General features: G+C 37.5%; 2 protein-coding genes and 1 long non-coding RNA gene across 5 annotated transcripts; 1 reads left to right on the forward strand and 2 right to left on the reverse strand.

Annotated features, from left to right (window-relative positions):
* Positions 1–618: 618 nt before the first annotated feature.
* Positions 619–12,231, reverse strand: LOC113082916 (uncharacterized). Of its 2 annotated transcripts, none has more exons than XM_026254335.1 (12): positions 11,500–11,816; positions 10,995–11,159; positions 10,583–10,775; positions 9,374–9,448; positions 9,182–9,256; positions 7,387–7,455; positions 7,244–7,297; positions 7,078–7,149; positions 6,520–6,625; positions 6,175–6,245; positions 3,656–3,754; positions 619–673 (listed from the first exon to the last, which is right to left on the reverse strand). In XM_026254335.1, exons 2-11 carry the CDS (start codon positions 11,027–11,029, stop codon positions 3,740–3,742), a joined length of 765 nt encoding a protein of 254 aa, XP_026110120.1. In that variant the 5' UTR covers positions 11,030–11,159; positions 11,500–11,816; the 3' UTR covers positions 619–673; positions 3,656–3,739. The 2 variants fall into 2 exon arrangements, with proteins under 2 accessions (XP_026110120.1, XP_026110119.1); XM_026254334.1 differs by lacking the exons at positions 619–673; positions 3,656–3,754 and adding exons at positions 5,063–6,087; positions 12,160–12,231 and having other exon boundaries at positions 11,500–11,629.
* Positions 12,232–37,744: 25,513 nt separating this feature from the next.
* On the reverse strand, positions 37,745–39,274 carry LOC113082915 (uncharacterized). The gene is made up of 3 exons (XR_003282978.1): positions 38,689–39,274; positions 37,886–38,042; positions 37,745–37,756 (listed from the first exon to the last, which is right to left on the reverse strand). It is a non-coding gene; the product is annotated as an uncharacterized LOC113082915 (long non-coding RNA).
* Positions 39,275–47,561: 8,287 nt separating this feature from the next.
* Positions 47,562–56,361, forward strand: LOC113082917 (uncharacterized). Of its 2 annotated transcripts, XM_026254337.1 has the most exons (7): positions 47,562–49,055; positions 49,760–50,101; positions 52,000–52,059; positions 52,369–52,497; positions 52,630–52,655; positions 55,848–55,950; positions 56,160–56,361. In XM_026254337.1, exons 1-7 carry the CDS (start codon positions 49,004–49,006, stop codon positions 56,180–56,182), a joined length of 735 nt encoding a protein of 244 aa, XP_026110122.1. In that variant the 5' UTR covers positions 47,562–49,003; the 3' UTR covers positions 56,183–56,361. The 2 variants fall into 2 exon arrangements, with proteins under 2 accessions (XP_026110122.1, XP_026110123.1); XM_026254338.1 differs by lacking the exons at positions 55,848–55,950; positions 56,160–56,361 and adding an exon at positions 53,349–54,027.
* The last annotated feature ends 15,728 nt before the right edge of the window (positions 56,362–72,089 follow it).

Here is a 72,089-nt window from a genome sequence, read left to right on the forward strand (position 1 = left end):
AAACTGATGCAGGTCTGGATCAAGTGGAGGGTGAGTACATGATGACAGTTTTCATTCTGGAAGTGAAATACTCTTTAAGGGACAGGTCATCCAAAAATCAATGAGAAATTGACACAATTTTGTAATTTTTGACAAACTAACAGTCAACCCTCGATTTCTACAAGGAGATATTCGTATGAACTGCTGCCATAACAGTATTGCAACTATGGGAAATAAAACACAACCAAAGTGCTAATGTCAACTGAATGGCATCAAGAACACACAAAATGTACTGTAACATCACTTGCTTTGGGTTTTCCTTTTTAAGCTAATTCCTCGATTTCTTACAAAATCCCTTATGTTCTGTGCACTGCGTCTCATCAAAACAGGATCCTCAGCAGTTTTACACTGCTGGCATTCAGTCAGTGTGGCCAGTTTTCCTTTAGCTATGTGGCCCTTAAAATGTTTGATTAAAGCTGTAAACTTCAGCATTTGACCAGGACACTTTCTGCCCTCTCCGTGGGTTTTCAGTTTCTGGCCTCACTCTCAACTCTCTGTACAGAAGAATAACATACTTTAGTGAGTTCCAACTCTATAAAAGCTCATGTGCTTACATTGATGGTGCCATTGCAATCTAAACCTCTGGTACCTTCAGGAAGTTCAGTGGTGCTCTCAATGGGCATCTTCTGAACACCTGCAGACAATCAGTCATTAAAAAAAAAATAATATATATATATTATATATATATATATATAGTATATATATATATATATATATATATATATATATTATATATAATATATATATATTATATATATATATATACACACACACACTAAAGGAATTGGGCCTTTTAAAACATTTATTTTTGAAACAAGCCATTTATCAGTTTTTTGCCTAAAGACTAAGTATCAACATATAGGTATAGCCATGATCTTAATACAAAACTGATGCATCCTTTAATTTAGTAATATCTGTTATAAATGCTGGACTAATATAATACAAGGTAACCACTTTTATAATAGGGAACACTTACTATTAACTACAACTTTCCCTCAAATTCCTAATTTTCTGCTTAATTAAAGTAAATAAGATAGTTGTTACATTAAGGTATTGGGTAGGATTAGGGATGTAGAATAAGGTCATGTAAAATAAGTTATTAATAAGTGCTTACTACTACTACCACCACCACTACTACTACGCACACTAATAAGAAACTACAGCGGTGTGAAAAAAGTGTTGGTTCCTTATTTTTTTGCATGTTTATCACACTTTAATGTTTCGGATCATCGAACAAATGTAAATATTAGTCAAAGAAAACCAATGAACACAACATGCAGTTTTAAATTAAGGTTTTTATTATTAAGGATAACAAAAACCAAAACTACATTGCCCTGTGTGAAAATGTTTGCCCCTACACCTAATAATCGGTTTGGCTACCCTTAGCAGCAACAACTGCAATCAAGTGTTTGTGATAACTTCCAATTAAATGTAAAGTCTGTTACAGCGCTGTGGATGAATTTTGGTCCACTCATCTAAGCAGAATTGTAATTCAGCCACATTGGAGGGTTTTCAAGCATGGAAAACTTTTAAGGTCACGCCACAGCATCTCAATAGGATTCAGGTCAGGACTTTGACCAGGCCACTCCAAAGTCTTCATTTTTGTTTTTCTTCAGCCATTCAGAGGTGGACTTGCTGGTGTGTTTTGGATCATTATCCTGCTGCAGAACCCAAGTTTGCTTGAGCTTGAGGTCACAACAGATGGCCAGATATTCTCCTTCAGGATTTTTTGGTAAACAGCAGATTTCTCCATTTATCACAGAAAGTTTTCCAGGTCCAGAAGCAGACCATCACACTACCACCACCATATTTTACTGTTGGCATGATGTTCTTTTCTGAAATGCGGTGTTACTTTTACACCAGATATTACGAGACACACAACTTCCAAAAAGTTCAACTTTTGTCTCGTCAGTCCACAGAGTATTTCCCCAAAGTCTTGGGGATCATCAATATTTTTTCTGGCAAAACTGAGACGAGACTTTAGTCTTCATTTTTCCCCAGTCTCTTTCTTATGGTGGAGTCATGAACACTGACCTTAACTGAGGCAAATGAGGCCTGCAGTTCTATGGATGTTGTTGTGGGGTCTTTTGTGACCTCATGGTTGAGTCATTGCTGTGCTCTTTGGGTAATTTTTGGTCGGCCAGCCACTCCTGGGAAGTTTCTCCAATGTTCCACAAATTTAGCACAGTGGCTAGATGAACAAATAACCAGACGCCACCGGATTCAAATATTCCATCAACTTTATTAGTAATGACTTTATAAATTTCTCTACTAATAAAATAGATAACATTGGAAATACAATAGCGAATGTAGATTCCACAGCTTCTAACACTTCAGTTTCATCCATCGCACCAAAAAATAAACTGCAGTGCTTTACAAATATAGGACAGGAAGAACTAAATAAACTTATCACTGCATCTAAACCAACAACATGTTTATTAGATCCTGTACCCACTAAATTACTGAAAGAGCTGTTACCTGTAGCCGAAGAACCGCTTCTCAATATCATTAACTCGTCGTTATTAAGCCTCTTATTAAGAAACCAAAACTAGATCCTAGTGAACTGGCAAATTATAGGCCTATTTCAAATTTTCCATTTATGTCTAAAATTTTTGAAAATGTTGTGTCTGCTCTGTTCTTTCTGCAAAACAAAAAGGATCTGTATGAAGAATTTCAGTCAGGTTTCAGGCCCCACCATAGCACAGAAACTGCACTTGTTAAAATTACAATATTTGTGGTAACTAGGATTTACACAAGCTCCAGTCTGGATCCAGAACACCTGAGAAGAGATGATGCTGATCCCTCAGAGGAACTCAGATGATGCTAATACTGAAACAACATACATAACTAGCAAATATTGCTACTTACTATGCAATCACATTATAATTGCTGTTAAGAGTGTTCATTGTCTGGTTGATTATGTCTGATTCCTGTCATATGCACATAAACTGACAGTCACCACTTATAAGCTACTACTAAATAGTGTAGAAACTTAATTTTATGTAAAGTTGCTTTGCAATGATTTGTATCGTAAAAACACACTAATCAAATAAACTTTTTTTAGTTTGTGAAAAATGGCTCTCACTGTGGTTCATTGGAGTCTCAAAACTTTATAACCTTTTCCAGATTGATAGACCTCAATTACTTTCTTTATCATTTGTGTCTGCATATTTTTGAATGTTGACATGATGTCTAGTTTTTTGAGGATCTTTTGGTCTACTTCACTTTTTATCAGGCAGGTCCTATTTAAGAGATTTCTTAACTGTGAAGAGGTGTGGCAGTAATCAGGTCTGAGTGTGGCTAGAGAAACTGAACTCAGGTGTGATAAACCAGTTTCAAAGGTGGGGGGGGGCACTTCTGAACAAAGGGTCATGTAGTTTTGGATTTTGTTTTCCCTTAATAATAAAACCTTCATTTAAAAACTGCATGTGTTTACTTTTAAATTTGTTTGATAATCTGAAACATTAGTGTGACAAACATGCAAAAAAATAAGAAATCAGGAAGGGGGCCAACACTTTCAAACCACTGTAGTTTAGAGACCCTAAAATAAAGTGTTACCCAATATAATTTTTGACTTTGATGATTTAAAAATAAAAAACACTTAGCTGACACATACCAGCATTACTGGAGTTTCCCGCAGCTCCAGCAAGAGCCTCATCATCAGATTCACTTTCTTCAGGATCACTGTCATCAGAATCCGTCATGTTGATCTCATCTTCAATGAAAAATAAAACTCAGAACATGAAAGACATCTGCATTCAGAAGTGAAATAACACAATCACACACCATTTATAAACCATTCCTAATGACACTACAACGAACACAAGACATATTTCAGAGATGAGTTTTCTTAAACCTCCCTGTGAGTTTAAAAGACCCGCTGTGCTAAACATGCTAGGATGGACGTACCTTCAATCTCAATGTCATCAAGTGATTTGCCTTGAAGATTAGGAAGGCAGCCCTTTTCCATGGCTAACAGTAGCTTTGATATTTTAGCAAGCTGAGTAGTGGCTTCTGGCAGTCTGTAATAGTCACGGTGGACACGGATGTCATGCCCTAAGAAATCAGCAACCTGATCTAACTCGTTGTTTTTCAGGTTTAGGATTTGAGAGAGCGTAGCCACGTGCTTGCGAAGATGAGTGGATCTGAGAAATTCTGGATTTTGAGCTCCACATTCCCTTGCATATACCCTCAGAGAGTCCTGGCCTCTGTAGTAACTCTGGCAGTTTGGCCGAGCAAACAAGAAAGTATTAGTGTCTAGCACTCCACATGTACCTCTCCTGCTGACCAGCAGCATCAGGGCATTGACCATATCAGGAGAGAGAAGAACCGCAACCTTTCTTCCCCTCTTCCCCCTGATCTCAACTCGACTGAAATGGCTGCAGAGTTTCTGCTCAAACTTGCTCAGGCCCATCGCTACATCTTCATGGAGAGAAGTGCCGTCCCTTTCATTGAAGGCCTTCAGTGGCATTTTAGAGACCTCTCCTGCACGTCTGCGGTTGAAAACAATGATTCTGGTGAGAGTTGCTTTGGCCAGTTCTGCATAGTTTTGAGGAGATGCCGTCTCTTGTAGTTTATGAAAAGCAGTATGTGCAGTCTTCTCAAGGAGCTGATGAAGAGACTGGACATCCTGGGTGAAGGGAAGTGTTGATGGCTTGTTAAATTTGGCCTCATTCAGTGTCACCAAAGCAGTGTGTGAGATCATCTCAGACCACTTTGAGGAGTAGAGCTTTTTGAAGGTCTCTGTTGATGAGATCAATTCCTTGTCTTCAGACATCAGTGCTCGGCACTGAATGATTTTGCAAATCTTATTCAACGAATGCCCCAGTTTCAGGGCAAGGCTTGGGCTTTGGTAGCAGTGGCTCTCATCATCATAGCCAGACACCATTTGAACCGCTCGAATAAGTCTATGAAAATTGGCAGGTTTCAGAGCTTCTTCAAGACTGTACACAGAAAACTGTCTACGCAAAGTCAGCAACAATCTTCCAACTTCACGGAGTTTTTTGTCGAATATACTCAAATTTGGTAGGGTCGTGACCATGTTTGTTAAAAAACGACTGTGCAAGCTGAAGAATACTCAGAAATAACAGAAATGTCATCCTGCTTCATCACACCTAAGAGTTTCCAAACTCCTTGTGATATGTGCTGACTGAATGAAGACTCTGCCATAGATGCCAGGCCCAAGACTCTCCTCCTCCCTTGCTCTTCACTGTCAGCTGCTGGTTTTGAGGGACATCTTTTTAAATGACGCCACAGATCTCTCCGTACAAACAACCCTTTGCAGTACATGCAATGCACAAACTGCTTTGAATCACACTTTCTTTTTGGTGCTCGTTTTATTTTAAGAGCCCCCTCTCCACACTGTAAAACATCAGTGTTATGCTGAAAGTTGCCCTTGTTCCTGAGCTTTTGCAGCATTGCTTTACGTTCTTTTGAGTGAACTGGGAGTGACAGAGCCTGAACAACTTCAACTTCAGCCATATGAGTTTTCAAATGGCGCGCTAACTTGGACTGAGGTTTCCCACAGATGTAACAATAATTCTTCCTATTTGCTGAACAGGAGATTTTTGGTGACTGCACACAATGATCACCTCCAGCCACGCTGCGTTCCCTCTCTTCTCTCAATGTTACGGTGCTTTTTGAATTCAAAAGCTTACTATTGTGTGATTGAGGTGATGACATAAGCACATCTGTTGACCTGCATACAACTGAGCCTTGCTTCCTGGGAAAGTCTGATTCACTGTCTGTCTCAAAATCAGTAAACTGCTCCTCATGACACATTAAATCAGACTCCTCATACACACTTGCTGCTTCCATGACCTTCAGGACTCCTTTTCCTTTGCCCTTAGACACATTCAGGGCAGTTACATCTGATCTCAGATGTTCACTAAACTTAGATGACGCAGCTTCCTGTATATCTAAGAGTTTAGCTTGATCGTAACGTGCTGGTCTTGTGGTCAACTCATCTGAACTGTCTGACTGATGGTCTGACTCTGACTGAGGTATGTAATCCTCATCTGACAGCTCATCTTCCTCTGAACTTACTTCCTATTGTTAAAATATTTATGATTAATTTACAGCACCGATAACTCATAAAAATATGGAACAAATGTATCGAATCAAATATTTTCTTACACACGATGACCGTCTTCCATTCCATTCATGAAGCTTCAGATAGCAGGACTTGTGCCAAAAACTGGAGCACACTATAAAAGAAATGTCACATGTCAGGACACGTTCAACCGCTAACACGAGATTCTATGCCTAAACGTAGAATAAGGTGAAAACAATATAACACTCCTATTATTATTAATGGTATTACATATCTGTGCATTAGCAATGGTCTGATATCTCCTTCTTTCCTACTGCCAAACTCAACAGTTATACCATTTTGAGCTGACTTCATAACGTAGATTAGTGATACTAAAATGATAAAAATAGAAATGTCATGATGTATATAGTACAAGTCACCATACTAACATTTACATCTCAGGCCAATCCACTTGAGTGCTGCTACAGGTCCCACACATTCAGCACATTTATCCATGCTTGATATTGCTGAAGTGACCACAACATGTCTGCAGACCTGTGAAGAAAAAACATCAGTGAGTGTTAAATTAAAGCAACAAAGAAAGATTCTAAAACATACATGTGATACTACATTACGAGCTGCATTGTCTTTCAATAATAATATATGTATTTTTAATGACAGGGAAGTTGTGGTCATTTAGTTAATAAGATCACTTACAATCATTAAAAAACATTTGCGTTACAGACCTTAAAAGGTACTGGTCAATATATTACTACAAATCTACATTTAGAGCGGTCCTGGAGGGCCGGCCCTCTGCAGGACACTGGCCCTCCAGGACCGAGTCTGGACACCCCTGATTCAGACATCGACTAATATTACTAAAAGTGATAACAGGTCATTATATTACATGCATTTAGTAACAGCAAAGTGTACAGTTCATGCAGACATGGACTTCAGAGCAATCACTGTTGCACTGAAATAACAGTTCATCCGAAACACGTGAATACCTCCTTAACTCCTTCAACTGGGGCACAAAAGCTCTGCTCCTCATTTAACACATGCTCTTTGACAGGTGACATCTGAAAACAATGAAAAAAGCAAGACTTATGTAGAGATGATTTCTTGCAACATCAATTTAACATTTCATAAAATATGCAATGCACATTTTATTACCTTCTCAAAACAGTCCTGATCATCCAATAGTAACTGGTCCTTCTTCAGAGTCACCTGAAATTAAGGAAACCGAAATAAAAAATAAATAAACATTCTACTGCAGACAAAGGATTCAGGGATTGTACAAATTGATAATGAATTACCTTTTCCAGTCCTTCAGAGGCTGCACAGATACCGGAGTCCAACACTGACTGATCACTGACAACTTTCAGCTGAAAACATGAAATCAAAAAATTAAATTAAAATAAAATAATTGTTATAAATGAGTTACCAAAGCAAAAATAAATAAATACAGTTGTGTTCAAAATTATTCAACCCCCTAGAGACTGCAGTACTTTACAAATACAAGCTTTTCTGAAGATCCAGGATATAATAAAACTTGCATCTATAACAGTTCACTGGCATATTAAAAGGGATATTGTCAATATATAATGTAATATATTTGAGTTATAAGATTTTTTATTAATACTGCTATGTCATAATTATTCAACCCCTATTCAACATTGCTGTTTTTAAATCACTTATTTGCATGGTGGGGAATAAAACAGTCTCAAAACACAATTAAGCCTTTAGAAACTCTATTAAAAACAGAATTAGCTTGAGCCGTTACACATACAGTTTGGCCCATGCATGTATTGAAGTTGAGTAGCAAAAATGTCAACAGAGATCTCACAAAAGCTAAAGAGAAGAAATATTGTATTACTTTAGAAAGGCTAAGGCTATATAAAGATTTCCAAGACATTGAAAGTTCCTAGAGACACAGCTCTCAGCATTATTCCTTAGCTTAAAGTGTGTTGTACCAGAAAACCTTTGAGGGTGTTGAAGAAAAAGCACAATATCATAAATTTTTTAATCAAAGTAACTGAGAAAAACCTGCAATGTACAGCCAAAGATTTGCAAGATGACCCGATGAAAGGAGGAAAACCATTTCAAAGCAGTGTGTAAGAAGATCACTAGACAAGTATGGCCTTCATGTTGAGACATCTTGTAGAATACCACTCTTGATCAAGAAGAACAAAAGGACAACTTGAACTTGATAAAATTCATTTGTGTAGACTTGTGGAGCTCTGGAGGAATGTTTTATGGAGTGATGTGACCAAACTGGACCTTTTGGACCCATGGATCAGCGGTATGTCTGCTGCAAAACAGGCCAAGCTCATAAGCAGAAGAACACCATCTCCATCCTCAAACTTGGAGGTGGATCAGTCCTGTTATGGGGTTTCTTTACTGTAGAAGGAAGTGGAAATCATGACTGTATGAAGGACATCATGGATTCTTTAAAGTGTCAGGTCATTTTGACAAGAATTGTGATGCCTTTGGTGCAAAGACTGAAGCTGATGATCAATGGACTTTCCTGCAGGCCAGTCATACCAAAGTACACATCCACATCTACTTCTGCTTGGTTCAGAGATCAGTCATAGAATGTACTTGAGTGATCTGATCAGTCTCCAGGCTTAATTCTCATTTCAAATATCTGGTTGAATTTGAAGAAAGCAGTGGCAATGTGAAAACCAAAGATTATCAGTGATCTGGAAGCTTTTTCTGGTGTGGAATGGGCAAAAACTGTAGTAGAGAGGTGACAGAAGCTTCTAAACACTTATATAAGAATAAAAGATTCTGCACAAAGGGGGTTGAATACTTTTGAACATGAATGTTTAGAGCCAGTTTGAATTTTATCATGATTCATCATTGTTCCATTCTCAGAATCACTCAAAAGTGTATTAACAAACTTTCTCTAATACTTTACTGATGCCTTCGTTAAATTGATTTCATAAAATGTTATCCTCCACAGCAAATTGTCTTGCAAGTTAAGGGGGTTGAATAATTTTGAACACAACTGTAAATAAATTAGGTATGATGCCACAAAAAAAATAATAAAATAATAAATTAAAATGATAAAATAACAATAAAATAAAATCACTCAATCAATTGCAGTACCTTCTCTACGTCTGTGTCTTCTGACTGGGACAGTGTGTTGACTTCAAGAGTGGACGGTTCAACCACACTAAGAGTCTAGAAAAGAACATCAAATTAGTCATCTGTGACATTGATTGAAACAATAAATGTGTGGATGAAATTCTGATTTAAAACAGATATAAAATTAAAAATGATTAAAAAAAAAAAAAGTACCTTCTCTACGTCTGTGTCTTCTGACTGGGACAGAGTGTTGACTTCAAGAGTGGACGGTTCAACCACACTAAGAGTCTAGAAAAGAACATCAAATTAGTCATCTGTGAAAATAAATGAGCGCATAAAATACTGATTTAAAACAAATTTTATAATCTTGCTTATATTTTATCAATGTAATTTAAAAGTAAGATTACAATATTTCAATTTTCAAGTGTTACCCAAGTTAATGTTCATGATTTTGTATGTATTACCTTACATGCATGTCAGGTGGTGTGTGTGTGTTTACACCTGTGTTACGAGGACCCTGTTTTATGAGGACCGTCATAAGAACATAGTCTTGACATAGTCTTGATGTCACATTGTGTGTGTGTGTTTACACCCGTGTTACGAAGACCCTGTTTTATGAGGACCATCATAAGAACATGGTCTTGATGTTTGACTGAAGAATCTCAGTGTGTCGTTTGTTTGACAAAAGCCTGGTATTTGAAGACCCTAGTTATCACCATGACATTGGGCTGCGTGGATGTGAAATATTAGGCTAAATATGGATCATTCACATCCCATTGTGGCCATATGATATAGAAAATGTCTAATTGTTATCTTTAGATTAAGTATATTGTAATAGAAGTTGGTAAAAAGTCAGTTTTATTTAATCAAAACTTATTTTCAAATGATAACTGAGTAGAATCAGTGTCTAAAGAACCTAAAGAACTCTGAACAAGGCACAGCAGCTATAAAGGTATCCAAGAAGTTCTTGAAAAAATTGTGTTTGTCCTTAAAATAATGGAACAGATTACATGGTCTCTTAGAAAAAAGTCTTGACTTGACTGGGACTCTTCAGTAAAGTCAAGACCAAGTTCTTATGATGGTCCTCATAGAACAGGGTCCTCGTAACACAGGTGTAAACACACACACACACACACAAGACCATGTTCTTATGATGGTCCTCATAAAACAGGGTCTTCGTAACACAGGTGTAAACACACACACACACAATGTGACATCAAGACCATGTTAAGACTATGTTCTTATGATGGTCCTCATGAAACAGGTGTAAACATACACACATCCTGACATACTGGAATGTACATGCATGTAATGTAAAAAATAAAAAGTTACTAACATTAACTTAGGTAACAACTGATGTTTAATACCTTTACTTTACTATAATCCAATAAGTCTGAATGGACAGTATAGAGGTGTCAGTACCGTGCATCTCCATGGCCACTCAGAATCACCATAATCATATGTGATCTCTTCACCAGGACAGATGCTCCTTGTGGCAAATAAACATAAGTGAGGTTTTCCATCCACACGAATCGTCTTCATCCTGCTGTTTGGGTTAATATGGTCATCGTTTACAAGCCGCCCAAGAGAACCGTCATCTCGGGCTGCATCGACACTAAACAAGAGACAGACAATATCAGCACTGAAACCTTAGGACCAGCAGATGTCATATTCTGTGATCACCAATCATTTAACACTCATCACCAAGCTTTGAAAACACATGACTGATAATTATAGCAAAATATGACCTCTAATCATTGACATTTCCACTGACACATTTTGAATCATGTAAATTAATTATCAGTAAACATGTAGATCAAACACGTGTACATACCAGAGGAGTTTTCCATTGTAGCGAAACTCAAACATGAAAACTTTTTAAGTGCATGGTGATATATTCTTTGCCTCCGCTCACATTCTTCTTTGCTGATGAGGTCTCCTCTGTATTCCAGCAGGAAATCTCCTTTCTCAAAGTCAGTACAGCTGAACACACCCCTCCCTAAACAACAACAGAGAGGTGAAACCATCACGAGAACCACACATCATCAACCAGAGACAGTTTTAGTACACGAGACACTTTAAAACAACAGAGAGGTGAAACCATCACGAGAACCACACGTCATCAACCTGAGACAGATTTAGTACACGAGTCACTTTAAATGCATAGAAAGAAAATTCTGTCATCATTTACAAACCATCAAATGGTTAGTAATGTCTTATTTTGCCCAACAAAAGATATACAGGACTGAGACAACCTAATGGTGACTATATGATGACAAAATCTTCACTTTTGGGTGAACTATACCTTTAACTTGGCTCATTCAATTAATTTACCTCACCTTTAAGATGACTGATGAACCTGCCCTCGAGTCCATTCTTGTCTTTCTGTTCAAGTGAAAACTGTATGGCCTCCTCCACGGGCTTCAGCTTTCTCCTTCGCCTCACACCTTCAGCCATCCTCTGTGTCTGCTTTAATAACAATAAGAACTGTTGGACAGAATATATGTGGAATATGATGTATTCTGAGCATATGCTGAATATACTATTTTGACTGGTTATCTTTGTAAAAGTGCTTTGACACAATATGTATTCTACAAAGCACACTACAAATAAAGGTGACTTTAACTATTATATACAGTACGTATTGGGAAGTGAAAAGAGCACATCTCTGAGTTTATTAATTAAACCAAGCTGAACAGTAATAATAGTAAACAGAACTGCCCCTCCCCTTCAGACTGTAGCAATGACAAAAGTTTATTATGATGGCTAGACTGTTCTATTACTTTTACAGTTATACTGTGAACGAAAAGAATGTAAACTGACAAGCACTGCTGATTCTCGTCTGATGTTACTCTTTATAGACGAGACTTACAGTAATCACGCTAGCGCCATTAGCATCACGCGCTAGCTGCTTTCTAAAGAGCACTGAAGACACTCACGAACAAGCCAAACTGAGCCACAAGCTCTCAGAGAAACGGTTTAACAGCAGTATTACTAACCTTTCATATAATAGTTGTTTTCAACAGCTTCACACCACAGATGTCTTCGCTTCAGGTGCACAGTTTGCGTCCGGTCCAAACAGGAAGTTACAAACTGTCACACTTGCCTTGCTGATTAGAGCACGTGTACACGGGATTTATAATTATAATAATTATAATAATTATATATTTAAATAACCATCTATGAAACGTTACATTAATAGCGTTACATTAATTTACAGATATTAAACTGAGTAATTACAGCTTTGATGTCACATTCATACTTTATATGATGATATTTAAGGAACATGTTTAATTGCACGATCATTATGCATTTATATAATCAAATACAATCGATAAATTATTACAAAAAATGTTTAAATAATTACCAAATTGCATTAACTTACTTGTACGGCGCTATTAGCGGCAGAATGTAGCCCCGCCCACCGCCGCCATTTTGTTTTCCCGCCTTCCGATGCCGATCTAGCCAATCAGCGGCCTCCAAACTTACACAAGTGTAAAATATGCAAATTTTCGATGACGCGGATGCAGTACCGGGGCCGGGCTGCAGGGGCGCACTCCCGAGCTCAGAGGATACACAGTGTATAGTAAAATTTCAGATTTTTGTGGTATATTAGGACATGGCGCGAAACTTTGAGAGGGAGTTTCTGGGACATAGAGAAAGGCATCTACACTGTCGGAATTATAAGGACATGGGCCCTGTCCTCATAAACCCAAATGTCCCTGTAATGCTGGTGCGTATTCAGGTCAAAAGTCCTTGTAAACCACAAAAACCAACACACACACACACACACACACACACCCGGAGCAGTGTTCATCATTTATGCTGCGGCGCCCAGGGAGCAGTTGGGGGTTCAGTGCCTTGCTCAAGGACACCTCAGCTGACCTGAGACTCAAACACACAACCCTAGGGTTGGGAGTCAAACTCTAATCTCTAACCATTAGGCTACGACTCCCCAGAAGTCGTCTGTATTGTGATGCAGTAGTTTCATGGTCACCCTATAGATTTTACAGGCTAGTTTACTTTTAATATGGACCAAAGAAAGACTACTGGCTTGTTCAAGCGTAAAAAAAATACCTGCAAGACAATTTTGACCATAATCCATGCACCAGAACATAACTACAGGGTTCATGCCTGCTTTTAAAAATATGAATTCGCTAATTTTTTTTAAAAAAAATTTGTACCAGCACTCGGCCAAATTTTCCGCTTTGCAGGTAACGTTACTGATAAATGCCTCAGTAATTTTATAATTCCTCACGAACACCCGTCTACTCCAAGTGACAAAACGAAATATTTAAAAAGTTATTGCAGGCTTCTTCTTCATTTCATCCTCTCACTGTGTCATACACCGCGGGTGTGGTAAATATTTACCGCCGTGTGTGTGTGTGTGTGTGTGTGTGCCCACCATATACCTTACCTACGGCGAGAGAAATGGAAGTTTAACACATTATAAAGAAATACGTCATCGTATCTACTTCAGCGTTGCAAAATGAGGATAAGGTCTAAACAAATAGAAGATATTTTTGGTAGTGTTCACTCAAGAGTAAATTATTTGGGAGTGTGTGTCTCGTACTGGTTTTCAACCAGATTTATGCTGTTTATCAATTTTAGTTTTTGTTACATTGAAACTGGTGAAACATTACGTTATTATCATTATTTATTTGTGTAAGTATTCAGTGTCATTACACTGTGTAACTCTTGGATTAATAATTTGAATTTGGTAACTCTTTCTATGAAGCCTGTACTTATAATACATTATAAGGATAATCTTAAGGCATTATAAAAAACGATGTTGTATCATCTCATGAATATTCATAAGAACAGTTTTAATATATAATATTTACGTATTTGTGGTTATAGCTTTTGAGTATGATTTATAACTAAATTAAACCATTTCATCCATTTTTACAATGGATCATTTCTCATAGTTATAATGTATCAAGTCTCATATCTTGCCATTTTTCTGATGCTACTTAAATAACCACCTATAAGTAATAGTAGTAGTAGTAGTAGTAATAATAATAATAATAATAATAATATTTTATATCAAACAGCCATAAGATCAGATCAGATGAATGTGTAATATGACACATTTGCTTTGAACTATTTTTATTGTAATATCAGTTTGATTATTTTGATGGTACCCCTTAGACAGCTGTTGAGTAACACTGTAACTATATCAACTATGTCATTAGAGTATTAGTATGTCTGCTACTGTAAATGTGTGCTAGCACTTTATTTTGATGATTAACCAACAGATAAACTGACTAAAGTGTCTTTGCAAGTATGTCATCTTATTTTACCAAACTAGATTCGACCATTCTTGAGCATACTGATAATCTAATGAGGGTTAGTTGACATGTAGTGGCAAAGTTGCTTACAGTCGAGTGATTAAGGGGACCATCAAAATAAAATAAAAAAATTCAGTAGGAGTATTAAGCTCACATCAATTAATTAGCATTAGCTCCACAGAAACACTCAAATAACACTCAACATCTAACCACTCTCAAGCTGTAGAAAGATACTGTGCAGATCTTAAACAATGTACAGTCCATTATACTGGAAATGAAGTCGTTGTAAATAATCATACCTTTTAACGTATTACCAGAAATACATAAGTATTATGATAATAATTTTTGTTATGATTATTCAAGAGTTGAGTTTTTTTTATTTTTTTTTATTATACATTTATTATAATGCCTTAAGAATACCCTTATAATGTATCATAAATACAGGCTTCATACTAGAAAGTGTTACCAGTATTTTTTTCTTGCTTTCTGTTTTCTTGCATTTAATTTTTATTCATTTTTGCTCAGCTATTTCCGCTGACCTCTGCAACTTCTAAGGAAAAAAACAGCCGTCATATCAAACCCCTGTACAAACAAATTTATCTGTTGCCATGTGTGTTTCTCTCTTTTTGTTTTTTCCTATGTCCACTGTATATGTGTGTGTGTGTTAGACTATTTTAAGTGTTTATGTAGTTAATAAAGTCTTGTTTGTATCTCACTCGAGGTTGTTCATTGTTTGCTCATAACTGAAGTCCCTAACCATGCAGATTTTTGCTATATTCTCGGAGTAGTTTTGTACAGTAAGAAAATGTATTTTCCTTAAACATAAAATAGGTCAAGTAAATATGTAAGGAGATCTAAATGTTAATAATTTATCTAACTAGTTATGTTTGATTGTTCATATTTCCCCCTTGAGCTGATTCGCTACAATTAATACTTCACAATCATAAAGATTTGATGTGTCTGAGAAGAACAGCTAATGAAAATCAAATCTGAACAGTAGCAGCAGCTTTATTTCTCTAAAATAGGAATAAATAAAGCCATAAACATGATTTTATAACTTACCAGTCAAAGTCCACCAGCACAAAGAGGACAAAACAAAAGAGCGAACCATTTTCTTCAGTTGTTCAGTTGAATCTAGACTCTCAGTCTCTTTGTGAAGTGTGTGAATCCCCTCTCGATAAAGCTTGACACTCCTAGTGTCAAACGCACACACTCTTTTCACAAGATATATCATTTATAAATGATCTTCTCGCACTTATTCAGACTTTATTTGGTTTTAGTAGTGAAAAACATTCTTCAGTTTCATCATGTAACAAGTATCAATATAAAATACGATATTCTGCTTTCTTACAATTTAATATGTTAAAGGAGAGTGTACAATTGTAAAATTAGATTAGTGTGAAATTCAAAATAAATCTCATGTTTTTAAAATGGCTTTATAATTTACTTATAATTAAAAAAAATCAAATTAAAGTCATCTCTCTTTGTGAGGTGTGACACAAACAGCTCAACCGAGTCGAGCGGAAACCTGCTGCGGTCTTAAGTCTGAATTGATCCGTGGACACGCATCTTGCAAACATTGTTTGATCTGTGTTTAGGTTGAAGGTTTCCTGTTGTGTAACTTATGAACCTCAAAGATAAACCCCTCACCGAACGAACAATACGTTCTTACCAATTATATTAAGAAACTACACAGATTGACGCTGAACATCTCTCAACAATAAATATATAACACACCAATGAACTGAACAAAACATTTCTACTGTAACAAAAAGTCAGTGGAGTTGGGATCCATATGCAGCTTTATTAAAACCAGTAATAAAAACAGACAGGAGTCGATCACCAGCGTTATAATAACCAAGACAAAACGGAGACGCGATCACAAAACAGGCATAATTTAGACATCAGCAATCATTCTAATGTTATTATTTGGTAGAGATCTCTAATGTAATGGTGGTGAAGTGATTCAGTGACCATTTATGCAGTTTAAACCGTTTTAGTTTTAGTGTATAGTGAAGTTGTATGTTGTGTATCTATGTGTATCTTTATGTGCTTTTATGTGCTTAGAGGATAAGCATAATAAAACTGGCAGCAGCACATTAAGTCGGCTGTCACAGTATCAAGTATGAAATTACAAATGCTCCTCTAAAAATACATACACTAGATACAGAGTGTGTAGTATATCAAGATAACTCGGCTGTTTTGTTTAATGGAGTGATGCTAGATATTTTAAGTAGACATTCATAAGGAGGAATTGAATTGTTTTCTTCAGCTCACTGACTGTAATTGTTTTTCAAAGATATTTGTGAAAAACTTGTTTCCACTATTATATCAGCCTTCATTATATCACCCCCCCCCCCCCCTTTTTTTTTTCTCACTACATACTCTTTCCAGACTCTACTCAGGAATTCATACTACTTTAGTCTATGGTTTGACCATAACACTGATTTTGGCAACTTTTTGACTGTAGGGTTGATTGGTGCTTTCATTGTCTGATGACAATCCTTATAACTTCAGTTTTTACGATTAAATAAATGCACTTGCATTAAAGGGGCGGTCACACTAGACTTTGAACGTGCAAAATTATTTTGGAGGCCGCTGCGGATATATATTTATCCGCATATGCGTTTAGCCTCCACTACATCCCCGAATATATATATATATATATATCTGTAAACCGATGCTCTATGGTTAACAATAATTTTTGATGTTTCCTGCTTCTGATGTATTCTGAACCCGTTCTGCATTATGTCAAGATACACACACACACACACACATACTTGTTTTTGTGCATTGTGGGGGTCACCTGTCAGTATTGCTACATAGTGGGGACCACCCTTTCCTATGATCTTACAGACCTAAAAAAAAAATATTTGACAAAAGCTAAAAAGCCTGTTTAAAAGTATCACTTCAGATTCAAAATATTTCACTAAAAAAAATTATAAACCTGACACAGTGGTCACTTGTGGGGACATTTCAGGTATTGAGTATATCTGGGGTCCGGCTAACACACAACCAGTTTTTGGTCATTGTGGGGACTGGACTCACACACTAAACACCAGTTTTTGGTCATTGTGGGGATCGAATCTAAACACAGTCAACACCAGTTTTTGGTCATTGTGGGGACTATAAACACACACTCAACACCAGTTTTTGGTCATTGTGGGGATCGAATCTAAACACAGTCAACACCAGTTTTTGGTCATTGTGGGGACTATAAACACACACTCAACACCAGTTTTTGGTCATTGTGGGGATCGAATCTAAACACACTCAACACCAGTTTTTGGTCATTGTGGGGATCGAATCTAAACACAGTCAACACCAGTTTTTGGTCATTGTGGGGACTATAAACACACACTCAACACCAGTTTTTGGTCATTGTGGGGATCGAATCTAAACACACTCAACACCAGTTTTTGGTCATTGTGGGGACTATAAACACACACTCAACACCAGTTTTTGGTCATTGTGGGGATCGAATCTAAACACACTCAACACCAGTTTTTGGTCATTGTGGGGATCGAATCTAAACACACTCAACACCAGTTTTTGGTCATTGTGGGGACTGGACTCACACACTAAACACCAGTTTTTGGTCATTGTGGGGATCGAATCTAAACACACTCAACACCAGTTTTTGGTCATTGTGGGGACTTTAAACACACACTCAACACCAGTTTTTGGTCATTGTGGGGATCGAATCTAAACACACTCAACACCAGTTTTTGGTCATTGTGGGGACTATAAACACACACTCAACACCAGTTTTTGGTCATTGTGGGGATCGAATCTAAACACACTCAACACCAGTTTTTGGTCATTGTGGGGATCGAATCTAAACACAGTCAACACCAGTTTTTGGTCATTGTGGGGACTATAAACACACACTCAACACCAGTTTTTGGTCATTGTGGGGATCGAATCTAAACACACTCAACACCAGTTTTTGGTCATTGTGGGGACTATAAACACACACTCAACACCAGTTTTTGGTCATTGTGGGGATCGAATCTAAACACACTCAACACCAGTTTTTGGTCATTGTGGGGACTGGACTCACACACTAAACACCAGTTTTTGGTCATTGTGGGGATCGAATCTAAACACACTCAACACCAGTTTTTTGGTCATTGTGGGGACTTTAAACACACACTCAACACCAGTTTTTGGTCATTGTGGGGATCGAATCTAAACGCACTCAACACCAGTTTTTGGTCATTGTGGGGATCGAATCTAAACACAGTCAACACCAGTTTTTGGTCATTGTGGGGACTATAAACACACACTCAACACCAGTTTTTGGTCATTGTGGGGATCGAATCTAAACACACTCAACACCAGTTTTTGGTCATTGTGGGGATCGAATCTAAACACAGTCAACACCAGTTTTTGGTCATTGTGGGGACTATAAACACACACTCAACACCAGTTTTTGGTCATTGTGGGGATCGAATCTAAACGCACTCAACACCAGTTTTTGGTCATTGTGGGGATCGAATCTAAACACACTCAACACCAGTTTTTGGTCATTGTGGGGATCGAATCTAAACACACTCAACACCAGTTTTTGGTCATTGTGGGGACTATAAACACACACTCAACACCAGTTTTTGGTCATTGTGGGGATCGAATCTAAACACACTCAACACCAGTTTTTGGTCATTGTGGGGATCGAATCTAAACACACTCAACACCAGTTTTTGGTCATTGTGGGGACTATAAACACACACTCAACACCAGTTTTTGGTCATTGTGGGGATCGAATCTAAACACACTCAACACCAGTTTTTGGTCATTGTGGGGACTTTAAACACACACTCAACACCAGTTTTTGGTCATTGTGGGGATCGAATCTAAACACACTCAACACCAGTTTTTGGTCATTGTGGGGACTATAAACACACACTCAACACCAGTTTTTGGTCATTGTGGGGATCGAATCTAAACACACTCAACACCAGTTTTTGGTCATTGTGGGGATCGAATCTAAACACAGTCAACACCAGTTTTTGGTCATTGTGGGGACTATAAACACACACTCAACACCAGTTTTTGGTCATTGTGGGGATCGAATCTAAACACACTCAACACCAGTTTTTGGTCATTGTGGGGACTATAAACACACACTCAACACCAGTTTTTGGTCATTGTGGGGATCGAATCTAAACACACTCAACACCAGTTTTTGGTCATTGTGGGGACTGGACTCACACACTAAACACCAGTTTTTGGTCATTGTGGGGATCGAATCTAAACACACTCAACACCAGTTTTTGGTCATTGTGGGGACTTTAAACACACACTCAACACCAGTTTTTGGTCATTGTGGGGATCGAATCTAAACGCACTCAACACCAGTTTTTGGTCATTGTGGGGATCGAATCTAAACACAGTCAACACCAGTTTTTGGTCATTGTGGGGACTATAAACACACACTCAACACCAGTTTTTGGTCATTGTGGGGATCGAATCTAAACACACTCAACACCAGTTTTTGGTCATTGTGGGGATCGAATCTAAACACAGTCAACACCAGTTTTTGGTCATTGTGGGGACTATAAACACACACTCAACACCAGTTTTTGGTCATTGTGGGGATCGAATCTAAACGCACTCAACACCAGTTTTTGGTCATTGTGGGGATCGAATCTAAACACACTCAACACCAGTTTTTGGTCATTGTGGGGATCGAATCTAAACACACTCAACACCAGTTTTTGGTCATTGTGGGACTATAAACACACACTCAACACCAGTTTTTGGTCATTGTGGGGATCGAATCTAAACACACTCAACACCAGTTTTTGGTCATTGTGGGGATCGAATCTAAACACACTCAACACCAGTTTTTGGTCATTGTGGGGACTATAAACACACACTCAACACCAGTTTTTGGTCATTGTGGGGATCGAATCTAAACACACTCAACACCAGTTTTTGGTCATTGTGGGGATCGAATCTAAACGCACTCAACACCAGTTTTTGGTCATTGTGGGGATCGAATCTAAACACACTCAACACCAGTTTTTGGTCATTGTGGGGACTATAAACACACACTCAACACCAGTTTTTGGTCATTGTGGGGATCGAATCTAAACGCACTCAACACCAGTTTTTGGTCATTGTGGGGATCGAATCTAAACACAGTCAACACCAGTTTTTGGTCATTGTGGGGACTATAAACACACACTCAACACCAGTTTTTGGTCATTGTGGGGATCGAATCTAAACACACTCAACACCAGTTTTTGGTCATTGTGGGGATCGAATCTAAACACTCAACACCAGTTTTTGGTCATTGTGGGGACTATAAACACACTCAACACCAGTTTTTGGTCATTGTGGGGATCGAATCTAAACACACTCAACACCAGTTTTTGGTCATTGTGGGGACTGGGCTCACACAAAAGAGAATCTGCGTACTTTAGACAGAAAAGGAGCTACAATCTGCTCCATGCTTTAATTGATTTTGGAGATGTTTGTTTTAGATGTAGAAACAAAATTAACTTAGTACTTTTAAAGGTTTAGTAAAAAAAAAAAGTGTTATACAGTATATGACATACATTTTCAAAACTCATAACATTAGTACGTCAACAGTCAGGGTCAGAAACATAAGCATAAATTTGCAGAAATATTTCATAAAGATGTTCACAGTAAAAAAGGGAATTAAAAAAAATATATTAATAAAACCCTTCATGACAAACACTGCATTCTCAAGTTTTTGAAAACAAGTACAATAGAATAAAAATCTACCATGCCTGCGTTTATAGAAAACAATTCTACATTTGAAGCAGACAAGGATGAAAAAAAGTAAAAAAAGTTATTTAAAATGCCTTAATTTTCGAAAGAACAATCTACATTTCCATACAATAATATGGAACTGATGGTCTATTGCGTTAACCATGTGACTATGGAAGCTTGTTATAAAACTATAAAAGCTTGTTTCTACCAATGAACAATTCAATCTGCCAGTGTGTCAATTAATTTGGCAGATATTTTCTGTTTAGAGCGGAGATTCGATTTTTGATGTAAAATTTAAGTGTAGACCACTCTCTATTTTTAAGTGCTAGTGGTTCCGCCTCTTTACACCTCATGCAGTCTGCCTTTCCTGGAATTTTGCGGTTGTTAATAAACCTCATCATATGCTTCTCCACAGCCTGTATCTCAAGTTTGTTCCAGGCCGTCTTCTTAACGTAACCTGTGGGGGGAGAACACATTAGCATTTTACTCATGAGAAACACTTGCATCAACCAGTGGTCTTATGCCACTGAGTGGTATGGTACAGTTCAGCTTGGTACAGGTAAACCTGATCAGGCTTGTGTTTTCACTGCCCTTACTTAGGCGTGGTGTATGTGGGAAAGCACGACATAGGCACAACCCTAACTTTTGTTAACGTCAGTTTTAATGAACAATAATAGCCACTATAAAAGGTATAGGTACAAAGTATAGAGTCATATATAAGAAGAAATAAATAAAGCAAGCAAAGAATTCAGTCAAAGTAGGCTACGAAGTCAGCACTGTACTACGGTAAAATTCACTTTTTTTTCAGGACAATCGGCATTAAGTGAAGTAAAATTATCATACCTCTCTTTTTTTTGGAGACTGGGTCTGCTGGAAGTGTGCCGTTCTCACAAACCGTGTGCTGTGACGATGATACTGTGGTGCACTCTGAAAGTAAAAATTAAGCCAGTCTTGAGTATGGACAAGTCTCTGCAGCCAAAAAGACAGTCATCTCAAGAACACAAAGTTCCCGAGGTGCAATCAGGATCAGGGCAGGACAACATTGCCAAAATTTACGTCACAATACATTTCTTAATTTCGGTCTATAAGATATAATTCCAATATCTATATTGATTTTGAAATGTGCAGTGCTCATGTTTATTCAACAAATTCAACCACGCAAATAAATAAATGTATGGGATAATGTAGCCTGTACCAAAATATCGTAAATGTGTTTAATAAATCAAATCAATTTTACTGAAAAAAACAAAACAAAAAAACATCTTGTTCAAAATAATAGCAGTACAATGTGACTAACCAGAATAATCAAGGTTTTTCGTATATTTTTTTATTGCTACGTGGCAAACAAGTTACCAGTAGGTTCAGTAGATTGTCAGAAAACAAACAAGACCCAGCATTCATGATATGCACGCTCTTAAGGCTGTGCAATTGGGCAATTAGTTGAATTAGTTGAAAGGGGTGTGTTCAAAAAAATAGCAGTGTGGCATTCAATCACTGAGGTCATCAATTTTGTGAAGAAACAGGTGTGAATCAGGTGGCCCCTATTTAAGGATGAAGCCAACACTTGTTGAACATGCATTTGAAAGCTGAGGAAAATGGGTCGTTCAAGACATTGTTCAGAAGAACAGCGTACTTTGATTAAAAAGTTGATTAGAGAGGGGAAAACCTATAAAGAGGTGCAAAAAATGATAGGCTGTTCAGCTAAAATGATCTCCAATGCCTTAAAATGGAGAGCAAAACCAGAGAGACGTGGAAGAAAACGGAAGACAACCATCAAAATGGATAGAAGAATAACCAGAATGGCAAAGGCTCAGCCAATGATCACCTCCAGGATGATCAAAGACAGTCTGGAGTTACCTGTAAGTACTGTGACAGTTAGAAGACGTCTGTGTGAAGCTAATCTATTTTCAAGAATCCCCCGCAAAGTCCCTCTGTTAAAAAAAAGGCATGTGCAGAAGAGGTTACAATTTGCCAAAGAACACATCAACTGGCCTAAAGAGAAATGGAGGAACATTTTGTGGACTGATGAGAGTAAAATTGTTCTTTTTGGGTCCAAGGGCCACAGGCAGTTTGTGAGACGACCCCCAAACTCTGAATTCAAGCCACAGTACACAGTGAAGACAGTGAAGCATGGAGGTGCAAGCATCATGATATGGGCATGTTTCTCCTACTATGGTGTTGGGCCTATTTATCGCATACCAGGGATCATGGATCAGTTTGCATATGTAAAAATACTTGAAGAGGTCATGTTGCCCTATGCTGAAGAGGACATGCCCTTGAAATGGTTGTTTCAACAAGACAATGACCCAAAACACACTAGTAAACGGGCAAAGTCTTGGTTCCAAACCAACAAAATTAATGTTATGGAGTGGCCAGCCCAATCTCCAGACCTTAATCCAATTGAGAACTTGTGGGGTGATATCAAAAATGCTGTTTCTGAAGCAAAACCAAGAAATGTGAATGAATTGTGGAATGTTGTTAAAGAATCATGGAGTGGAATAACAGCTGAGAGGTGCCACAAGTTGGTTGACTCCATGCCACACAGATGTCAAGCAGTTTTAAAAAACTGTGGTCATACAACTAAATATTAGTTTAGTGATTCACAGGATTGCTAAATCCCAGAAAAAAAAAAGTTTGTACAAAATAGTTTTGAGTTTGCACAGTCAAAGGTAGACACTGCTATTTTTTTGAACACACCCCTTTCAACTAATTGCCCAATTGCACAGCCTTAAGAGCGTGCATATCATGAATGCTGGGTCTTGTTTGTTTTCTGACAATCTACTGAACCTACTGGTAACTTGTTTGCCACGTAGCAATAAAAAATATACTAAAAACCTTGATTATTCTGGTTAGTCACATTGTACTGCTATTATTTTGAACAAGACTGTATATATGTATAGATAGATAGATTCATAGATAGATATTGAATTATTGTCCAGCCCGGAGTATAGCGTTTCTCAATTTCAGTCCTGGGGACCCATCTACTAGAAGTTTTAGATGTTATAGACATCTCACCATTTAAAACAGCAGATTCAACTCAATTTTATATTACAAAAAAAACTGAATAGGTTAAATAGTCTGGAAACAAATTCTTTCCATACTAAATTATTTTTTTCCATGTATTTTGTTCCATGTTTCCATATATAAAGATCATTTTTGTGTTTATTTGGTATCATGCAATGTGTTTACTGGGTTTAAATAAAAAATAAACAGCATTATTTGCCACATATTTTATATTATTTTATCTCCTGTAAGCCCCACCTTTCTGATACAGGTGGATTTGGTCTAAATTCAGAGCTGCAAGACACCAAGGTATGCTCCTATTGGCCAGCAATCCAGTCCATTGTGATTGGCCAAAGTCAAGCGTTTGACGGAAATGTTATGCCCCTTACAAAAAACATCCCCGCAAAAAACATTAAAAGCCATTTCAAATGACGCTTTTGTTGTGTTAAGCGGGAACATAATTACTGTTTATGACTTCTATTGTATTTTTACACGTCGCGACGTAAACATAACACCATGTCGGCATTTGTAATTGGAGAAACAAACCACAAGCACTTCGCGTTTAAATAGTAAAGTTAAGTAGCAGATTATAAAATGTAACTTCCTGCCAGGCTGTGAGAAGCCTCTCTGTAATGTCCGTGTTGTCCATCAGCAGTGTAAATATACCTCACTTGACTGATCACAGAATGATGAGGGTTTGCGGCCCGCTCAGAGCAGGGCGAGTTGGAGAGCGGTTAAATGGACAACCTGCCTTTCTCTCTCCCATTTTCAGAAAACAGTCCGTATCACCGGCGCACATGACAACATACAGTGAGAAATGATGATTACTTTCTCTGCGTATACATTTGGGCGGTTCGGTGCAAATCACCCCCACATGTTGACGTAGAGATGTGGGGGTGTGTTAGAACGGGCCATTTTAGGGGTGTGTGGCAGACTCCTAACTTTATTAAATAATATCTCTTTGGATTTAAGACTTTATTCTTGGTAACTTTACAGATGTTTTTGATTTGGGTTAGAGCTAAACTTCACAGGAAAATGGATTTTGCGAGCCAGATTTGAGGATCACTGTTCTAGGACCACTTTCAAAGATAACATTTCATGACACTTTACTCACCCCTATTTCATCCAGGATGTGTATGTATTTCTGTCTTCAGTCGAAAAGAAATTTAGGTTTTTGATGGAAATATTTCTGTAACAGTTACTGGTCGGAGAGCGAGGTAAGTAAACAGCAGCGAAGTTTATTTAACAACAGGAGAGCAAAGGAGCAGAGTGGAGATTGTTCAGGTGAGTATGCCAGCACTGAGATTTGTCTAGAGGATGATCCAGGAAATAATCTGATCTTTCTTGCTTTACAGGAGACTCGTACAGACGGAGAGTGGAGACCAGGACTGACGGGAAACACACTTCTCGACTGGATAATTGAGCTGGAGACGGAAGGGATCACTGAGGAAGGAGACGGGTGGCAAGTATCACAGGTAGGTAATAGCTTGCTTAGTCCACATCGAGTTTATGAGACCGGACAGTGAATGATTCTGAGGTATGTGCTTTTATGTTCAGCAAAGTGCTCTTGGGCTGCAGGTGTGCATGATCAGGAGCCAGGTGAGTGCTGTGATGAGATGCGGAAGGAAGATTCTAATCTTGTGACAGTACTTCCCCTCCCGGAAGGCTCGTCCCGAGCTGTAATAACACCGGTGAGGGGGGCGGGTGCCCTGGGGACTGGTGCAGGGCAGGAATAGGATGGAGTGAAGGAGGACCTCCAGGTAACTTGGGGAGCCATGGCGGAGTAGGAGATCCAGGAGGTCATGGTGGATCAGGTAACTGGGGGGCCATGGCAGAGCAGGCAGCTCGACGATGATAATCTTGCCCACAGCCCACCCACCCTTAACTCAGCCATGGCTATATAGCCCCCCCCAAAAAAATAATTGGGAAAGTCCAGGGTCTTAGGTTCATGGGGGCGCTGAGGAGGAGTGGGCTCTAGTGGGCGAAGATGACACTTAAGGGGAAGATGGCACTTAAGGACCCTCTAGAGCAGTAATTCTCAAAGTGTGGTCCGCGGACCACTAGTGGTCCGCCATCGCCCCCTAGTGGTCCGCGAAACGATGACCTAAACTATAGGCAAGTGTTTGGAGCCAGACATTGATGTGTGTTAAGCAGCACCACCCGTCTCATTAATATTCACGTTAAGTTTTAGATGGAAATCTCAAAATCTAGAATCCACAGATCTATTAGTTTTGTAATGTACTAGTTTTTGTTTCATGTGTAAAATCCCAGTAATTTCAGTGATATTGGACATTAAGGGGAACATTCTTTTCAGCATTTTATTATTACCATAGTTACAACCATAGACTTCCTATACCCACCACCTCAGTTTTAAACTAATGGCTCTTTGGAATGGCATTAAGTGGGACCTAGGCTGTTACAGTATGTTTAATAGCAGTTTTTTTTCCACATGTGCAGTTTGTTGTTCATATTAAGCTGCATCTCATTTCACATTTACTTTTTCAAATTAAATAAAAATGTATATAATAATTTCTGATCATATTATTGCATTTGTGTTTGAATAATTAGTTTTTTACTTGAAACAGTTGCATATTAAACTTAAATTTAGCTTATCCTTCCTATTTTGTTGGTTTTTGGGGGCGTGTTAGAGTGGGATTCTGTTAGGTGGTCCTCAGAAAAAAATAGGAAGATAAAGTGGTCCTTGTGCTGAAAAAGTTTGAGAAACACTGCTCTAGAGGAGCGGAACTGGATGGGACCCGCGGAGGCTCTGGAGGAGGAGAACTAGACAGAACCAATGGAGCCAACGGAAATGAAGGCTCTGGGGTGAGGAGAGGAGCTGTGAACTCAGGGAGAAGTGTCAAATCCAGAATACCTACCTGTTTGCCTAAAGGAACTAATGGGTGCTCAGGAGAAACAGGCACTAGGCTGAGCTCTGGGGAATTGGCCACAGGTGAGGGCATTTGTGAGGTGCGGGCATCTTAATGTTATAAGGCCTTGCCAGAGGACCCTCTGGCGGCATTAATCTTGCTTTGGGCAGTGGCACAGGCTTTGCCACAGATGGCACCCAGCTTGAGTAAACCGTTGACGGCTACAGACTTGTGTTGGCCGCGGATGGTGGTGTTGAGCATGAGTGCGGGCTGAACAGCGGAGCCATGGAGAGTGATTCAGGACTTGAGGCACCGGCGGCTGGCAAATGCAAGCTCAGCTGGGAAACAGCAAGTGGAACAGAGCGCAACGGCAGCCACGTGACGACTGCAGACGGGACTTCGCCTCATCCACGGTGAAGTCTAATCTGGCAAACCACAGCGCGAAGTTGATATAATTCTTCAATGACCAGCATGGATAAGCTCTCAGCATGACGAGATGGATATCTTCCTCCAAACCGCACCAGAATCCCTTCATTAAGGTAAGGTCATCACATGCGGCGAGTTGACCATAATTCACAAACTCCTGCACAAAATCATCTAGATCTCGGACGTCATGGAGGATAAAAACAGAGTTTATGAGACCGGACAGTGAATGATTCTGAGCGTCCTTTTTCGAGGGCCAGAAGAATTTTACTAATTTTGGCCAGTTGGAGGGTGCCTTCAGGTAACCTGTAAAATGGACGATGAACTCGAATGTCATGGCCTAGAAAGTCTGCCAACTGATCTAGCTCTGTGTTGCTAAGATTAAGAACTTCAGAAAGTGTCCCGATCTGTTTCCTCAACTTTGTTGAAGTAAGAGTCTGAGGATTTTTTGCACTACATGCAACAGCAAATTCGCGAATGCAATCAGAGCCTCTGAAAAATGTCATTGCATACGGGCGTGCAAAGAGAAAAGGATTTTCATTTGGTATTCCACAGGTATTCCGATTTTCAAGAAGCAGGCTGATTGATTCTTGCATGGAAGGTGTGAGAAGCACGGGAACCTTTCTGCCTCTTTCTGCCACAGTTTATTTTCTAAATCTGTGAGGGCCATGCTAATATCTGGATGAGCATCCGATTGGTTGCTGGAGATGTATGCAGACAATGGCATTTGTGACACTTCCCCTTCTCATCTACGATTGAAAAGCATAGCCTAAGTTAACGTGATCTTGGCCAGTTTTGCCCAGTGCTGAGATGATGGCTGTGTTAACAAGAGTTTGCGATGGGTCTTCTCTTGCTCATCAAGATATATATGAAGGAGCTTAACATCTTCTGTGAATGGAAGTAATTGTGGGGAATTCCATTTTGCTTCCTCCAGTGTTCTCCGGGCTGTTGTAGAAATATATTCGGGCCATCTGGACTTATAAAGCTGTTGAAAGCTGTTCGCAATTTTTCCTGTCTTTTCGTCTCCTCTAATAGTAGAATGGCTCTCAATGAGCATTGCGATTTTGTTCAGACTCTGTCCAAGTTTCACAGCCACACTAGCCTTTTCAAATACATTGGTCTCTTCTTTGTAGCCAGCAGCCCTTTTAACTGCATTGATGGTATGCATGAAGTTTGTGGGATGAATGAGCTCTTTAATAGATGTAAGGGGGGATACCTCTCTTGCACATATTAGGAGTCTTCCAAGCTCCCTCATCTTTTGGCGGATGTGTTCATGCATTTTAACTCTTGATCCATACTTGTTGTAAAGATGCTTTCCTAACTCTAAAATGCACCAGTCATTTCTAGTTTCAAGTGCCACTTGGTCCTGGTTCATGGAATTTAACAGCTTCCAAACACCATGAGTTACTCCTGGTGGGGGAGGTTGTGCAAAGCCACAAAGAACCTGGACACGGGTTTTTCCAGGTTTCGGCTTCTCATCACCAGGCTTGAATTTGCAAACCTTGACATGTCGCCACAAAGTTTTTTTTAAGAAGAGTCCTTTGCAGTAAATGCAGTGCATAAAACTTTCCCCCTCCAGGTTCTTTTTGGGCAGTTTCCGCGGAATCATCAGTCCTGCACCTGTATTAATAACAGTACTATTGTAAGCAAAGTTCCCTTTGTTACGTAGATACTCAAGTTGCATCCTCCTTTCTTTTGAGCCCTTTGGATGACTTAACGCTTTTGCTACCTCTACCTCATTTCTATGCTTTCGTTCCAGGTGTCTAGAAATTTTTGTAAAAGCACCTTCACAAAAAAAGCACTGTTGTTTTTTGCTGTACATTCTCAATCCACCTCTCTTTTAATAACAGCTGGGATAACTACTGATGTTGCGCTGTCAAGAATGGAAGATGTGTCAGGAACTTTGGCTATGTCGTGGTTCTGGGAGCTCCCTAAGTCACCGCTGCTTTGAATGCTGAACTTTTTGATTCTGTTCACAGCTGAACTGCTCCGGACTGGCAAAGTCTGTAACTTTTTTTCTTTACCCTTTGGTGAAGCAGTAAAACTCATCCTACTATCTGATGTGTAACTCTCTGATGTGTCAGGAATGTACTCTTCCTCACTAACAGATAACTCATCTTCGCTCGAAACATCTGAGTACTCCGCGATCTTCCCTCTAGCCTTGAAAGACAAAGACCATTCAGTTAATTTAATCCTCTATCATAGGCTATTGTCACACCTGGACTCATTTAGTGTGTTTTTGCCCGTGACCCAGTTTGTGTCTTTCCGTGTTTGGTTTGATTAGTTCCCAGGTGTGTCTATTATCTTCCTCATGTGTTCCAAGTCCCTGTTAATTTAATCATGCCATCCACCTGTGTTTCCCCAATTATCCTTTGTTCATAAGCCTTGTCCTTTCAGTTCTGTTTTGTCGGGTCTCCTCACTTGTGACCTCACTTCATTTGCTACTAACGTGTGCCTACCTCTGTGCTCCATGTTGGATATCTCCTGTGTTGGATATAATAAAAGCCTTATTCCGTTTATCCTCGACTCCGTGTTCCTTCAGGCAGCGAAAACCGTGACAGAAGACCCGACCTTAAAAAAGAAAGTTTAAAACTGCGTGTTTTTCCCTCCGTTTTGCTTTCGTTTTTTCACAGTCTTTTCTTTTCTTAGTTTCTATGGATCCCCTCTATCGTCCCGAATTCCTCATCCTCCTGCTGAAGCAGGAAGGACGTTCTCTCGAGGACCATACCAGACAGTTTCTTCTATTAGCTAATGCCACCAGCTACCCGGACGACGCGCTCTGCACCTTCTACAACACCAGCCTGAACTCCAAATGCAGAGCGTTGTCGTCCGAAGATGGTCCTCGGGAGGATTTGGCCACATTCGTGGAGTGGACTCTGGCGAGAAATGGCTCACCTTTCACCGTCTGCCCGATAGTGGATCTCGCCAGTCCCACTCCCGACCCAGAGACCAGCCAGCCACCATCACGCCGCACGGAGCCAGAGCCCACCGCAGCCGCAGAGCCCGAGCAATCCATTGACAGGGAACAGGATCTCGAGAGCGCGACTGACCAGGTGTGTGAGCCGGCAACACCGTGCATCGTGGGAGTCCTAGTGGAGATCGAGGGCGTGGAGGAAAGCCCTGCCCACACTCCTGCGACTGAGGGTGAGCTATATGCAGTCTCTGAAAGTCATATGGAGCAAGTTCCGGATCTGATGGACTGGTCTATGGAGGTAATCCCCAATTTTCCTGTTTCCCCGCTGGTTCCGTCCAGCCCTGATTCCCCTGTATACCCTCTCAGTCTCCAACTCCTACCTCCTCCAGTCATTTCCTCTGCTCCATCTCCGCTGGTTCCGCCCAGCCCTGAGTTTTCTTTTTCTCCGCTGGTTCCGCCCAGCTCTGAATCTTCTGTGTCTCCGCTGGTTCCGCCCAGCTCTGAATCTTCTGTGTCTCCGCTGGTTCCGCCCAGCTCTGAATCTTCTGTGTCTCCGCTGGTTCCGCCCAGCTCTGAATCTTCTGTGTCTCCGCTGGTTCCGCCCAGCCATGATTTTTCTGTTTCACCGCTGGTTCCGCCCAGCCCTGAATCATCTGTGTCTCCGCTGGTTCCACCCAGCCCTGAATCTTCTGTGTCTCCTGTATTCCCTCCCAGCCTCCCTCTCCCGCCTCCTCCCAAACCTGCTGGTCCCTCTACTCCTCTTTCGCTGGTTCCGTCCAGTCCTGATCCTCCTGTCCTTCCTCCCATCCTTCTCCTCTCTCCTCCTCCTAGACCAGCCAGTTCCTCGCCATCCCTGCTGGTGCCAGTCAGTCCCGCAGCTCACCCTCAGTCCGCGCCATCGGGGCGCGATGGTTCGCCGCTGGACTGCCAGTCTCCAGCTCCGCCTTGGCGCGTTAAGGCCCTGTCTCCGCCACCAGCCTCCGAGCCCTGGACTCCTCCTCGGTCCTTCGACCCAGCGGCTCCGCCTTGGCTCTTAGCTCCCTCGTCTCCACCGTGGCCTGTCATCCCACCTGCTCCACCGGGCTCCCTCGTCCCTCCGGCTCCACCTTGGTCAGTCGTCGACCATCCGCCGCCTCGGGACTCCACTCCTCTGGTTCCACCTCGTCACTCCATCCCTCCAGCTCTGTCAGGCTCCTCCTTCCCTCCGGTTCCACCTCCATCCTCGGTCACTCCGGCTCCACAGCGGTCTGCCAGGACCCCGCCTCCACCTTGGTCGCCTGAGCCTTCAGCTCCACCTAGGCCCTCCGGATCCTCGTCGTCACCCTGGCTCTGCGGCTGTGCTGCTCCATCTTGGGCTCCTCACCCACCGGTGCAGTCTCCGCCTGTCGGCCCCCTGGTGTCGTTGACCCTTCCTTCACCATGGCTCCTCTCGCTGTCGACTCCACCTTGGATCTCCGTCCTGGCTGGTCTCTGGTGGACCATCTGGCTCCTCCTGCTCCTGTCTCCTCCCTGGCTCCTTCCTCCGTGGTCCCTGTCTGCTGGCCCCCTCCTGGAGTCCGTCCTCCACCGGAACCTCCTCCCAAGTTCCCACCCACGCCTCCCTCTGTTTCTACGGTGCGAGGACGCACCTACCGGGAGGGGGGAGTACTGTCACACCTGGACTCATTTAGTGTGTTTTTGCCCGTGACCCAGTTTGTGTCTTTCCGTGTTTGGTTTGATTAGTTCCCAGGTGTGTCTATTATCTTCCTCATGTGTTCCAAGTCCCTGTTAATTTAATCATGCCATCCACCTGTGTTTCCCCAATTATCCTTTGTTCATAAGCCTTGTCCTTTCAGTTCTGTTTTGTCGGGTCTCCTCACTTGTGACCTCACTTCATTTGCTACTAACGTGTGCCTACCTCTGTGCTCCATGTTGGATATCTCCTGTGTTGGATATAATAAAAGCCTTATTCCGTTTATCCTCGACTCCGTGTTCCTTCAGGCAGCGAAAACCGTGACAGCTATTCTCTATTCTATTCTATTTACAGGGTTTCTGCAGGGTTTAATCAGGCAAATTTAAGACTTTTTAAGACCTTTTCATGACTATTAGGATATGAATTTATGACCTACACGAATTACAATAAATAAATTCAGTCATTAAAAATCCTTTCAAAAGTATTTTTTTTATTAATGATCTGCATTGAAAGTAACAAGTTTTATTATTTTAAGAGTTATTCTATTATGTCTTAAGATTAAGAAACTGTAGCCTTCGCCTTCTTTTTCTTGAGTATCAAGAACACAGTAACATTGTAAATTAACAATTATTTTATGGCATTACTTTCCAAAATAAAAAGTGTTATTGGTGTTTGGTCACAGTATTAAACACCCACAGGACGTAGCTGGGGTCAGCGGGGACCCGGTGAAGGTTGTACCAGTGGGCCCGGTTTGAAATTGTTTAGTTTGTATGTTTGTTCATTTTTATTTATTTTTGCCATTTACACAATGTTTAAGTTTTTTTTTTTTTTCAAGTTTGTAGGTGTCCAGGTACAGAAACCGAATAATTAAATTTAAAATAGCACTGGATAGTCTTCATTGTAAAAATTAAATATACAATCAAACCAAAATTTATTCAGACACTTTCAACATTTCTCACATTACTACGGTTTAATTGCTATTGCTTCTAAGATGGTTATAAAATATGACAAGACTTTAGAGTTAAATTCGTCCTGATAATGTCATAACTTTGATAGAAATGTACGTAATGGATTACAATCAACCAAAACTACAGACAACTGTTATTATGACAATATTTACACAACTATCAATACTTTGTTGACCAATTACCAACCAATGCATTTTGTTCAGACTGTGGTGTGAAAAGGTTGCATTAGCAATTCAGAAAAAAAAAAATGCATGGTGCTTTATAAGGTGCTGAATAATTTTTGTTCCCAATTTTATATATAGATAGATAGATAAAACATTTATATCTATTTCACTAGTAGTTCACTGTGAAGATTATTTGGGTCTAATATGTCACAGTTTGCTTAAAATTCTTGTTAAAACTACAAAGTAATGCAGTCAAGGAGAGTGAGTGATTTTTCTTTCATTTTCTTGGATTAACATTACAGCAGCCAGTCGCTAAATTAGGCGCTAAATTAGGAACGCATCTTTTTCCTCAACTGTTTACTTTCACTTTATATATATATATATATATATATATATATATATATATATATATATATATATCAGTATTTTAACTTAAGCGCTGCAACAACGACTATTAAAGGACTTTGGCTGCAAGCCCTACATACAGCACCGAACATGTACTCGCAAAACAAGTACTTTAAAGGAATTCCTTATCTTTTTTCTGATACTATAGGCTTAAACCTCGTCTGTGAAACTGGGGGATAAATGTACTTTAAGGGATACTCCACCTCAAAAAGAAAATTTAGTAATTAATCAATTACCCCCATGCCATTCTAGACTTATAAAAGCTTTGTTCGTCTTTGGAACACAATTTAAGACATTTTAGGGGAAATCCTTGTCACTTCCTAGCATTCAGGTTTAACTACCGATGGCAGATGGAGTACTCTGAAGATGTCTTTCAAACTTTTCTGGACCGTGATGCTGTTATTTACCAGGCAGTCCATGGGACAGTCACAAGGCTCCCAGATTTATTATAAAATATATCTTAAATTGTGTTCTGAAGATGAACAAAGCTTTTAAAGGTTTGGAATGACATGGTACCAATGGTAATGACAAAATTTTCATTTTGAGGAGTATCCCTTTAAGTTACGAGTATATATTTTTTAAATATTACATTATGTATTTTAACATTTTTGTTCAATAAAACCATTTAACCCTCTGGCGTTATGAGTCATTTTCTCCTGATAACCCCGAAAATAACTTAAATTACACTTTCAGTTTTAATCATACAGATAAGAGCAATACATCAATCTAATCTTTAAAGGGTCTACTTTTTTGGCTACAGACATAATAACAACAAGCCTTTGTGAACTTATAAAATAAAGATAACAAACAAGGTGTGCTTGCTTTGAATCAAAATTATTATTGCCTCATTGCTATTATATATGTATTTTAAGCCATTGTAAAGGCTTTTATTCCCTTAGATAAATTTGTATTACCACAAAAAGAAAAAGTTATTTATTTGACTTTCCATGCGGGTATGACATTGTTGACAGGTGATGCAATGACACTGCTACACCGGTTAAAATAGCTGATTTCTTTGGTTTCAAACATTCTTGGAAACATTTGGGATAATTTATGGAGGTCAAAAAATATATAGCATTGTTATAGTAATTTATTTACATATTTTAATCTAAAAAAAGGCACATACTGGGTCTTTAATTAAAAACTTTCCATTTCCTCTACTGTACAAATTATATAAGTAGTCAAATTTTGCCAAACCTTTCTCCAAGGCCACACTGTTAAAAATCGCTGTAAAAAAACGGCCAAATTTCAACAGTAAAATACTGTTTTTCATTAAAACAGTGCATTCTGGGTAATATTCATCGTTTTCGAGAAGTAGCCTGCTGCTATATATCGTAAATTAACAACGTTCAAAGTCGACACTCAGCGGCTGTGTTTCAAATCACACCCTACACCCTCATTCACTATTCCCTACATGAGTTTTCTAATATAGTCCAGAGAGAATGAACACTAATGAGTGAATTCAGACACTGATCAACAGCTGCTGTTAATGAGTAGAATCACTGAAGAAAAAAAAACATAACAAGACAAACACATGAAATACCACTGACTTCAGCCACAGCCTTAGATGAAATCAACTGAAGATTTAAACGATCAACAAACAGCTTCACCAACTTCACACATTACTAACCAGACTGACTTTATTTCTGTCAGATCAGAGAACAGAGATCAAAAGATCTTATTGAGAATTAAAGAGATTTAGATGATAATGTTACTGTTTCGTTTAGCGTCACCATTGTGGAGATCAGTGTTTGCTTTAGTTGGGCTCCTGACCATTGACTTTTGCACTTTAAATTTTGTTTTATTGCTGTATTTGTATCTTTATGATGCATCTGTTACAGCAGTATTAATTTTGATAGTCAAGTGATTATGGTTGTTTCTAACAGGCATGATCTACTAGACTGACTTAAAGTGTTGCTATAATAATCAAATATTAATTTGGTGTTTAAATATTTGAGTGAATGACACTTCAATTTTGTAAGATTGAAAAGTAGTGTGATAACCAGTATTTATGGATTTAACGACTAGTTTTAGTTAAAAAGTATTTCAGGCAGCAGTCTCCACAACAGTCAAAGAGAGAAATCAACAATCAGCATATGAATCTCAACAATGGTGACAATCAAAAGGTTCATGATGCAATGCATGCTGGGTACCAGCACAGGATAAAACTCATCCATGATTCCCAGCATGCATTGCAGCATGAATAAATTATGCCCCTGAATTGTTCACTTATTTTCTTGAATTCTTATGTGCTTATAATTTTGCATTTGTTTTAAGTTTTAGTAGCATGTGTTGTGATGTTCAGAACTGATCTGTTCATTTATTTTGTGGATTGTCACCATTGTTGTGATTCATACGCTGATTCTTGATGTTTCTGTCTAAATTTCAGCAAAGGTTTTTTTTTTTTGAGTGAAATTTTCTTAACAGTCTGTCATAACTTATGGCTCAGCAGTGTTCCTTCTCATGCTGTAGTATCAATATTCAATAAGAGAAGAGACACGGGATTAGATCAGAAATAATAGTATTTGTTCTTGTCAATCTATAAACAACAATATCAGATTTTTTTTCTTCTGTGTACTTTTGTTTTGCTATAACAGGTTCCAAAGGCGCATTGTTACAGCATGAAAAAAAAAAAACCTTAGTTGTTGAAAAGTCACGTTCAAGAGCCCAACTAAAGTAAACACTGATCTCCATCATGGTAGTGAAGAAACACCTAAACCTATTTAACTCTCCATAAGTTCTTCTGTAGACATCTGACAGAAATAAAGTCAGTCTGGTTCGTAATGTGAATCTGGTGAAGCTGTTTTAGTAGTTGTTTAATCAGATCTTGAGAGATTTGATGTATTCTTTTATTCAGTTGATTTCATCTAAGGCTGTGGCTGAAGTCATTTGTAGATCTTGTGTTTCTCTTTCCTTCAGTGATTCTGCAGGTGTTTATCACTAATGCTCAATCATCAATTAATCACCGAATTATCTCATTAACTTCACTGATTCAGTGTTACTCTAACACTCTGTAGTGTGCACACATTATAAGTGTTCATTTAAAACTGAGGATTTTCTTGTGGGGTTTAAAGGGTTAAAGATTTAAGATGAAGAAAAAACAAAATGAAACATAATTTAACAGTAATAAACTGTAATTAATTTACAGGAAACAAACTGTAGAAAAACAGTTATTTACTGGCACCCCTGCTGCCAGTAAATAACTGTTTTTCTACTGTTTCTTGCCGTAAATTAATGGTTGCCAGCAAAAAAAGTGTTTTTCTACAGTTTTTTGCCGTCAAGTCAAGGAAAAACAGTAATATACTGTAAAATGTAAACGTCAGATTTACCAAATGAAAAAAAGTTAATTTAACTAAAATATTTGTGAACATCCATAGAAAAAAAATTAGGCAAAGTCATACACTGATAATGAGAGTAAATACTGAACTTGACTGTATTTATGTGTGTTTGCACAAGAGAGATCTGCTAGTTTAATGTAGTTTTGTTGTTCACCATTGTGCTGGAGAGTAGAGCCTGTGCTTCAGTCAATGATGAGCCACAAATTCAGATTTTCTGCTGCTTTATATAAAGGCAGTAAATGTGGAGTCGCTGATACAGTGATGATCTCTGTGTTAAGTACTTCAGCACATACATGTGTGCTATAGCTAACAATGAGCTGCAGTGATTTGAGTAAAAGTCATGTATTTAGTTACTTTATTACTGCACATTAAGTGTAAGAAATATTCCTTCTCAGTGGACTCAAATGAAATAAGTTCATAGTACTAACATCGTAGGAATGCTAGTTTAAAAACTCAAACTGTTTGAAGCAGTGGGAGTGGAGTTAATTTCCATGGTAGAATTTACGGTAAAATACTGTTAAAAAATAAGAGTGGTAAATTAATGGTTAAGAGCTGTAAATTAACAGTACTTTACTGGCACCCCTGCTGCCAGAAAATTACTGTTATTTAACGGCAAATTTTTTTACAGTGCAGTGACTTCCTCCATAGTCATATGTGAGTTCCTCTCCAGGAATGATATCTCTTGCAGAGAATAGGCACAAACAGGGTTTTCCCTCAACGATAATCCTTTTCATTGTACAATTTGGGTTTATGTGATCATCATTTATAAGGCGTCCAAGGGTGCCATCCTCATGTGTTGCATCAATGCTTCAGGAAAAAAACAAATGTATAATTTAGCCTAACAAACTACAACAAGACTAATTTGGATTTTAATTTTTTTTTTTACTGTCAATTTTTAAATGTATTCGTTAAACAAACAAAAAAAAAAACAACTACCTCCATTTCTTGTTCTGCCAGATGAAGTCAAACATAAAAAAAGTGTCTTGATTGGCCTCTCTTCTTTGTTCGGCTTCAATTAAGCTAATCATTTCTCCCCTATATTCGACAACAAAATCTCCTTTAATAAAAGGAATTAAGGCAAAGACTCCACGACCTGAAAAAAGGTGGGGGAGGGGGGTAAATACAATTGTTAATAAAATTCCTTGTAGACAAGTAACTAATATGTTGATGGTTAGCCAACTGTAAACAACTTTTATGCTTTGTATTAGTTTAACCAATGTATTCAACATTCTTTCATAGCTCATGCGTATTTCTTTCATTAATTTACATATACTATCACAAAGAGCAACTTAAAACTGCTAAAACAAACAACACTAACATTATGCTTTATATCCCAATGGACCCAGATCCCATAAAATAATCATGGTTACTTATTTAGTATTTTTAAACCACGTAAATCATAGTTAAAACGTATGTGATTACTGTAATTTACCACTCATAACGTTACCAATTAAGAAACCCAGTGCTGCTAGCAATACCTAGGCCTTACTATACAGTACTATAGGCTCTTTGCTATATCTTGGAAACAAAAATAAGAAATCTTTCACTGCCTTGTTTATTCGTGGCCACGAATTCATATTTTATTCCCTGGTGTTAGCAGTTTCATCATTACATTCGTGGAAGACACCCAATTCATGGCCATGATAAGTTATATATTTATATTTCCCGCGTCATGTGGGGAGCGCCGTAGTGCTAATCACAATCAGTCACAACAACATCGAAGTTCTTTACAAACCTACCTTTATAATCGTTTATGTGTTTGGCCTCCAGTGCGTCGGTCTTGTCGATGGAACGGAGAACATGATCTTCCGCTTCTTTTAACGGTTTTATTCTTCTCCGTCTCATTTCAACAGGCCGTTTCACTTCGCTCCTCGGGTTCCAGTAATTCAGAGAGGTCACGCGGTCTCACAATCTCCCGCCACGCCGCAGTTTATAACACTTTACAATATGCAGTAACAGGCACAAGTAAACACTTTAAATTGTATAACAGCATGAAATTTAAGTTAAGCAATAATTCATTCGCCATATTCAAAGATTATGATTCTGATAAAAACTTTAACGTTAATTAATCTCATTAGAAAACTCCATCACATAAACATTCTTAAAAATAATTCGAATTTGTGATGTATATTTATTGAATTATGTAATATAATATTTACAAGTAGGTTAATTACCTGTAAGAATGTACTTTCCCCGTTGACAGACACTGTTTAAAGTTGTTTTTGTCGTTTAATTAAGCGACTTTGGCATGAGCGGTTTAAAAAATGTGTACCTTCATATATTACGTCACATGTGTGTATAGAGGTGCAGTTCCGCGACCTGGCTACAGGGGCGCAGCGCAGCGCAGCCACACACACTCACACACAGAAATCCGGTTTTTGTTCATGGAGGGGATCATGAAAAAAACTGCACTAGTCATATCAGCACCGCCTCCTCAGCCGTTTAAAAGCAAAACATTGTGGGGACCGAGGATTTGGTCCCCACTATGTTTTCGGTCCCCACTATGTGAGTGTGCTAACGTGTTGTGGACCCCACTATGTAATATAAACAAACACACACACTCACACACACATATGTTTGAGCTCTTCAGATCGCATTGAAATCTTTGGCGTTATTAGGGACCAAGCACCGAAGGTGTGTAGGACCCTATTGTTTTTGTTGCCGTTCTTATTAGGGGCCAAGCACCGAAGGTGTGTGTGTGTGTGTGAAAGAAGAAAGTTGCACTGTAGTTTCCACAAGTGTAATGGGTGCCGACATTAACAGACAATTTTGAAAAAAAAAAAAAAAAAAAAAAAAAAACCTAAGCTACTTTTGATTGTTTGAAAAACCTACTTTTTCGAACTCGTCCTAGACGGTTAGTCCGAATTTCACGAAAATTGGCTCAGACCATCTTCAGACAATGCTGGCTAAAAGTTATGGAATTCAAGTTGATTCGTCTAACCATTCTCAAATAACACGTGAACAAATTTGACGAAAAGCACGCAAATATGCATGTGAGGCAACATTTCGGCAACGGTTTGGTGTATTGAGACCAAACTTGGTGTGTGTTATAACAAGCATGACCTGAGCCGACCTGCAGTGTTTCGACGCAGTTCCACCTAGTGGTCAGGAGTTATAAAAATGCATATTTTTGCTTATAACTTCAGAATGGTTTGGCCAAAAATCGGTTTCGGTGGGTCATGTCGAGTCGAATGATATCCAATTTTCCCGTGTCAGCCATTTTAGGCGTCGGCCATTTTGAATTGTTTTAAAATCCTGTATTTTTTTAACGCATTACCGTATCATTACGAAAATAATTACAAAAATATTCAGCTCCATGTCCTGAAGGTACTCAAAAAGTTTGGTGTCGGCGCCACCTTGTGGTCAAGAGTTATAATGAAATATCTAAAAAATGCTAATAACTTTTAAATAAATTTTCTATTAAAATGGTCACCCTATATTCTCTGGGTCATGCCGAGAGTATTGATACCAATTATGCGAAAATTGTCCATACTTCCTGTCCACCATTTTGATTAATGTCTTAAGCCTACTTTTTTGAACTCCTCCTAGGCCGTTAGTCCGATTTTCACCAAATTTGACGTGAATCATCTTCAGACCATGCTGGCAAAAAGTTATGGATTTCGTGTCGATATACAAAACGGTTCTCATTTAGCGCATCAACGAATATGCTAGAAGGGTGCCAAAATGCATTTGAGGCTGTATCTCTGCAACACTTTGACATATTTGCACCAAACTTTGTATGTGTCATCGCCACCTCACACTGACCATGCCACATAAATTTGGTAACAGCGCCACCTATTGGTCAAGAGTAATAAACCATTCATTAACCATGAATAATTACACATTAAAAAATGCTAATAACTTTTTTTTGCATTAGCCTATTTGAATGAAACTGGGCTCAAAATATTCCCTGGCTTATGCCGATAACATAGATACCAAATATGCCAAAGTAAGCTGAACTTCCGGTCCGCCATTTTGATTTGTTGAAAACCTACTTTTTCAAGCTCCTCATCAACCGTAGGTCCGATTTTCACCAAATTCGAATCAGATGATCTTCAGACTATGCTAACACAAAGTTATGGATTTTGTGTCGCTAGACAAAACCATTTTCGCATACCAAAGCGACGAATTTGAGACGCAATGACAAAATGACACTTGAGGCTGTATCTCTGGAATGCTTTGGCATATTAACACCAAACTTTGTGTGTGTCATTGAAAAGTCACACAGAGTACACCAAATTGATTTTATAACAGCGCCACCTATTGGTCAAAATAGGGGAAGTCGTGTCCTAATGGTTAGAGGGTTGGACTCCCAATCGAAGGGTTGTGAGTTCTAGTCTCGGGCCGGACGGAATTGTGGGTGGGGGTAGTGCATGAACAGCTCTCTCTCCACCTTCAATACCACGACTTGGGTGCCCTTGAGCAAGGCATCGAACCCCCAACTGCTCCCCGAGTGCCGCAGCATAAATGGCTGCCCACTGCTCCGGGTGTGTGCTCACAGTGTGTGTGTGTTCACTGCTCTGTGTGTGTGCATTTCGGATGGGTTAAATGCAGAGCACAAATTCTGAGTATGGGTCACCATACTTGGCTGAATGTCACCTCACTAAATTGATAAGCCAAGTAATCATGCAGCTAGAGGTGGCATTTGTGAATTTTTTTTTTTTTTTTTTTTTTTAGCCATTTCAAATAAAATAATCCTAAAATTGCTGTTATTGCTCATTAATGCATTTGGTGTGATGCTCCATGCCATGCTAAGCTCCTACATTTGCCAGTGGAGTGCTTGGCCCCGTAATTGCTGCTTGCAGCTATATTTTTTATTATTATTATTAACAGACTATATTACAGTACCTGTGAAACCGTGAACGGCTAGTGATAACTAGGGGTGGTTAATCTGTCTGATTTCCCGATTCGATTCGATTACGATTATTGAAGTCCCGATTCGATTGCAGTCGATTTTCGATTATTAACGATTCTCGATTAGCGATTATTGATTTTCCATTTCACAACAGTAAGTAGTAAACAAACTGTGTAAATCATTATTAATAAATGGTAGAAACAAATCGAATGCATGTAGCGGTTGGGATTTTCAGTTTACTACATGCAGCAGGCACTCTGATTCCATGTATGGGGCACATATATATTATTCATATGACACACAAACACAAGTAGACAAGACCGGTTTAGTTCAAAATCTATGCCCCGTGTCACATCGCCTCTGCTTCTGCTATGAGCAGCGTGGCCAGATCTGCCTCGCGCACGCGCCGAGTGTGCACAGCTCGGACTACTGTCAGTGTAATTGCGACTCCCCACCTTGCCTCCTAACTGTCCTATGAATTAGGGATGTTCCGGTACTAGTACCGGTACCAAACGGTACCCGGGCTAATTAAATTTGGAAGTGATCATCCTTATCCCCTTGGAGTGAGGACTTTGGAGTGAGTAGGGCATGTGCGTGCCATTAAGTAGTCGTTAGGAATGAACTTTGCAAAAGGAGCGACATAATTTCCTCATTATCTTCAGCTGGGATGTTCCCGTGACAGCAGATTCACTGATGGACATCGACATAAAAACAATATACATTTAATGTTTTAAAAAGTTTTAAATATATTCGTTTTTATATATTATATACTGTTAAACCCGACATATAACTTAACTCAAACCGTTTGAGTAAATAGATTGCCTTGATTTAAACCATGTAAGTTTTAAAACTTTGCATTTAAGTAATTAAGTGATTAACTAAGTGCTGATTGAGAATTAGTGATGAACAGCTGCTGCTAACAAACAGAATCACTGAAGAAAAGAGAAACACAAGAACTACTACAACTGACTTCAGACACAGCCTTAGATGAAATCAACTGAAATAAAATACATGAAATCTCTCAAGATCTGATTAAACAACCCACAAACAGCATCACCAGCTCCACTTGATAATAATCAGACTGACTTTATTTCTGTCAGACGTCTACAGAAGATCTTATTGAGAATGAACTAAGGTTTAGATGTTGATTTATTGTTTCATTTGAAGTAACCATGTTAGAGATCAGTGTTTGCTTTAGTTGGGCTCTTGACCCTTGACTTCAGTCTTTGTCGTTTCACTGGCTGTTATAACCGTGTGTTTCTAAAACATGTTTGTTATAACTCAAAAACCCAGAGAAAATATTAACAGATATTGGTTGTTATGCAGCTTTCTGGTGATGACAACTGTCAATTATGGAGCTGTTTAGAGTCCAAAAACTGACAAGGTACCTGATGCATGATTAGTTTATTTCATTATAATGGAATATGTTTAAAGAGCCAGTGGTTTCATCGAAATCAGTTTACAAAAAATTACTGAACACTTTATGCACATTCATCTTTTTTCTATGGCAGTAATTAGTCACACACAGACATCAATAATCAGAATATGAACCTCAACAATGGTGACACACACACACAAAAAAATAAAAAATAGCAATGCATGCTGGGCATTATTATAGTACAAAACTAATATATGGCTCTCAGCATGCTCTGCTGCATTTTATTTTTATTATGGTCACCATTGTTGAGGTTCATATTCTGATTATTGATGTCTGTGTGTGACTGCTTGACACCATAGAAGGCCAAACTGTTTAGAAAGTCCTTTATATTAAATAATTATCACAGAATTACATGGCATCACTTTTACTATATTATCTAAATAATGAAACACACATTTCAACAGAAGTTGCACTCAGATCTTTTTAATAATTGCTAATTTCAATAATTGATGATTTTCATCAATGGGGTAAGTAAAACATGCTAATGGCATTTCTTCTGGGCTTTTGAGATACAACGAACATGTTTCAGAAACTTGTGGTTATACCAGCCAGAGAAAATATAAAGACAGAAGTCAAGGGTCAAGAGCTCAACTAAAGCAAACACTGATCTCTAACATGGTTACTTCAAATGAAACAATAAATCAACATCTAAACCTTAGTTCATTCTCAATAAGATCTTCTGTAGACGTCTGACAGAAATAAAGTCAGTCTGGTTATTAATAAGTGGAGCTGCTGATGCTGTTTGTGGGGTTGTTTAATCAGATCTTGAGAGATTTCATGTATTTTATTTCAGTTGATTTCATCTAAGTCTGTGTCTGAAGTCAGTTGTAGTAGTTCTTGTGTTTCTCTTTTCTTCAGTGATTCTGTTTGTTAACAGCAGCTGTTCATCACTAATTCTCAATCAGCACTTAGTTAATCACTTAATTACTTAAATGCAAAGTTTTAAAACTTACATGGTTTAAATCAAGGCAATCTGTTTACTCCAACGGTTTGAGTTAAGTTTACTGGTCGGGTTTTACAGTGTAGCATATTTTTAAAACGTATTTAAATATTAAATGTATGCTTATTTGTAACGGTTATGCTAACAACATTAAAAAATTAAAATAAAATAAACATTTATAAAAGTAAAACAGCGACATCTGCTGACGGACACATGCTGCGCTGTCACAGGAACATCCCAGCTGAAGATAATGAGGAAATTATGTCGCTCCTTTAGCAAAGTGCTTTCCTAACGACTACTTAATGGCACGCACATGCCCCACTCACTCCAAAGTCCACACTTCAAGGGGATAGGGATGATCACTTCCATTTGGAATTTGTCCAGGAACCGTTCGGTACCGGTACTAGTACCGGAACATCCTTACTATGAATATGTTGACCTCGTCTAACATACCCAGAGGCATTTGACAAGTCTCCACTACAATACTGTCACCGCGATTGCGGAGAGGTGCGGTCAGAAGACAAATAAACATGTCTAGCGCGAAAAAAATCTCCCGCCTCGTCCCCGCAACAATTATAACACGCCTGCTAATTTCGCAATGAACACTCCGACGCCTGCAAACATTGTTCACACCTCTGACATTTGGCAAAGGACCATTTACATTGGGCAAAGGATTCACCGTTTGTGCTTGGTGTAGGGCTATACTTTCACTTTCAGTATCACCGTCATCTTCTGAATACAGATATTCCCCTTCAGAATCAGTGTCCGCGAATAGAAGTCCCAACACTTCATTACGGGTTTATTGAAGCTTTATTGATGCCATTAGATAATAATAATAATAATAACAATAATAATAATAATGGCAATACTCGCTGACGTTGACAACATTGGTCAGATAAAATGGCTCACTCTCAAACTATCTCCGATTTTTTCGCACTGATTCAATGCGCTCTAGCTCGAAGATTTTGTTTAGGAGCATGACGTTTTTTTGAGTCAGAGATGAAGTATTACATGTCTGCTATCTGGTGCAGGGGAGGTCGCGTGAAATTTTTTCAGTGCTGCATCTTGTCGAGTAAACTCGACCATGGCGCCAAGAGGGTTAGAGCTCCTGCCATGAAAACCAAAATGAATCCACACACTTGCTTTGAGCCCAGATGGAGCTGGGTGGATCGGTTGGTTGCTCGCTCCTGGTTTTTCCATTTTACACACCTGCTCTGGCTGCTTGCTAACTGGAACTGGGCGCGTTCGTGACGTTCAACTCCCGGTATAACATTTTTTACAAAATAAAATAATGCAAAAAAAAAAAAAAAAAAAAAAAACGATTTTTGAAAATTTAATAATCGATTCATACTCGTCCATAACATACTCGCGATTAATCAATAATCGATTTTTTTCACCACCCCTAGTGATAACATTAACTAGCTAGGTAGAGGTGACTTGATTCAGTGGCATGAATCTACAGTGAACCGAATTAACCTCGAAATCATGAAGTTTAGTACTGTTTTCCGAGCTCACTCACTCTGGGCTTGTAGCCGAGGCCGTTTGCTGGCATCAGGAGGAGGGCTGCGGTCTTGACGGCGCTTTAAAAAATTGCGGGATATCCATTTTTGAATCTTGATGCAGTCTGTCGTTCATGAACGTTTCGTTCATTTTGAACAAATCTTTATTATGACTCGGGACTACTGACTTAGTTGTCTCAGAGAGTGATTCGTTCATTTTGTGCTGACCGCACATGTGCATTACGCAACATATGGGTTCTGAATCGACAGGTGAGGTCCGAGTCTTTTATTCTTCCTGTCAGTCCCATAGAGACGGAAAGAGAAAAGATTAGTTAATTTTGCTGAACGAGACTCAAAGATCCATGTCACAAAAATTATCCGAACTTTTCACTACTACTGGCAACACAACAAGCAATTGGTCAACACTAACAAGTTGCAGCGTAATATGTAAGACTCCATCTTAGGTTTAACAAAAAAAAACCTATGAAACTAATAATTAACAATATGAAACTAAAACGACAAACTTATTTTAAAATGGTTTAGGAACTTTAGACTATTTACAGGTTGATAAACTCAATTTAGAGGTGGATAAACGCTATTTCTGAATTTTATATATATATTAATTACTATTTTAATAAATAAAATCACCTGCCAGCTAAAAGAGGCAGGTGAAAGAATTTGATTGAATGAGTTTAACAGATAACATTTGTCTGTTTAATTGTTTTTATAACACACACATAAATCATAACCTGATTTTTGCAAGAATTGTAAACCCGATGATCTATGTTTAACAGTGATTTTTGATGTTTCCTGCTTCTGATGTATTATGAACCCGTTCTGTATGATGTCAAGAAAGTCTTCCAGCATACTGTGTATAACAAAGGAAGAGAGGAATAAATTATCTGTATTATTATATTACAGTTCCTAAACATTTGTATATTTCTCTTTGCTACAGAAGCTCTGTCCTGACGCTCTCCAGTTACGTTGAGACAACCCAATCTTCCACAATGGACTTCACATAGGATGAACTGTTTCCAGTTTCAGCAAAACAGCAAGGATTCATTAGTGGATGACTACACCTTAGCACTCTTCACTAACACTGCCTGCCTCACCTGGGCCACAGAGAAAACAATGTTACTGCCTGTACATGGCACAGTTAACAGTTCGGAGCGTTCAGCTGGAGTTCTGACTTTGAAAAACCTTTTTGCTTGGGTCGTTCTGCACTACTTTAGCGCCCCAAATTGACATTTTCTGCTTATAGTTTAAACAACACTGATAATACTAATTAATATCTATGGGTGTAATAGTTCTCATGAGAATGATCTACTGATTGATGCGATAGAAGGGAAAATTCTGCTGTGGTTTAATTCATACCCAAATGCCTTAGTTTTCATTGGTGAGGACTTTACTATTGTACCTGATAATAATCTTGATAGACTGCCACCTAAACAGACTGCCTCTGCTAATTCTAAATTAAATATATTAATGGATGCATTTGGTAGTTATGATATTTGGAGGAAAACATTTCCGACTACTAAATCCTATACTTGGCAACTCTTATTCAGTCCCCTCTATCTTCAGTTATCTCTTCAAAACCTAGAGCCTCTTATTGGAAACTTAACTCTTCTTTGCTTAAGCATGATCAATTAAGGAAAAACATTTTATATTTGATTTAATATTACTGGATCAAAGCACCTTTTATTTATTTATTTATTTATTTATATAGCGCTTTAAACAAAATACATTGCGTCAAAGCAACTGAACAACATTCATGAGGAAAACAGTGTCAATAATGCAAAGTGACAGTTAAAGGCAGTTCATCATTGAATTCAGTGATGTCATCTCTGTTCAGTTAAATAGTGTATGTGCATTTATTTTGCAATCAAGTCAACGATATCGCTGTAGATGAAGTAAAAAGCACAAAAGGAAAATAAATACGTCTCAATTGGGAAATACTTAAACATGAAATAAGCAAGTGTGCTAGGAATTTTTGCAGCCTTCTATGCTAAATGTAAAAGCATTGAAGAGGAGACTCATTTCCAAAATAATGACTCCCTCAGGTAAAATGCAGGTCGGTTTGTCAGAAGCTGAATTGGCAGAATTTATTGATCTGCAAACTCGGTTAGATTTAGTGTATATGAATAAGGCAGAGGACACTTTCATTAGCTCTAGAAAAAGGTGGTCACACAAACACACAGGTGTAGTCACCCCATGAGACATTGTGATGGATGTCATCCCCAGTGGAGCTATTGCACTTTTGAAAAACTCAGGTGATTCTTAACTCTCTTCTACATCCTGGATACATCCTTGTGAGACAGCAATAGTTAAGATCTGTTTTTTATCTATAGATATACTATAGTCCCTCTCGAATAGAAAGATTAGACAACATTTTCAGAAAGATATTATTACTGTACCTTAATGTCCTATTGGAGTAAATGTTTTAATGATATTCCTTGGAAAAAAGTGTTCTCTATCCAACAAATATCTAATCACTAATAAGGTTAAAGAGGTATCATTCGCTACATCAATTTTACCCAGTCAATCTTTTTATCCCGAGTTGGATCCCCTATAGCTCCTTCTGTGGAGTGGAAGAGGAGTCCATAACTCTTTTTTGGATTGTGTTTATTTGTACGTGCTTCTTAATAAATACATTTTTCTTTAGGGTTTAAAGATGTCTTATTTGGTTTTTATAACTCTGACAAAAATCTAAAAAACAAGTATTTTCTTTTCAAAGCTTTAAAGTCAGTTACAATGTGCACAAAGTATAATATTTATGCTTTTTTATAATGAAAACAAAAGGGACTCGAGGCATTTTTATCTCTCTTGAATTTATATTAAATTATGTTACCCCTGGCTCAATTATTATTATTTTTTAATGTTTTTTTCATTACTTTTTATTCTTTTGTTTTACTTTTGTCTATTTTACTTGATTTTTACTGTACTTGCTCTTTGTCTACTTTTAATAATTATATTGTTGTTTTTGTTTTGTTTGAAACTGTATTTGCTGTTATGTTTGTTCAATAATAACAATAACAATAAAGTGCAGTGTGGCCGCCACTTTATGTTTAATTTGCCAGTTTACTCAAGGATAAACAGCGCCATCTGCTGAGAGGTAGTGAGCCACCCTCCTTTCCAGTCATCGCCCCCACAACAACCAAAAAAACAGAGCGTTTTGTAGGCGTGTTCCACCATCTATGACTTCAAAGTGCCACTAATCGCTCACGCGGTAGTTTGAATTCACACGGAAGCGCTGCACACTTTTACTTTCGTTTTTTAAGATTTGTCTTGCTTTTCGTTTAATTGAGCTTATTTTATGTCATAAATGATGAAAATGAATGTTTTGAGTATGTTATTTCTTTCGGTCGTGCTTACTGGTAAGACATTTTGTTACAATCTCTTTTTATCAGTTTGTGTCATTTTTGTGATCTTACTCTCAGCAGACGTCCATTTGCTTTTTAACTGACGTTGAAGTCATGTTATAGTTTTAGCTGAGCAAATCACTGATTGATTATGGACCATGGTTATGGATTATGGTTTAAAGCAAGTTACAACACTTTTACTACAGTAAAACCATGGATAGTTTTTGTAAGGGTTAGCCGCAGTTTTCCTTAATGGAAGTCAGGATTTCGTGACATTGCGCAGCTGACTGAATCGATGAAATATGGCCTTGTTAACCTGTTACCTATGTTTACCTGTTATAAAAACGAACTATGGATTTATAAAAGGAAAGGTAGATGACATAGTGTTACTATAGTAAAAACACGCAGCCTTCATTTTGTCAGAGACTCGCTAATGTCTTGTTTGATGAATGTAATTATTTCCTCATTTGTTTTTATCATTATTGTCTCGTAGACTTTGGAAATGTGATTTGATCTCTTATTTGACTTTATTAGTGGAATGAATGTAAATGTTATATTCTAGTCGAAATGCAGTAGGCCAACTTAAAATAAATACATCATGAATATATCAGGTCAGGAGCAGATCTGCTTCTCTAAAGCAAACACAAACATTGATCACGGTGCTTCATGTCTCACTATCCCAGCTTGAATTATAATTAATTTGGTATTTTCTTCTCCAGGTGTTCACAGTGTTGGTGCAGATGTTGTGTCAGAGTCAGTGAATGTGACGGTGGGAGATTCAGTCACTCTACACACTCGTGTTAAAGCAGACCGAGACGTAGATATACAATGGTATTTTAATGAAACTCTAATCGCACAAATCACTGGAGATCTCAGGAAGATCTGTACAGATGTTCAGTGTAATGAAGGTACTGAGAGATTCAGAGACAGACTGAAGCTGGATCATCAGACTGGATCTCTGACCATCACAAACATCAGAACCACAGACTCTGGACGTTATCATCTAGATATCATCAGAACTGGCAGTGACTCTGAAAAGACCTTCATTGTTACTGTTCATTGTGAGTCATTTCATGAATCTTTAAAACCAGGTTATATTTGTTAAATCACATCATTGTGTTTATTGTTGCTATGGCATTTTTTATTTGTTTTTGTGTTTGTTTTTTTTACCTGCATCATTGAACAGAACAGAATGATTTAAACTAATATTTTTTTTAGTTGGTCATTCATTAGTTTTATTCAGAGGTGGAGAGTCCAGGGGTCAGAAAGTAAAAGTCCTGCCACATTTTTGCTCCACCCATGAACTCATCAGCTGATTTCACCAGAGGAGGAATCAAGTCATTCCTTCCAAGTCACAAATTAGTCTCAACTCAAATCCCAAGTCCTCAAAGAGTTAAAGTCAATGAGATAATTAAGAGACTAATTAAATGATGATTGTGCATTGGTGATGAACACCTGCTGTTATTGTGCGTTACAGAGGATCAGATGCTGATGTTTTATTGGTTAAAATTATGCCACCATCATGGAGATCAGTGTTTGCTTCAGTTGGGCTCTTGACCTTTGGTTTCTTATGTTAGATATTTCTCTGTAAAAGTACATGTGCTGTTATAAAACAGTGCGATGAGTGCTGTGCAGAAAACTGTTACTAGCTGGTTTTACATGATGAAGTAATTATTAGGCATCAGCCTGTTTATTTCCAAAACAATTTTATGTATTTATTATTAACAAATGTTCAGTTTTTAAATAACCTACCTTGTGGAACCGTTGGTTTAATCACTGTAATGAATACATTTCCTAATGTATGTAATAAATATACATTTTTGAAATATTTTCCTAATAAGACGCACAGACATCATGACCCAGCATATGAATCTCAACAATGGTGACAATCAACAAAACGCTTCAAGCTGAAGTGCATGCTGGGTAACACCATAGTAAAAACTCCGATTATGCACTGTAGCATGAATAATTATTGTAACCACTGTTGAGGATCATATGATAAGTGCTCATGTCTAAAATCCCGAGCCTGTACATTTTTTTCCCCCCAATATTTAAGCATTACAATAATATTTGTTTAATAGGACTTTTTTTGTAGTTCAGTAATTGCTGAACATAATTTAACAAACCAAAGAGAGACACCTTCATGAAGTTAATTAAAATGTTTTAGATGAAAAAAGGGCAATTAAATTTTCTACTTCAAGCTTTTAATTCAGCAATGTGTTAATGTTTACTACATAACACAACCGCAAGTGTTTAAAAGCAAATTACTTAGAATTATTAAAAGGGTCAAGAGCCCAACTAAAGCAAACACTGATCTCCATGATGGTGGACTCACCACAATTATGGTGACAAAGTTTTTTTTTTTTTTTTTTTTAGTTGATTTCATCCAAGGCTGTGCTTAAAGTCAATTGTAGTTCTTGTGTTTCTCTTTTCTTCAGTGATGTTGATTGTTAACAGCAGGTGTTCATCACTAATGCAGAATTATAATTTAATTAGTCACTTAATTATCTCATTGACTTTAACTCTTTGAGGACTTGGGATTTAACTTGAGACTTGTTTGTGACTTGAAAGGAATGACTTGATTCCTCCTCTGGTGAAATCAGCTGCTGGGTTCATGGGTGGAGCAAAAATATGGCAGGACTTTTACTTTCTGACCCCTGGACTCTCCACCTCTGGTTTTATTAGATGACAATTTATCATCATTTAATGGCTGATCATCTTCTCTTATCTGTTTAAATGCATCTATCATTTATAATAATTAGTTCTCCTAGAAGTTTGTGTTTTGCAAGTACAGAAAAAAAATAGATAAATGTTACTTTTTAGACAAGTCAATAAAGAGCGAGCATATGAAGTCATTTCTCACTTATCTTTCTTGTATTATATTCAGCATGATCAGTTATCTCGATGTATAGTTTTCTCTTCAGAAAGATGCTTCAGCTTCTGTTGTTTTGTGTTTCAGTTGGTTCTGCTTCTGATCAAGATCAAATGAAGAGAACGTCAGAGAAGGAGGAAGAATCTGGTAAAGTAATAACAGTATTTTAATAACTGCTAAAATCACTGGAGATCAGATAAAGTATATCTATGTAAAGACAGCAATGAGAGATTATGTAGAGGTTATCTATATAAAATGGCATTAAATTTGATATTTTTCTCATCTCACTGTTTTAGCCTTTGTTTCTAAAAAAAAAAGAAAAACTACCAGGTGACACCATTTAGTTAAATCAGTATCATACTGATGACCAAAGTAGAAAGATATAGAGAAATATTGTTAAATTCTGGTGTGACTATCATTCAGTGTCTAGTAATAATGAGTGTCTGTCTTCATCAGTTCCTGATTCAGGTCTGTCTTCAGCTGCTAGAGCAGGGATTGGTGTTGGTGTTGGTGTTGTTCTGCTGATTGTGGCTGCTGCTGTTGGTGTGATTTACTATCTCAAGTGTCCTCAAGCAAGACAATGTAGTGAGTATCACATACAGATGTTTTAATACGATGCTAAATTGTGATTTATTGTGTGAAAATAATCTTAACAGATGTGAAAATTGTGTTTTTACTGTAGTTAACCAAACTGATGTGTGTTTAATTGATTTGCAGGAACCAGGACTCAGCGCCGTGATGAGGTGAGATAACTGTGTGAACTCAATCTGTCTGTCTGAAATAAAACTGTGAATTTACAACAGATTCTCTTTGCTCTGGGACTGTTTCAATGTAACATCAGGAGCAGTGGTATACATACATTTTCATATTAGTGACGTGTTTACACACATTACATGTGTACAGTGTTATTAGTATCATTTAGTATCTTTGTTTCCATCATTTTTATTTTATTTTTCATTTTCATTTTAGTTGTGCTTTTGTTGTTTGTATTACATAGCTTACAGTTTTGATTGTGTCACAGAGGTTTTTTTTTTTTTGGGGGGGGGGTGGTCATGTCTATTAGTTTTTTGTTTTTTAAATATGTCTATACCATTTTCTTTTTTGATTTAAGTTTTAGTTACTTTAGTTCATCCAGATAAAGTAAACAATAATGAGAATGTTGCCCTATGAGCTACTACCTGAAATATATATATTTTTCTATTTCATTTGAATAACTTTTATTTTAAGTTGCTAATGTTTTTATTATTATTATTATTATTATTATTATTATGGTTTTAGTTTAGTTAGCTGTAATAACCCTAGTCATTAACAGAATCATCCTATGTTTAAGGCCTTTTTGTTAATAGTTTATAAAAAGATTTTAAAAATCCATGTCTTCAATCTTGTTCATTTCATTTGAACATTTGAATCATTTTTTATTTTATTTTTTTATACAGGAGAACAGTGCAGACATCATTTAATCGTGCTGACAGTGGATCGGAGCCTGAGTTCATGAGCCGTCCTGTAATAGAGACATGAATACCAGTGCGACACCAGGTTGATGTTAAGATGACAAGTTCAGAGGTTAAAGTTTGTGACTCTGTCACACAGGACACATGTCACTGCTCAATATATTATAATGATTTTATCTATATTTGTGTATATTTATGTATATTTGTTTTAATATGTTGTCTTCAGCCATTTTATTATTCTTAACCAGTTTAATTTGTGTATGTCTTTAAATGAGTCCGGGTCATGTGACTGTTCACATGACAGAAAATAGGAAATGGAGAGCATGAAGAGGAAGCATGTCAAACAAGCATTGGACATTGCTCTCCTTACGACTAAGTGGTGATCACCTCCAAACTGGAATAATGGAGTTATCTTTGTGGACTTACCTTTCCAGCACTTTTGATTAACACCACAGTGGTCTTTTGTGTTTACCCCGGTGGACACTTTTGGGACAATCAGATTTCTTAAGGACTGTTTTAATAGAATGGAACTGAAAGACGCTTTAAACATCTGAGTTATTCTAGATTTATTGTTGTGTTTTAAATCTCTTTAAAAATAATATTGATTTTAAAAATGTATTTTATTTCCATTAATACAAGTGGTTTTTACTGTACTAACCCTGGTGTTATCAGTCAGTAATATTTTAAATATTCATTTAAATATTGAAATGTTTATTTAAAAAAATTGTTAATATTTTGATTGCGTGATTTTTTTTTTTTTCTGAACATAAAAAAAACATCAAGAGAAAGTACAGGTATCTGCCTGTAAACAGAACATTTTATTGTATATCCATGCATTATTTTATAAAACACTAATGTGGTTAAGTTTCATAAGTATTTTGAACAAATTGGATTCAGAATGATAATCAAAATGTAGATGGAGTCGATCAACACCCCAAGGCTTGACTGTAACTATTACCTCTTCATCGTGACGTTTTATTCCATAACATTTCACAGTTTTTATGCTGTTTTATGTCTGATGATTGTGTTAGATTACAGCTGTGTCCCAAAGTTCAGTGCACACACTTCGAAGGCCAGGCCTTAAAGTGCAATGAAGGACCCTCCAAAGGGCGTGAGATGCACCGACTTCACAGGATTTCCTAATTCAGCCACCAGTTGTTGTCGATTACCGCTTTGTCACATAGCAGTGTTGAGAGTGGAGAGCTGAGGAGAGGGCAATCCTGTCAGGATAGGTGGAGCTATAATTGCTTATTTTTGTTTATTTTACGTCATAAAGGAGGAGAAGGTGATGTACCTCCAGCTTAGCCAAGACCGAGGCCAGGAAAGTTTCACTGGTTTGCTGTGTCCTTTGTTAGATAACAAGTTTAATGCAGGTATTGTCTTGGAGCTTACTACTTACTTGAATATTGTAATGATGCATTTGAAAAACTACAAAATACACACACACACACACACACACACACACACACACACACAGCAGTTCAAATGCTGACTATCTGATATCTTACAAAGGTGCAGTTTTATGATCATATGTAGACAGGTTTGCCACCCAGATTTTTTTGGAAGTTCAGCATAAAAAGAAAAGAGCATAGTACAGCTCAATGTTCAGCTCTTTTTGACCAGTCCTTCAGATGCAGTCTTTGATATACAATAGTTAACAAAAATGTGCAAATATTCTGACAAAATGTTGATTCTTTTTTGAATTGTGTTTTTACTGTAGTTAACCAAACTGATGTGTGTTTAATTGATTTACAGGAACCAGGACTCAGCGCCGTGATGAGGTGAGATAACTGTGTGAACTCAATCTGTCTGTCTGAAATAAAACTGTGAATTTACAACAGATTCTCAACAGATTGCTCTGGTAGTGTTTCAGTGTAACACAGGAGCAGTGGTATAAATACATTTTCATATCAGTGACGTGTTGTACAGTATGATTACTGTATACTTTGTTTCCATCATTTTTATTTTATTTTTCATTTTCATTTTAGTTGTGCTTTTGTTGTTTTTATTACATAACTTACAGTTTTGATTGTGTCACAGAGTTTTTTGTTTTTTTTGGGGGGGGGGGGTCATGTCTATTAGTTTTTTGTTTTTAAATATGTCTATGCCATTTTATTTTTTAATTTAAGTTTAGTTACTTTAGTTCATCCATTTAAAGTAAATAAAAATGAGGAATGTTGCCCTATGAGCTACTACCTGAAATATATATTTTTTCTATTTTGTTTTAGTAAAATTTATTTTAAGTTGCTAATGTTTTTTTATTATTATTATTATTATGGTTTTAATTTAGTTAACTGTAATAACCCTGGTCATTAACAGAAACATCCTACATTTAAGGCCTTTTTGTTAATAGTTTATGAAAAATATTTAAAAAATCCAGGTCTCTTGTACTTTAGTGTTGTGTAACTTAAACTTCAGTCTTGTTCATTTCTTTTGAACATTTGAATCAGTGTTTTTTTTTTTTTTTTTTTTTTTTTTTAACAGATGAATGCTTCATACACCTCTGTTAATCCTGCTGACAATAGATCGAAGCCTGCTGCTGCTGAGCCGTCTCGTGATGGAGATGTGAATACCAGTGAGACACCAGGTTGATGTTGAGTTAAGATGACAAGTTCAGTTTGTAGAAGTTAAAGTTTGTGTCACTGCTCAATATATTATAATGATTTGATGTATATTTGTATATATTTTTGTATATTTGTTTTAATATGTTGTCTTTAGCCATTTTATTATTCTTAACCAGTTTAATTTGTGTATGTCTTTAAATGAGTCTGGGTCATGTGACTTTTTACATGACAGAAAATAGGAAATGGAGAGCATGAAGAGGAAGCATGTCAAAAAAGCGATTAACACCACAGTGGTCTTTTGTGTTTACAACGGTGGACACTTTTGGGACATTGAGTTTGGGATTGACAACACGCTGGATTTCTTAAGGACTGTTTTAATAGAATGTAACTGAAAGACTCTTTTAACATCTGAGTTGTTTTATTGTGGTTTTTAAGTTTCTTGTGAATATTTTAAATACAGATTTGATTTTCACTTTTAACATTGTTGTCTGTCTCATCTTTTAAAACACTTATTTATTTTTAACAAACACAACATGTTACAATAAGTCCGATCGTTATAAGTGAGTGATAGTTTTTATTGTGTAAATGGTTATGGACTGATGTTTTGTTATGGAAGCAGTCAGTCAAACAACATTCAGGCATTTTTGTCTGTTTGTTTGTATTTTAGTGTGTGCATTGTATTCTGAGGAGTGAGATCAAGGCCCAATCCCAATTCTATTTTATACCCCTTCCCCTTCCCCTTGTCCTTGTCCTTTGAAACAGATTGTCAAGTGGTAGGGGAGAAAATATTCCCCTAAGGATTGGGACCCCACTACACTATGCCGCACACATCATCATTCGTCTAGCTCTTACAATACACACATATACTGGTGTGCTGGTGTGCATTAGAGCCTTTAATTATCGTTCTGTATTAATGAGCTGCTTACTGACACACACACACATCGGAAATCACACAGCTCACATATCCAGTATAAAATACAGCAGGAAAGGGGAAGGGCTAAGGGGTCTGGTCTCCACTGCCTTGTTGGAAGAGAGATTTAGATTTACTAGAACACTACATATTTATTGAATAACAATTAAATTATAAATGCAGACAGTATTGCTTTAAGGGTTTTGATTGTCTCAACAAAAGGAGAGAGTTTTTTTTTAGGTTTAAATAATTTTTTATTAATTTATATATATATATATATATATACAGTACAGACCAAAAGTTTGGAAACATTACTATTTTTAATGTTTTTGAAAGAAATTTCTTCTGCTCATCAAGCCTGCATTTATTTGATCAAAAATACAGAAAAAAATGTAATTATGTGATATATTATTACAATTTAAAATATATATTTTTTAATTTATTATACTTAAAATTATCTTTTATTTCTGTGATGCAAAGCTGAATTTTTAGAAATCATTCTAATATGATGAATCATTATTAAAGTTGGAAACAGTTGTGCTGCTTAATATTTTTTCAGAACATGTGATACTTTTTTGTTCTGCTGATTGTGGCTGCTGCTGGTGTGATTTACTATTGCAAGCGTCAACAAGCAGGACAATGTAGTGAGTATCACATACAGATGTTTTAATAAGATGCTGTGTGAAAATAATCTTAACAGATGTGAAAATGTGTGTTTTTACTGTAGTTAACCAAACTGATGTGTGTGTGTGTGTGTGTGTGTGTATTTTTGTTTTTAACCCTTGTGCGGCCCTCATTTGGGAGTCACACTCAGGGTCTTCACGGTCAAAATTGACCGGACACCTAAAATGTAACTTTTTTGCCCCCCTGTAAAATCAGTGGAATATATTTTTATTCAATAATATTTTTTCTTTTGTATTTTGAGAACAATTTAAGGTATTAATTCATATTTATGCAATAATTATGAACAAATTTTCTCATAGAAAATAGTACATAATTTTTTTTCTTCTAATTTTTCAAAATTATTTTCAAATTAATGTTGTATATCAGATTAAACCAGAGACTAGGCCTTTCAAATACATTTTTTTGAAGATTTTTTAGCGCCACCTGGTCAGAGCAAAGGAAGAAAAACATGTAAGTGCATGGTGCAACCACTTATTACCAGTATAGGAATCTATAGAGAGGCTTGTGAATTCCCTTATTTTTTTTAGACATAATTGCTTACTCATATTAAGTAGTGGACTTGAATATATATTAATACATTCTAAAGAGTACTTTTTGTATATTTTTTTTATATTTCTTCTGTTATAAATAATGATTTCATGCATTATTTGCATTAAAGTTTTTGCATTATGATTGCAATCAAACCTGAACATATTGTTCAGTGGCACAGAGCTCCTGCAAAAAAATAAAAAATAAGAATCCTCAGAATGGTGGAAAGGACCAAGTCTGAGTTTCTAAGTGCACTGACAAACCCAAGAGGCAGCGCTTGCTTCTCATCGCTGTTTTACAGACAGCAGGTCATAGGTGTGTGTGTGTGTGTGTGTGTGTGTATGTGATTATTTAGAGTGTCATACCTTCACTGCTGTTAGATTTTCTCTGCATTATGACTGATTTATTGAATGGATTTCACATTCTCAAAACTTTGCTCTGTGTTACAGACACAGTAGTTCATAGGTGTCTATGTGTAAGTATGTGTGTGTGTGTGTGTGTGTGTGCATCTGTGTGTGATTGGATGTGTCAATATCACACTCTAGATGTTTTATAGTGTCATCCCTTCACTGCTGTGCACTTTTTTTCAGTTTTGTGATCGATTTGTAGATTGTGTACACAAATATTCTCTGAATTGTTGTATTTTTGTCTATTTCCCATTCATTTCCTATGGACGGTCATTTTTGACCGAAGACCCTGAGTGTTACTATTTTTTTTACGCCCACTTAGACTGTTCGAATCATGCCCTAAATTTTTTTGTGTGTTCACACCCCAAATGCCATGAAGGTCACCGCATTTCATATCATTCCGATGAAGCTGTGATTTTTAACATTTCAAAACGTAAAATATTCCGGTCAGAAATGACCAAAGACCGCACAGGGTTAAATATGTCTATACCATTTTCTTTTTTGATTTAAGTTTTAGTTACTTTAGTTCATCCAGATAAAGTAATCAATAATGAGAATGTTGCCCTATGAGCTACTACCTGAAATATACATTTTTTTTCTATTTCATTTTAATAACTTTTATTTTAAGTTGCTAATGTTTTTATTATTATTATTATTATTATTATGGTTTTAGTTTAGTTAGCTGTAATAACACTAGTCATTAACAGAATCATCCTATGTTTAAGGCCTTTTTGTTAATAGTTTATAAGAAGATTTCAAAAATCCATGTCTTCAATCTTGTTCATTTCATTTGAACATTTGAATCATTTTTTATTTTTATTTTTTTTATACAGGAGAACAGGGCACACATCATTTAATCGTGCTGACAGTGGATCGGAGCCTGAGTTCATGAGCCGTCCTGTAATAGAGACATGAATACCAGTGCGACACCAGGTTGATGTTAAGATGACAAGTTCAGAGGTTAAAGTTTGTGACTCTGTCACACAGGACACATGTCACTGCTCAATATATTATAATGATTTTATCTATATTTGTGCATATTTATGTATATTTGTTTTAATATGTTGTCTTCAGCCATTTTATTATTCTTAACCAGTTTAATTTGTGTATGTCTTTAAATGAGTCCGGGTCATGTGACTGTTCACATGACAGAAAATAGGAAATGGAGAGCATGAAGAGGAAGCATGTCAAACAAGCATTGGACATTGCTCTCCTTACGACTAAGTGGTGATCACCTCCAAACTGGAATAATGGAGTTATCTTTGTGGACTTACCTTTCCAGCACTTTTGATTACCACCACAGTGGTCTTTTGTGTTTACACCGGTGGACACTTTTGGGACAATCAGATTTCTTAAGGACTGTTTTAATAGAATGGAACTGAAAGACGCTTTTAACATCTGAGTTATTCTAGATTTATTGTTGTGTTTTAAATCTCTTTAAAAATAATATTGATTTTAAAAATTTATTTTATTTCCATTAATACAAGTGGTTTTTACTCTACTAACCCTGGTGTTATCAGTCAGTAATATTTTAAATATTCATTTAAATATTGAAATGTTTATTAAAAAAAAAATTGTTAATATTTTGATTGCATGATTTTTTTTTTTTTTTTTTGAACATAAAAAAAACATCAAGAGAAAGTACAGGTATCTGCCTGTAAACAGAACATTTTATTGTATATCCATGCATTATTTTATAAAACACTAATGTGGTTAAGTTTCATAAGTATTTTGAACAAATTGGATTCAGAATGATAATCAAAATGTAGATGGAGTCGATCAACACCCCAAGGCTTGACTGTAACTATTACCTCTTCATCGTGACGTTTTATTCCATAACATTTCACAGTTTTTATGCTGTTTTATGTCTGATGATTGTGTTAGATTACAGCTGTGTCCCAAAGTTCAGTGCACACACTTCGAAGGCCAGGCCTTAAAGTGCAATGAAGGACCCTCCAAAGGGCGTGAGATGCACCGACTTCACAGGATTTCCTAATTCAGCCACCAGTTGTTGCCGATTACCGCTTTGTCACATAGCAGTGTTGAGAGTGGAGAGCTGAGGAGAGGGCAATCCTGTCAGGATAGGTGGAGCTATAATTGCTTATTTTTGTTTATTTTACGTCATAAAGGAGGAGAAGGTGATGTACCTCCAGCTTAGCCAAGACCGAGGCCAGGAAAGTTTCACTGGTTTGCTGTGTCCTTTGTTAGATAACAAGTTTAATGCAGGTATTGTCTTGGAGCTTACTTGAATATTGTAATGATGCATTTGAAAAACTACAAAATACACACACACACACACACACACACACACACAGCAGTTCAAATGCTGACTATCTGATATCTTACAAAGGTGCAGTTTTATGATCATATGTAGACAGGTTTGCAACCCAGATTTTTTTGGAAGTTCAGCATAAAAAGAAAAGAGCATAGTACAGCTCAATGTTCAGCTCTGTTTGACCAGTCCTTCAGATGCAGTCTTTGATATACAATAGTTAACAAAAATGTGCAAATATTCGGACAAAATGTTGATTCTTTCATTTTCAAAATAATCAGATGTAGACTGTAAGGAAGTACATTCGTTCAGCTCGGTCTTACAAATATGACGTACTAAGATTTCTTTCTTTTCATTTTTTTATAGTTCTCTCTAAAGGCCCGTCTAATGAGGAGATGGCGAGTCAGGATCGGCAACTTCATCCTTGCCACACCAACTCAGAAAACACTAGTTTATTAGTGAATAATTCAAATATCTGTTTATTATTTCCCCCTGTCACATTTATGGTGATTGCTTTTGCTGGTGATTTGTGTCAAGTTTAAGTCTATTGTGTGTATTTGAACAGAACTGTTCAGCTGCTGCTGCTGGCGGGATAAATCATGGGGTAAAACATTATGTTAATTATAATTTAATATTAAATAAATAGCACTGTATGAAAATGAGTGTATAACAAAGAGGAAAATCTCTCTCATGCTATTTTCGTATTATTAAAGGTTTTTTTTTTTTTTCTTAACTTTTGCTATGTCACACCAGGACAAGTTTACACACTATAGGACAAATTTATGGTACAGTTCAGAATTTGTTTTTAAAAAATGCAGTGAAAGAACTGAGGAAGTTAGTGCCCCTTCACATTTTCTCAGAGATCAGACTTCACACTACATAAATATATGCATTTATTTTTCAAATAGTTTACTGCCTATACTGTATGTCAACTAGCCATATAGAAAAATGGTTTTCAATCTTGGCCCTGGGGATCCACTGCTCTGTAAATTTGGTGTCTCCTTTATCTGACACTCATTGCAGTGCATGGAACTCTCTCCCAATGAGCTGATGATCTGAATTAAGTGTGTTAAATAAAAGATACAAAATGTGCAGAGCACTGCTTGTCCAGGAATAGGATGAAAAACCTCTGCACTAGATCTAGCTGATTGTTCTAGGTATACAGATTATAAACATAAAGATTACCTTTATTCAGATTTACATATGGTTCAAAGTATCCAGAAACAGGATCTGCAGATATTTATTTTAATAGTAATTGGCGGCCCACTTGCAGTACCACCACAGGTTGAAAACCACTGGAGTAGTAGTTTCTCATCCTGTATTTGAGGAGAATAACTGTAGATGGGTGTTATTTGCGCACGCACCAGCAGGTGGCTCAGGGGAGTCAACATGTGTCAACAGAACTAGTAACTACTGTATGATGAAGCAGCACTAAATAGAGTTGTTTAAAAATGTAACTGTAATCTGATTTAACTGCAACGTATCCTGATTATGCAAGGCTGTTACATGTATTACATTACTCCCCGAGCCTGCATGACACCCAACATCTTCTGTAACGAAAACTGCTCCAAGGAACGATATCTGCTAAATTGACCCTGCGCCCCAGGCATTCTAACTGGCTGAGAAGAAGGGTCCTGTGAGATAGTGGCTCGTCCTCTGACTGCAAGTACCCTGGGTACACTTGCAAGAGGATCTGTTTCAAACTAGTCATCCTGAACAGCCGTTTCATAAGGATGCGGTTCAGGCATCTGATTTTCATGTACCAGTTTGGACGGGACTAACATCTCCGTGTTTATTACAGAGGTGGGAGGGTCTGATTTGTGCATCTGGGCATCACAGGGATCACGCGCTCTGTATGCGTGCATTGCATTCATTTAGAATGATTGCCTTAGTATTATTACACAATAAATACTAAATAGCTAGTATAGCAAAACCATGTTAATGTGTGGTTCCTTTAGTTTAACTTGTTTCATTTTTTTGTGTGTAGAAGGCTAAAACTACTGTATGTTTAATTTTCATAAAGGTACATATGTAATTAAAACATTATGTAACTGAGTGCATAAATGAACGTGAGTAATCTTACCTGATGCTGATATTACAGTAGCCGGTATTAACAGAAAATTTGGACAAAAAATCAGCTCTGGCATTTGAGATATTTGCATTTATATATAATACATTCCATTACATAATGCATTTATATATATATATATATATATATATATATATATATATATATATATATATATATATATATATATACAGTATTGTTCAAAATAATAGCAGTACAATGTGACTAACCAGAATAATCAAGGTTTTTAGTATATTTTTTATTGCTACGTGGCAAACAAGTTACCAGTAGGTTCAGTAGATTGTCAGAAAACAAACAAGACCCAGCATTCATGATATGCACGCTCTTAAGGCTGTGCAATTGGGCAATTCGTTGAAAGGGGTGTGTTCAAAAAAATAGCAGTGTCTACCTTTGACTGTACAAACTCAAAACTATTTTGTACAAACATTTTTTTTTCTGGGATTTAGCAATCCTGTGAATCACTAAACTAATATTTAGTTGTATGACCACAGTTTTTTAAAACTGCTTGACATCTGTGTGGCATGGAGTCAACCAACTTGTGGCACCTCTCAGCTGTTATTTCACTCCATGATTCTTTAAGAACATTCCACAATTCATTCACATTTCTTGGTTTTGCTTCAGAAACAGCATTTTTGATATCACCCCACAAGTTCTCAATTGGATTAAGGTCTGGAGATTGGGCTGGCCACTCCATAACATTAATTTTGTTGGTTTGGAACCAAGACTTTGCCCGTTTACTAGTGTGTTTTGGGTCATTGTCTTGTTGAAACAACCATTTCAAGGGCATGTCCTCTTCAGCATAGGGCAACATGACCTCTTCAAGTATTTTAACATATGCAAACTGATCCATGATCCCTGGTATGCGATAAATAGGCCCAACACCATAGTAGGAGAAACATGCCCATATCATGATGCTTGCACCTCCATGCTTCACTGTCTTCACTGTGTACTGTGGCTTGAATTCAGAGTTTGGGGGTCGTCTCACAAACTGCCTGTGGCCCTTGGACCCAAAAAGAACAATTTTACTCTCATCAGTCCACAAAATGTTCCTCCATTTCTCTTTAGGCCAGTTGATGTGTTCTTTGGCAAATTGTAACCTCTTCTGCACATGCCTTTTTTTTAACAGAGGGACTTTGCGGGGGATTCTTGAAAATAGATTAGCTTCACACAGACGTCTTCTAACTGTCACAGTACTTACAGGTAACTCCAGACTGTCTTTGATCATCCTGGAGGTGATCATTGGCTGAGCCTTTGCCATTCTGGTTATTCTTCTATCCATTTTGATGGTTGTCTTCCGTTTTCTTCCACGTCTCTCTTGTTTTGCTCTCCATTTTAAGGCATTGGAGATCATTTTAGCTGAACAGCCTATCATTTTTTGCACCTCTTTATAGGTTTTCCCCTCTCTAATCAACTTTTTAATCAAAGTACGCTGTTCTTCTGAACAAGGTCTTGAACGACCCATTTTCCTCAGCTTTCAAATGCATGTTCAACAAGTGTTGGCTTCATCCTTAAATAGGGGCCACCTGATTCACACCTGTTTCTTCACAAAATTGATGACCTCAGTGATTGAATGCCACACTGCTATTTTTTTGAACACACACCTTTCAACTAATTCAACTAATTGCCCAATTGCACAGCCTTAAGAGCGTGCATATCATGAATGCTGGGTCTTGTTTGTTTTCTGAGAATCTACTGAACCTACTGGTAACTTGTTTGCCACGTAGCAATAAAAAAATATACGAAAAACCTTGATTATTCTGGTTAGTCACATTGTACTGCTATTATTTTGAACAAGACTGTATATATATATATATATAATGCATATATATGGTCCAAAATACATCAAAAGCAGTAATATTGTGAAATATTTTTACTGATTAAAATAACTTTTCTATTTGAATAAATCTTAAAATGTAATTTATTCCTGCGATTTCAAAAGCTGATTTTTTTTGCATCATTACTCCAGTCACATGATCCTTCAGAAATCATTCAAATATTCTGATTTGCCTGTCGAAAAGCATTTATTATTATTATGTTGAAAACAGCTGAGTTTTTCTTTTTCAGGTTTCTTTGCTAAATAGAAAGTTCAGAAGAACAGTATTGATCTGAAATAGAGTTTGTTTGTAACATTATAAATGTCTTTATCATCACTTTTGATCAATTTAAAGCATCCTTGCTAAATAAATGCATTAATTTAATTATATTACCCCCCCCCCCCCCCCCCCCCCATCGAAATAAAAAAATAATAATAATATTTATACAGTATATGTAGCTACTGACTCCAAGTTTTTGAATGGTCTATGTATAATGTTACAAAAGCTTGTTGAAAAATGCTGATTTTTGGATCTTTCTTACTGTTCAAAATGTTTGACTGGTGGTGTATGTATGTAGCCCTGTGTATCTCACTCATATCACATCTTGTTTTAGATAAAAATAAAACATCAGGTCCAAAAATATTGTGTCTTTTTTTAAATGTAAATCTAGCTTTATTCACATTGGCCAATGGAAACCTCTATGAACACACTTGACTGGATCATTGGGGACGGATTTACATTTTATTAAAAAGTGTTTACGTACCTGTATTCTACAACACTTAAGGAGAGCGCACACATTAGGATAGGTTAGATGCCTGCCTCTGCTGCGATACAGTGTCCCTATTAAACACTTTACTTATTCAGCTACTCTCTTCTTCTCCTCCTGCCTGGCTCGTTGACCTGCATCACTCACTCAGCAAGTCTGTTCAGAGATCATCTTACTATAGGGAGATGAGAGGGTCTGTATTACTTACTATTGGAGAAAGAATAACGGCTAACTTGGATCATGTGTGCCTTAATAACCAATCACATTACAGCCTTGACATCACTGAATTTTAGTCAGAATCGACCCAAGTGCATCGGCCCGATTACCAATTCAGCCCTGTTTATGACACAGTCGGTGGCAACAGGTTAACACTGCTGTCACTTTAAGACCTGATGCACAAATCAAACATCTATATTTTTCCTACTGTACATGAATAGTCTCCAAGACAGGCATTTTGACATGATTTTTAGTCTAAGTGTGTAGCAATAACATTCAAAAGAGAACTTAATTCAGCATTCACAAGCTGACTGAGAAACGCTTTAGGTGAGTGTGCTTTGGGTGTGTACACGGAAACCCGTCAGCTTTCAAGTACTGCAAAATACTTAAAAACAAATTCTGAATAGCCAAAGGCTCGAGTCAGACAAGTCTGAGTCCCCTTAAGATTGTACTTGAGACCGGACCTGAGTTCTAGTACCCCAACTCTAACATGAATGCACCCTTACTTAGTATTTTGTGAGAATTTGATTAATTCAGGTGCTTTAAATCTGAATGACTGGACTCTCAGAACTGCAGTGTGAACAAACATGTGACACCCATCACACTTTATAGATCACGATCAAGATCAGTTACAAAACACACTCACATATATTTGTGAACCAGAATATCAGATAGGTGATGACATGGTAAGCAAGTGTGTGAATATTTTGAATAAAAAAGGAAAAACAAAATAAAAGCAATAGAGTAACATGTGACAAGCCTGACACATCGCCATGGAAACAATAAGGAGAAACAAAATATGGTCGTCCAAAAATAAAACTTACTCTGGGGTGTCAGTTAAAATATTTTAAACTTACCATTAAAAGGGTCAAAGGCTTAAGCCATTCATTCTCTGCTTTATTGTTTTTGCGGTGGTAAAAGTACATAGTAATAGCCAAAGGGGCCCAAATGTTTCTTTTGCCTATGTCACAATAACAAGTAGGCTAATGATGTCAGAGGAGGGAATTTAGGAACAGTTGTTTTCCTCTTTTAATTTTCTGTTAAATCTATCTTCTGTTAATGTTTATTTTTTAGTTGAACTGTTACTACACATCATTTGGGCAAGGAATGGAAAAAAATACCCTTTAACCACATTCTACTGACTGACACACTAATGACACCTTATACACAAACTCTGACATAAACTACCAACTTCCTTTAGTACAACATGTTCATGCTGAAGCTGTTTGTCTACCAACAGATCAAACCGCATCTCTGTACAAATGTAAATAAATGAGACAACAGACAGGGTTCATTTTGACTCATTTTTTGACCATTAAAGTATAAAAAATATCCTATAATTTATTTCATGCCATCTGTGTACAAAATGTTTTGACGAAATTAGTAATACACATAGTGATTCTCACCATTCCCAAAACTCAACCATAGATTCTGACTCTGAGATTGCTGCTGGAGGTTCTGCGTCTCAGAAAAGATTAAAGTTTGATCATCTTCTCATTGTTATAGGTGCATACTCCACATTATCTTCCTCTTTCCGTTTCTGTGAAAATAAATCAAATCAAATTTGGCATCCTGAAGATTGATTCAGTCAAATATGTGAAATCTTGTTCTTTTTATGGTGATCAGCAGTCTTACATGAACATGAAACAACTTGAGGGAACCCCATTAAACATCTAGATACATACATACATATATATATATTAGGGGTGTAACAATACACCAATGGCACGGTTCGGTTTACGATTTTGGAGCCACGGTTCGGATCGGTTTGCTGTGGTGGCAGGGTTCATGTAATTTTACCAGCAATGCTAAGGAACAATAGATTCACTTAACTTAATTACAACAACAAAAATAACTTGTCTTTTTCTTTATTAACTCTGGCTTCACATTTTTAGTTCAGTCAGCATTCCTGAGTAAACAAAAATGAAATAAATACTTCCAATGTAGACTAGTCAGAATAAAACATTTATCTCTTTAGTGCAGTCGGCTTATCTGAGTACACTAAAATTAAATATATTACAAGTAAAATATATACAAGTATCTTTCACCATTTGATATGGAGACATTTGATATGACAAACATTACAGGGTGCAGGAGTGCTTGGCTCCAGTGGAAATAACTTTCCAAACAGTTCAGAGATTGGTGCCTTTTTTGCTTGAGGATCATCACTGCTGGATGCCACATCTAACTGCTCCTCTGAGAGCAATTTTCACGCCATAGTACAGACGCGGGCCGGGCCTACCGCCTGTTTTACACTTCTCCTTACTTTTATATTGTAGACATCCATTAGTAAGTGATGAAACAAAAGAGACCGCGCTACTGCGGCTGTCAACCCCTACCCCTTCCCCTTTCCCCTACCCCTCTGTTTCGCGCGTTCACGTGAAGGGGTAGGGGTGTCTCAATTATCTTTTGGTTGGAGGGGAAGGGGTAAGGGGAAGGGCCAGATAGCCCTTCAAACAAAGATTTTTTGGGACCACACTTCAAACGAAGGGGTATGAATTATCTCGGCAACATGGCTGCCTGAGCGAACAAATAGACACATAAAATGTAAGCTTTTTTGGCATAAATAAAGATTTTAACGAAAAGTTATAATTTGTTTTATGTTCCATTCAATTGTGAGTTCATATTAACGGTCATGTTACTCAAAGAAATGTTTGCAAAAAAATAAAATAATCGCTAATATTTGCTAACGTCATATCATTACAGATTGCATGATAGTGCCACAGCTTACGTCTGACCAGGGCGATAACTGCCGTAGACATTGATGGGGACTGATCCCCCCAATGATTAGAAATCGCTAAACCATGTTCTCAAATATCGCCTATTAGAGAGAGAAAGAGAGAAAGAGAGAGAGAGAGATAAATGGAAGTTTCGTGTATTCGCGTCTGTGCGTTTATCTTTTTAGAGTGAGTTTACTTAAAAACAGCAATTGTATCCTCTCGTCGCTGCAAAATATAATGTAGCAAATAAAAGTCGTGTTGCAGTGTTGACAAGTTTATTTTCTCCTGGATGTGTGAGCTGCACGATTTCCGATATGTGTGTGTGTCAGTAAGCAGCTCATTAATACAGAACGATAATTAAAGGCTCTAATGCACACCAGTATATGTGTGTAGGAGCTAGATGATGAATGATGACGTGTGACGGCATAGTGTAGTCATGTCCCAATCCTTAGGGGAATATTTTTCCCCTACCCCTTGACACTCTGTTTCCTTCTGCAGGGGAAGGGGAAGTGGAAGAGGAGGGGTATAAAATAGAATTGGGATTGGGCCTTAGTGTCCTTCAGCAGCAGCGCAGCTCAACAGTTCTCTGTTCAAATACACGCAATAGGCTCAAGCTTGCCGCAAAGCACCGGCAAATGTAATTACCATAAATGTGACAGTGGTAAATAGTAGGGAGATATTTGAATTATTTTGTAATAAGTGTTTTCTGAGTCTGTGTCGCAAGGATGAAGTTGCCTGTCTCGCGGTTTCCTCATTAGATGCGCCGAGAAGATCTTCACAGATTATGATTATAATGAGAGCTTTTGTTTTAGATTTGTTTTATTTCATTAAGTAGTCATTTACGCTTTCTATAGATATATTTATTATGTCTGTGAGGCATGTTTTCACTGAGTGTCGGTTCATTTTTGTATGAGTTATTATGAATGATATCCGTCATTCTCAACAACGGAAAACGGCTGCATATCTAGTGCTATGAAAACACCTATTGACTATGTAATTGTTTGAGCACGGTCAGAGTTAGCTTGTAGGCAGTGGGAAAAGTTTCCTGTTTTTGAGGCTTTTTACGTGTGCCGCTAATATCAATGTTGGGGTAATGTCTCCGGAGATGCGCTTGCATTTTAGACGTGTTTCCTGTCATACAAGTAAGTTTTGAGAAACAGTTACGACAGATTGTGTGTGCTTTGTCTACGACACAAATTCCATTCCTGTACTCCACTGGAAAACCAAAATGTTCCCACACAAGAGACTTAAATGTGTCTGTGGGATCTGCAATCTCAGGCGGAGCAGCCGTCCTGTGTATGCAGTAGTAACCGTGTGACGCTCACTTCCAAGTCATGTGACATGACATGCATTTGGAAAACAATAACTTTGGAATACAATATTTAGAACAGCATTTAAAAAGCTATTATTAGTCATTACCTATACAATTTAATCAAATGTATGGAAATAAAATTTATTAAATTAATAGATTAGTTACTAAGAGATAAGTGGCATTAACCTCAACAATGGGCACGGTACCACGGTACGCCACGAGAGTTCCGCGATTCGTATCGTGAGTAGTGTATCGCGATCTTTCGGTTTCAGTTTGTGATATTGTTACACCCCTATACACGCTCCAAGCTGGATTCAAACCCCATTCTCCAGCGTGGAAGGCGGGTCCACTAACAAGGAGACTAAAGAGTGCTGCCACTTGCATCAGTTGCTAATGCACCTTTTGAGATCAGGGGAGTGAGGTTTACTTGCACAGCACCTATTTTCTGGCCTCTGTTACATTCATCCCCCTAAGCCTCACTCCCATCCGGGTCATGGCACCAATGCAATGGGCTCTACTCACCCCACTCTAGTGCATTAAAAGACCTATGACTCTTTTCTTTGGCATGTATTTCACATTAGATCTAGCCTTTTAATGCAAGTAATAATGTCAGTATTACATTTCTATCAGGATCACTATCATCAAAGATGACTTACAATTTAGCATACATTTTAGGTTAGGGTATGGTTCTGTTCTGTGTAAACGCTAATTTTATGATAGTTTGCTGCCTGCCCTGACTATTGACTGTTCTGTGGATTACTCTTTTGCCTGTGCCTTGGATATAACTGTTTGCACTTGTTTTGACCCTGCCTGTTCAGACCACAGTCTTTATAATAAAGCCTTGCATTTGAATCCAACTCTGCCATTATGACTGACTCGTTACAATATACTGTAAAATCACTGATTACATTAACATTGTAGGCAAAAAAAAAAAAAAAAAAACACTAAATTGTGACTAAATAATGTCTGTTGTTGGCCATTGGCTAAAAAATTGTTAGTAGACTCATAATCAAAATCACTGGAGATCAAGATGTATGCTGGTTAGATGAGTTTAAATGATGTCCGACTTGCTCTGATGTCATGCTAACATATGCCAAAAATATCTTGCGGCAATGGGGCGGCCTTGCAGTAGAGCGCAGTTGCTCTCCCCCACAGCACTGACCAAAAGTATGATGGGAAATGACTTGGTGACATCCCAGATTAATTCTCATGCACCCATAATGTTGCATTCTCTTTAAAATGTATGATAATGCATGAATATTCGCAGACACTATGATAGTGTGATCTCTGTGTAGGATCTGTAATCATTGTGATATTTCTAAATATTTCTAAATATAAGCCCTAATTATGTGTCTTTATCAAACTAAAAATGGATAGAAACATTACATCACATATTTTTTTATATAACTGCAACTTATTTAAGTTACATTCAATTTATTAACAACAAAGTACAAAATCGTAAATCAGGCAATCTGCCTTTGATCTTGTTATGAAAGTGACCTTTTTTTCCCCTTACATACCACATAGAATTGACACCTAGACAAACAAAAAACACCTACACAAATAAAAACTTGTTAAAGTTTTTATGCCTCTAAACTAAGCAGAAGCCACTGATGGTTCACTGATGGTGAATGCTAGTCAATGAACAAAAACTGAGCAAGCTATGTATTTATTTATTTTATCTAAATATATATATATGTATATCATGTTCACCGACTGAAGATTTTTAACAGATATTTTAAATTGAAATCTATATTGACTTACCGGTTTCTGTGTTTTTCTTTTGTAGAATGTTGGATCAGCGTAAGTGATCTCTTCACAAGTCTCACCTGTTTGAACAGTAATGACAGATTAAAACAACAGAGCACGATCTTAAGTAGACTTGCATCTTCACAAAATGTATTATCAAGACACAATCAGTGCACACAATTAAAAAATGTAACATGCATTTTTTACATAATTTATTCATTTTGTATTACCCAGTTCACACACATAAAAAGGCCAAAGCAGCATATACAAGTAAAGTTATATTTAAACCAGTCTTTGCTCGTAATTTCTATTGAAGCTTTAATTGGAATACCATTATTCATCGAAATGACCAAATAACTACACTAATTATTACCCTCCCTAAAAAGAAACACAAGTGCTGAAATTATTTGAATAACTGTCATGGCAATTTTCTATTTCAATAACGTTCTTTTGAGACAAAGGTCTTTTGAAGATTAATATTCTTGCAAGAAAAGTTGACAATAATACAATCATGGCTGCAAAGAGAAACACTGTGAGTCTGCATTTGTAGGTGCTGGTCATATAATTAGAATATCATAAAAAATTCCATTCCAAAAAATGAAACTTGTATATTATATTCATTCATTACACACAGACTGATATATTTCAAATGTTTATTTTAATTTTGATGATTATAACTTAGGACAACTAAGGAA

This window comes from Carassius auratus, unplaced genomic scaffold (genome assembly GCF_003368295.1).
Source record: "Carassius auratus strain Wakin unplaced genomic scaffold, ASM336829v1 scaf_tig00037175, whole genome shotgun sequence".
In the NCBI taxonomy this organism is placed as follows: domain Eukaryota; kingdom Metazoa; phylum Chordata; class Actinopteri; order Cypriniformes; family Cyprinidae; genus Carassius; species Carassius auratus.

Bases quoted from the DNA above. Each gene is read 5' to 3' on its own strand.
- LOC113082916 (XM_026254334.1), bottom strand. From the start codon at position 11,029: ATGTTTGAGTTTCGCTACAATGGAAAACTCCTCTG. The intron at 7,456-9,181 runs GTACTGCAATTG...TCATGTTTTCAG, and splicing joins AAGACACAGACGTAGAGAAG to CTGAAAGTTGTCAGTGATCA. The intron at 6,088-6,174 runs GTAAGAAAATAT...TTTTAACAATAG, and splicing joins ATGGAAGACGGTCATCGTGT to GAAGTAAGTTCAGAGGAAGA.
- LOC113082917 (XM_026254337.1), top strand. From the start codon at position 49,004: ATGATGAAAATGAATGTTTTGAGTATGTTATTTCTTTCGGTCGTGCTT. The intron at 50,102-51,999 runs GTGAGTCATTTC...TTTGTGTTTCAG, and splicing joins CTTCATTGTTACTGTTCATT to TTGGTTCTGCTTCTGATCAA. The intron at 52,656-55,847 runs GTGAGATAACTG...TTTTTTTAACAG, and splicing joins GGACTCAGCGCCGTGATGAG to ATGAATGCTTCATACACCTC.